We start from the raw sequence: 72089 nt of genomic DNA, 5'->3' as shown, positions 1-72089 counted from the left end.
CTTGAGTTTTTCATCCAAGTATCCTTGGTATGCAAGTTGGAGATCCACATGTTAATAGCATCACCTGTATAACACTGTGATGGGTGGGGAGCTCGGATGATGAAACATTATACACACCCACATGCTGAACATACGATAAGCTAGCACACACCCGTAAAATATCAAAACTTCATGTTTATCTCTTATCTCTTATTACATGCAATTTTCTTTTCAGGGAGACTCTGGTGGACCCCTTTTTTGCCCGGAAGGAGATAAATGGGTTTTGTACGGCGTGGTATCAGTGGCAGAAGGGTGTGCTAAACCAGGCTTTCCAGGAGTGTATGCCTTCGTACCTCAGCATGTCGAGTGGATAAACTCAATTAGGGTTTAATGATACATATAGATGTTAACGTGTGACCGACAGAGAATATCTGTCTTCTTGAATAAACTGAGAGTTGATGTTCATGAAATAAAATGTTCGTGAAACAAGTTTATTTTCTTCTGAAGTCTTAGGATCTCTAACGTTTTTTTTGTATAATCTTCATGTTAAAAAAGGTCTTGTTCTTTGAATGTCCACATATACTTTTCTCTGTATTACCTGAGTAAATCACATTGAAGCAATTCTCTGTTTTATAGTCTTAATGATGGATAAATCCAAATGCTGTAGGTTTACCTGAGATACAAGGAATTGTCACTGAAATGTTATTTTGACAGCATAACTCGCTTCATGTCATGGTGTGCAGTGTATACACTGGAATTATATACCATCCTCAAATCAAATCACTGATAGGCATAGATACATGTAATTAATATACTGCTGATCATGAATATGGGCTCTGTTCACTCTGAAAATACTGACGGAATAGGTATTATTACTTGAATACGTAATAGATGGAAACCACAGAAAAAAGAAAGTGTGGACAGATAAAACTAACGTTAACTGACAACACATGGTAAATTGTATGTCGATTGAGATTTATTGAATACGTCATTGAGGCACAACAATTAGGTACATTGCCCTGTTAAGGTCCATGACATCGGATACACTGTAGCACAAACAATGGCGTCACGTCGTGGTCGACCCCGAACTGACATGGGCGATTCAGGGCTGTGTTTGGGTGGATTTTCGGTTTCCCCGGGATGGTATGGGCAGGGGTCGCGGGGGTCTGGTGCCTGTTGCGGAGTTGGCTGACAGGGATCTACCTGCATGTTGTTTTCCAGTGCTCGTGTCGTTGTCTCACAAAATATGGTCTGTTGCATACCTGTTGGATTCATATCACATTTGTCTGTGTCACTTCTCTTGTCATTACATATTTCTATCTGACGTTTATTTTACATACATATTTGGTATGCAGAGATCGAGAAAAAGGGCCATTTTGGCTTTTCAGACATTTAAAAATTGTTTGTTGTTGTTTGTTGTTTTACGCCGCACTCAGCAGTATTCCAGCTAAATGACGGCGGTCTGTAAATAATCGAGTCTGGACTAGACAATCCAGTCATTGATATCATTAGCATCGATCCACGAAATTGGGATGCGATGACATGCATCAACCAAGTCAGCCAACCGGACCACCCGATCCCGTTAGTCGCCTCTTACGACAAGCATAGTCGCCTTTTACGGCAAGCATGGGTTGCTGAAGACCTATTCTAACCCGGATCTTCACGGGTTTATGAAAGTTATCAAATGGGTTCGTATACATTACAAGTTTTGTACTTTTCACAATACATAATATTTTCAAAATGCTTATATTTACGAACAATTTAAAAAATCTGCCCTAGGTGAAGCATTACACATCGACATCGCAAATATCATCGTTGGTTTTAGTCAATTTGTGCCGGATAATTCTAATATTCAAGTGGAATATGATTACATGGTTAGTTGTGTTAGATTTCTTTGGACTGGCATTCAGGTGAATATCACCAGCAATGAACAACAGGAGGCGAGATATTGATGTCATGTTTACACATAAGCCATATATCACGACAAGACAAACGTGTTAAATGTTCATTGTTAACTGCATTTTGCAGTGGGTTATACTTGGCATACATCTATTATAAAATATTCCAGTCGTTGCCGTGTACGTCGTGATATCAATCCTGACCCAACTTTGTGAGAAGAGTGAACCAGGCGAGGGTAACCATGAGAATGCTGTTTCAATTGGCTTCATGAATACGACAAATCGAAAGTAAAACACACTGTAGAAGCATAATGAATACATACTTATACATACTTATTAGTATTTCCTTGCAATTGATTGAGTAGTCCCGCGGCGATACAGCTATTTTTTTCACCCTATTTCAGTCATCTGATTACTTTAAAACCAGCATTTCTATTTTTAATGACGACATCACATTACGTATCTGCAAGACAACAATTGTATACTTAGCAAAAAAAATAGAAACGCAAAAGTAGTAAAATCGTAAATAGTGCTATCGACATCCATACAAAATTAATAGTATCAAAAATAAATTGGTCATGTCTGCGTGGTTTGGATCAATTTTTGTGGAAAGAATGAGGTACTGCAGAAATTTGGGAAAAGATGCAAAAGCTCAACTACGTGAGAGCATGGCGACGTTTTCATTTGGATGCCATCACAATCTTATCACAAGTGAACAGCGAAACATGCCACGACAGACGGAAGCCCAATGCAAAGTCATCGGCTGACTGCAAACAGGAGAAACATCTTCAGCTGAAGCCAGGGTTTTCCTCGTAGCACCAAGCACACACGGGACCTTCCCAGATCCGTATCAGTACTAGCGCACAGGAGAGATTCATACGGTGACGTCACTTACGTGAAAGAACCACCACGTGCACCGCTACAACTACGGCAGGATTGCGTAGGATACCATCCCAGACAGCGAGGAACCGCTTACACACTAAAGCTATTCGCGCCAGACGACCAGTTCGAGGTGTTATTTTGACGGACCTGCTTCGTCGGCTGCGACGTCAATGGTGTCAAAGCCTCAAAGTATGGCCACAAGTTTGGTTTAGTGGTTCGCAGCGCGGATGGTAGACGTCGTGTTTACAGGCGTCGCGGGGAACGTTAAGCACGAGACTACTACATACAGGAAAGGAAGTCCATAAAATAAACGCCAGCATCCTCTGTCATACAAGACATCACATCCAAATTCTATTTCGATAAACACCCAGGTTTGTGGCCGAATCGAAAGAGAAGAGACCACATACAGGCATGTGTAAGTTTAGATGTGAAAACAACTCTATATGTTACGGAACTGAATTAGGTATGTACATCAAGCAATTGTATGTGAATGTAACGCATAATCGTATATTCAACCACCACTGTTGACTTGTAATTCGTAGTAAGGGCCCGTTCTTGCAGTAAAAGACAATAATTGATTGAACTAAATGAACACAGGCTTTATCAAGAAAGTTCGCTCGAGATGTTACTGCAATTTATTTAAATATAAGCGACAAATTCTTTCCCAAATCTTGTTTAGATCCAAATATGAAAACCATTAAAATGTATGAACATCCATCATAAACAACCCAGTAACGTCGCCAGGCCACGCCACGCCACGCCACGCCACGCTGCGCCTCGCCACTGCCGGCAATGCAGCGCAATGCACAGATCAACACAACTCAACACACTCTATTTTCAAAATTGAAAAGAGACCAGGATGTAAAAGTATCATGTCATGTGCATGAACGAAGAATTGCATGGACCAATTATCCGAAATTCTGCTGGGTCTGACACGAAGGAAACACGTCTGTGCACTTTTAATCACTTGCAAGTTAATACATATGGTTGAAACTAAAATGTAACTTAATCATTCGGTCATAACCACCTAGACATATACATAGTGAGTGAGCTGATGTATTGTGAACAAAATATTCAAGCTTTGTTATGTTTAATTTGTTTATTGTTTATTCCGTAATGAGGCCCCCGGCCCATTATACAAGTATATACACACTCACATATGTACTTGACAGAGCGACATATGTAGGATAACTAATGACATCTTTAAAATATCTATTGCGTTTCTTAAGTGCTGAGAAAATATATTTCCCTAGACTGTTTAATCACTTACACGTTAATACATATGGTTGAAACGAAAATGTAACTTAATCATTCGGTCATAACCACCTAGTCATATGCATAGTGAGTCAACTGATGTATTGTGAACAAAATATTCAAGCTTTATTATGGCAATGCATCAACCACGCGTGAATATCCGGGTTGAGAATAGATCTTCACACTGCATACACGAAAACGTCGGGTTTTTTCGTACATGGTCATTGGACGGAAAGGCGTCGATTTTTTCAAGCGTAAAATGGACGGAAAAACGATGCTTTTTGCTCCGCCTTGTACAACTGTTAACAGCCAATCAGATAGCGCTGGTCAACCGACGCACGTGATGCCCAAGGCTTCCTTTCAGAAGCTTTATGTTTCGTATTTCGGGCATGCCTTGCTCTAGTATCTGTCGGGCGCAGTGCAGCAAGATTTGCAGATTAGTCAGTTTTAAGATATGTAACATATGATATAATGTCAGTGTATATGGCCATGTAATTAAGAAACAAACGGCGAGTGGGAGTTGTTTATTGTAAGATAACGCAAGTCTTCTCAATTCAGGGATTGGTAACTCAAAATATGTGTGGGTGCGTGCGTGGAGAAGAAGAAGAAGAAGAAAGAAGAGGAAGAAGAATGAGTCAAACATCCGTCACTCGATTTCCATTGTCTTGCATTAAGAAAGTACGATTGATTGTTTGATTTATAGATTGTTTGAGTTAATTGATTGATTGATTAATTGATTGAGTTAGCTGATTGAGTTGTTTTATTAAATTGTTTTATTAAATTGTTTTATTAATTGTTTTATTAAATTGTTTTGATTGAGTTGTTTGATTGGTTGTTTGATTAGTTGAGTGAGTGAGTGATTGAGTGATTGAGTGATTGAGTGAGTGAGTGAGTGAGTGAGTGAGTGAGTGAGTGAGTGAGTGAGTGAGTGTTCAACTGGTATGCCCGGATCTGGGTACGGGTCACCGGCTTAGCGTCTCCGATCTAGATATATCTATGCAGGAATAGGTCATCCATGCGGATAGCGTAATGTCGATTAATGTATTCAGGAACTTCTTGTGAACAACATTTATTGAAAATGCTACCGAAGAATCAAACAACTTACTTCTTGAATGTTGTCACGCCATTCATTCAGATCTGGAAGATATATTAATATTTATGCGAGGACAACGGATTAGACATCGCGAGGCCGGTTCACAATCCGTAAAAGCATGTGGTATGTCATGAATGGCCCATTGCATCTCCTGTACAAAGACTTTCTTTTGTACGTGTTGTCACAGAGCCACAAACTTAGGTCAATGGATCAGATAAATGCAGGACTGCTGGAATCGGTTGAGGTCAACTTCCCATGACATAAACCCCTACTTGACAACCGCTTTAAGAAAGTGGCCATTCATGTACACAGCCCTGTGGATGAATGAACGACCTAGCGAGGCCAGTAGCGCCACCTAGTGAGATATAATGGAAGAAGACCAACCAAGAGTTGAATCTTGACATACTCCGGTGCCATCTGCAGAACCTTGGTTAGCAATGGCACAGTGATTTATGAGAGTTTGTGATTGAGTCGAATTTACGCCGCCTTAGCTATATTCCAGTAATATCACGGCGGGGGATTCCCACATTGTGCCTATGATATGCAGAGAATCGAACCTGGACTTTCGGCAAGAGGAGCGAACGCTTTTACCACTAGGCAACGCCAGCGGCCTTGATCATATGATCAACTATATGTGTTTTAATTTTTCAAATGTTAAAGCTTGCAATCACAGATAAGATGCAAGGATATAAAAATATCATCACCATCACCATCATTGCCATCATCATCGTCGTCACCATCATTATCATCACCACAACCATCAGCATCGCCACCGGTATCGTTATGACAGGTATATACGGTACTCCACGCAGAGATTAACGAAGGGCATCTATTTGATCAGGGGTTAGTTAAATATCTAGTATAGCTGCGTGTCAGTATATCCAGTTTATGTCAGTGTAGAAACATACCAAGTCTGTCAGCTGTGAAGAGGGTTCTTGAGCTACGGGCATCAGCTGATTTTCTTACGTCCTTGACACACAAAGACCTCTTGACATGATGTAACTTACCAGGGAGAGGGGATAGTCGGATTGCAGACACGAGGTGGATGTCGTCCAAAGAGTGTTACGAACTACCAGAAACTGTTTCATACATCATGCTTTCTGTCAAGGAAACTATTCATTACTGCTGTACAGTATCAAATATATTAGAACAGTAAAAGAAAATAACGACACCAATAAAGAATTATATTCCTTAAGACGTCATGTGCACTTCACCTGTTGTGAGACACTCATTGATATGATGCATGTAGTATCGCCTAAGATACCCGAAGCAAATATATCTCCATCGAATAACCATTCCTTGTTTGTTTCATTTTTAACCACCATCAAACATGGGTGTATACTTACTTTTGCCCGACAGTTTACACAAGTTACAATTACTTCCCAATCGTTCGATCACTGAGACGATTGGAACATGGTGGTCGCAATTACAAATTGCACAGTGAAGTGAGGTGAGGCGTCCACGATGTGTGTGTGGATGGATGGATGCATGTATCTATTTTGTGTATCTATGTATGTATCTATGTGATGCATTGTAGGAGGAACATTGTCCATTTTGTCATTGTCTGTAAATGTGGATATTACATAAAATACTCATATTTTCTTTCATTTTTTTTCGGGGGGGGGGATGGTAGTTCCAGTTGGATAAGCATATTAACTATTATCTTCTTAAGGTAGAGAATGCCGTGCATGAATGTATTAATGACATTCCCAGGTACATGGGGCCTTTTCGGCAGGAATATACACCATGAGGAGACTTAAATGGGGATCAGGGGAACATAATGAGGTACCTGGTAGATTGTGTGTCATCAAACCGGACAACTTTGGTCTTTGATTGATTGTGGCGTAAAACACACTTATTCATTTACTTGTATCGCAAATTGAATGTTCATCTTAATTGTTATTGATGAACACGTAATATATTTTTTTTAAAATAAAACAGTGACATAACAACTACAACTTTATGTGACTACGAGTAGCGCTATTGGAGATGGAGATGAATAAGTGTTATAAAGTTGTAAGCTTCTACACAACCGTGTAACCATGAATTGTCTTTATTGGGTAATCCAAAAAGACATAGCGACCTAAAATAGTAAAATATCATACGATTTCACTTGTCCACCATCTTGGATGCAAGGCAAAAACATTTCAGCGCGTTTGAAGCTACTGAGAATGCCACCTGCAGAGTGGACGAACATTCTGTGGTAGCGCGGCGGTGTTGACCAGAGGCTATCAGTATTTCCTCTCCAGGTTATTTAGGTCCGTTGTGTGTGCGCGCGTGCGCGTGCGTGCGTGTAAGGGGGGGGGGGGCGTGGGGGTGAGAGTAGGGGGATAGATGATGGATTTAACAACAAGTAAGGTCATCTTGAGCGGGACGGTTTTCGTAGATGGATTAGCATATGGACTATGATTTTCTTTAGGTAGAAAATAAAGATCCACGATGTTCGACCTGGTAGAAGTGTGTAATCAAACCTCACAGCATTGGTCTTTGACTGACTGTGGCGTCAAAACAAACTCATTCATGTACTTGAACTGAATGTTCATCTTAATTGTTATGGATAGTCACGGAGCCGTGATTCAGAGAACAGGGTGTCATTAGATAAAAATGAAGTAATAATAGGATTACAGAAAAACAGGGTATAACAACCAAGCCAATAAGCTTCGCTCAGGAACACCAGAGTAAGTCAGTAGAAGATTGAAAACTGCCCCATTATTTTGTATGACATTGTAACGATATTTTAACAGATATTTATTGAATTGTAGTGTCTCATAGGCCAAATCTGGCCAGACACATTTATATGTGTGTGACACTTTAATAAAATATCTTCTTCTTCTGCTATGACAGGCTAGTCGGGTATTGCTAGTTGTATATGTGAAAACAAGTAACTGTTATTAAAATGAAATGCAAAACTGATGAAAGTCACCAATAAACGTGTATAAGTGTTATATCGTCACTGCAAAAATAATGAGTGTTTGTCTTTAGTATCAACATTCAAATACGTGATATCTGTATTAGCGATAATGTCTACGTTCCACCGGTGCGTAAGCGTTAGACTACTTTCTCGTGGTATAAATGTTGCAAGAAATTGTATTTCTGCTGCTCTTGATATTGTTGATTAAACTTTTATACTATGGACAACATAAGATAAGGACTTTAAGAACGGTAACCCACGTTACGTTATTGTATATTTATATATACAATATATATAGGATCACATAAATAGAACAATGAGTAGTACGTCCAGATGAGTGTATAGGCAACATTTAATAATTAAATTCAACAACTCTCCTTTTAAGTATTTTTTTCCTGACTTAAAAGTAAATGAAAGAACACAATCGTCCGGAATACAATGTATTCTGGTGCACTTCCATGTGACTATATAGCATACAATAAGCTTTCAGGTCCCGTTTGGATCGGTTTGGGTGGTACTTGTTTCTTTCAAAACTATACAGTTTTAGAGACTAAGCATTTGTCTGAATACACATCACAAGTTTGGAATTTGAAACTAATCTGTTTACAGTAACAGGACACTGCTTAAGTGTCATGTACAAATGAGAAAGTGAAATCCCGTCAAATAGGCGGACGAACCTTAAAACTATTAATAAACATTAAAATCAGCAACGGCGGAAAAATGTATATGCATATAATATCTGGCAATATACACCAAGATCACCTTCTACAAAAATAAGTTTTAAAAGCCGGTTGATATTCGTTTGCGTATTTGACGATTATATAACTTTCGAAAGTATAAATCCTTTTCCTATACTCAGACGTTCCTGAGCCTTGCGCTTTCCTAATTATTTTGACTAAATTTTTTACCGTTATCATTGTATTAGTTAATGGGATGCATATTTCAAAGGAAGGAATGACGCATGAAATCTCCTGATACGGGAATCTACGTAATCCTCCGTACTCATCGACAAGCAACAGTCCAAATACACCTGTGTGGTTAGGAACGTGCACAATAGAACATTATGTACCGATGGATTACAAAAACACACACAGCATACAGGTGTGTAGGGATGTGGACTACACTGTTTGAAGTACTATAAAACCCAGTACATTGATAAGGGAGTGTTTGGTCTTCCGTTTAAACACATGTAGATATGTTCTCCCTGTACAATGAAGGCATGGTCTACCACCTGTATGCACAAGTTTATCCGAGCACGCTAATACTGTGTGTTAAACGTCAGCATTAGGGACAACAAAATTTCAAAATATATTTGACAGACAATTTTATTAGTCTTATTCAGGATTCAATAGCTTGTTATTGAGTCGTGTATTTAATGCTCCTCGTAACACCATTTGCTTAGATTGTTAACATTGTGTTTATGTCAATATTTGATACATACAATGATTACACATTGTGATCATTATTAATTAAATATGTACAGTCATTCACATACATATCTACCCTATGATCACCGGGCCAACATTAACCTTTGAAAATATCATAGAAAATTCACGGTATTCTGGATACAAGTCATATAAATATGTATCACCGGTGTTTTATGTTCTGATATTAAAGAGACACTTCCTCTAGTTGTTCCGACATTGACTTCGCTCCATTAAGAGCATTTACAGACGTTCGTCTATACAGTTTATTGCATAGTAACAACATCAGGTTCCCATGATGTTAACTCCATAAGAAAATGACACCAGTCCAACTGTGTAGCATCCAGTCATACGCTTCAATAGGGACTTGTTACAGGTTCTGTTGTATCCATGACACATAGTTTGGCACCCTGGCATATATGCCCGGCTTGTTTGGTCTGGCACATCCAGTTCCCCTGGACACCACGCCGATAAGTTCCCAGGTTCTGCCCGACGGACTTGGCATGACAAGGGCACCACCGGAATCGCCCTGAAGAGAAGGACAAAAACATTAATTCAAAAATAAACTTTCGTTTGTACTTTCCTTCTACTTAATATTTGGGTTTATTAGATACATTCCATTACACCTGTGCGTGATTCATAAACACATGCTTATCATATAGTTGGAATCGTAGAATGGACTCAATCTAATTAAATAATTCGAAATTTAGAATTTTAAATACAAGAAACAACAAGAAAATACTCGAAGTAACAAGACAAATTCTTAATTCGCAACAAATAAGCAGAAAGTTTAAAAAACGAGAAAAAATAAAAAGTAAAATAAATTTTAAAAAATATATAATTTTATCAAAGTGGAACCATTTTGGTTTTGTACTGACGCCTGTATTGACTATCTCACCTGGCATGCATCACGTCCACCTTTGGCGTAGCCTGCACAGAACTCGCCGTCGCGGATTCCTCCGAAGTAGTCATTGTTACACTCTTCCTGGTCAACGATAGGGACAGCAACATACTGCATAATATTGGGAACTCTGCTCCCGCCCTCTACAACATGAACGTACATGAGTACAAATATCACACATTTTGAAGTGTATGAATGCTCTTTCAATCACTTATACCAATACAGCCCGAGTATAAACAATTTAATGTAGCGCCTGCATCGATAGTGATCGACGTTAGATGAATGTGCACATCGTTAAACCATGGAAAGTTTCCCTCCATCGTGTGAATCATTCATCTTGTGTGAGGACGATTTTAATTCCGGGTGATACTATCTGGGGTTTGGGGTTTGGGGCACACAGGTGGCCCATCCAAGGCTCCAAAATTCGCTGTTCAAGTTGCGTTCCATGTCTAATCCATAAAGATATGATCGCGGGTTCGAATTCCGGTTCGCCTCGATCATGTTTATAGGCTCGTCAGCCCCATTCACGAGCTCGAGTGTTTCACCAGAGTAGTAAACGACTGAGACCTGAATAGCAGCCGGCTTTTCTCTCACATCGCCGTGATATATCTAAATTATTGTTCAAGGCGGCGTTTAACCCAAATCACTCAATCAAGCTTGGGTTTGTCCCGTAAAAAGTTCGGTTTAATATTAGTTCCGTTAGTTATCTTCCCTCGCCTTAAACAATGTTGTGATGTTTGCAGACAAGTTTGGTTTACTTTCTGTCCACTAAGAAGAAGGATGGAGACCCTATGACCAGGTGAGCTTGACAATAAGCTTCTAGTGACGAACATTTTGTTCATGATCATGGCCTCAGATTTTACACAAGTAAGTTTTTGTTATGCTCCAAAAAACATCAGTCATTGCATTGCCGTCCGGTTTTTATGCGTGTGTGTTCATATTCCCACAAGCAACCTTTAATTTTAAACCTTAGTAAAACCAAAGGATATAGAATCCCTGTTACCAAAAGATGATAACGAACCCATAGTATATTCATGAGGACCTATTATCCACTATCTCACGTACATCAAGACGTTGAAATTAGTTCCGTGAAACTGAGACATTGTCACTGTGTAATTGAAGTATTCATAATCAGCTGGACTGATATCCCAACTCTTGATTTCCTGAAAGTTCAATCACATGTCAAGAGAAAAAGGTAACACACTGTGAAAATTGAGCTGGTATCATCAAATACCATTAACACAAGTTAACAAACGTGCTGGGACTGTAAATGTGCACGACCCTACTCCCCGTTAAATGCAAATGTGGTGGTGGTAAATGCTCACCTTGAAGTATCCCCCACCCGGTGACAACAGCTAGCTGATTAGGGTCGACTGCTTGATTATTGCGAGGAAGACAAGCTGGGCGGCTGTTCCTTGTATATGTGATTGACCTCGATAACTTGATGATCGCAATGTCCGGGGCTGAAAAAGATTGTCCAAAATTAAAACACTATGAGGTAATATACGACAACAAAGAAATAGGCAATATTCTAATTTTACATATATCTTACAAATTATAAGATGGCGTTCATGATTTTGACAATTTCCGAAGAAATCTTGGCTTGTGACAAACAAACAAGAATGAATTTGCTTCGATGTGCCATATACTATAAAAGGGCTTCAGCAAGATCATCGGTTATGGCAAGAATGAGATAATATTCAAGTATACAATTATATTACCAAACAAGCAAAAACAAAAACTGTTTTATTACTTCTGAACTTAGTCTGTATTTTTACACACATGTCAGAATTAAATGAAAGATAGAAATATTGGTGCTTCTTAGACAGACAAGACAAATACAAATTACCTGAGAATTGACTGTAGCCAGGATGTACGATTATTTGGGAAGCTGTTATGTATTGTGCGAAGTTGCTGTCAACAGAACCATGGCCTACTTGAACCGAGCGAGGATTATTTCGGAAATTGCTGAAATGAATACATAAATATATTTTATGTACCGAATACGAGTTATGTTAAGGATATGTATGTATGTATGTATGTATGTATGTATGTATGTATGTATGTATGTATGTATGTATGTATGTATGTATGTATGTATGTATGTATGTATGTATGTATGTGTGTGGGGGGTGGGGTGGGGTGGGGGGTGGATGGATGCATGGATGGATGCATGCATGCATGTATCTATGTGTGTATCTATGTATGTATCTATGTGATGCATTGTAGGAGGAACATTGTCCATTTCCAGTGACGAATCAACAACCCTTATCGTATATGATAATCCGTGTTGATGATAAAGTCCTACGATGTCCTAAATTTAAAATTAAATGTATTTCCATAAATCTAAAACAGAAAATAGAAACACAATAAGAGTACGAGAGCTATTTGGGTTGTTCAGGTATCAGAGTTGAAACATCTCTGTGTGTAATTATATATCAACAAAATGTAAACTCATATGTAACCCTGACCAGTTTCTAACCACATTCATTTTTAAACAATTTCATGAGACAAATTATGTACAAAATGACTAACTTCACACAGTGTGCAGCCGTGATGACAGTGTCTGTGCTGATGATTGTGCCGCCACAACGGGCACTACCAGGTTTGATAATCACTTGCCACGGAAAGTAGGTCTCTGGGGCGTCATACCCACCCACTATGCGAGGCAAGGAATCCACAAATACCTGAGGATTTGCAATTCCACTGATGCCGCATTCTACAAATAGATGTATACATGTATATGAAGTATTAAGGTTTCAGAAAATTCTGACTACATCGCACAATATCAAGTTATCCGTGGTTTGAAACAAACTTAGTTTTCATATTAGACAACTTATCGATTTATGGAGATCCTACTGGGATCATTAAGTTAACCATGTATACCGAGTTAATGGTTTCAGAGGTTCGAGTTAACAAGGTTTCATCGTATGACAAAGCATTAACTTTCGAACTTTCACAAAAGGATTATGTATCTGTTTTCTTAAGGTTGCGTAGATAATTGCTAAATAGATATTTATTGATTGTGTATCAAATAAACGACATGTTGCCTCACGGTTATTGACAAATGGCGCCCGAGTTGTTGTTGTCGTCGTAGTAGTAGTGGTAGTAGTTGTTCTTGTAGGCCTTCTTGTAGGCCTTCTTGTAGGAGGATTGCCAATCCCTGTACCTTCTGTAAAGAAAAGAATGGCTATTGATCACTAGATCACCAAGTACGTCCATCTGGGCCAGTCTGATGTTCGATCTGTGTCTGATAATGACATCTAAGATACAAAGTCTTCACCTGCACAGCACATCGTCTCACTTTCGATCACTTGACCACCCAAATAATAATCCATTTAAAGATGTAATAATGACAATAATATATATGTTCTTCACATGATTATGATAAGACGGAATCTTACCGTGGACTCTTCTTTTCGCAGATTATATCTTATGACTATGACAAGGGTTTTGTCGCTTTTATTACGCTTTGCGGATGTTGTCATTCATGAATTATAGAAACTCTTTGTCCAGGATCAACTGTACACTGACCTCAATCAGCTTGGCCTTAATGGAGGACCAACATAATTTACCCTTCACGAACATCAGATATCATCATCATGATGGTGCTTTAATTTACTTTTCAGTTTTATTTCGTCCATGTTCAATTTCATGTTGCGAAGATGAGGTTTAGGAGGCACTGCAGTGTTTTATATACCAGCCAAATTAAGGACCCAAAAATTATCTTTTCGATCTGAGTGTAAAGAAATATCAGTAAGACGGGGAATGCATTTAGCATACCTCAAGATTTACTGGTTTCAATTCCTATTTAAAAAAATAGATACCCTACGTTCTATGTCCTTCTGGTAGAATTACTCATACATCTGTTAAGGTGTTTTCTTTATCTTATTGATAAAGAATACTTAAAACAGAAATATAAAGACGACAATAAATTACCTAATTCTTCAAACTTGATCTATTCATATTGAACGTTTATCTAATAAGTTCATTCTTTCTCTAATCATTCTTATAAGTATATTTTAGCAAGCATTAGAATGACATATTTACCTTGGCAACGGCATAAACTCGATAGTCTGATCACATTGGCGCCGCTACAGTAAGATGCGGTAGGTGAGCATCTTTTGATCAGGTTACACAGTGTGTTACAAAAAGTATAAGGAGCTGAAAAAAGCAATTAATGTAATTAGTAAATTCAGCATTGCTAGTATTTGCTCATTGATGTAAGGCATCCATGTATGTGGCATACTTTAGATTAAGGTTGAGATAAAACCAAGCAATATTCATTAAAGCATGACGGAACAATTGAAATTTGTCTTGTTAGTATATGGGATTCTTGCTGTTGTTGGTGTACAGCGCACATCTTTTCAATACACACATGTCCATGTTGGTTAAAATAAACATCAAACGATGACAGCGTACATCTTTCCATCCCTACGTTACAGTTAAAGGAAATCACAGCGTGCAAGCCTTTTACATAATAATATCACACGATATGATCAATTAAATTATTGTGTTCCATCAAAATGTTTGAGGCATAATAAAATCAAATTATAAAACGCTAAGTACTGATAAATAAAAGTATTAATTCTGAACTGCTATAAAGTTAAAATGATCTTCTCATAATCTCTAATTTAATACATGTATGTTACTTACCATTTTGTTGCAGTGATAATGCAGGTAGAGAAATTATAATAGTCAAAATGATAAATGTGTTCATGTTGGTGTTTCTGTGGTCCTGACAGAGGCTCGGGAGTGTTTGGCTGCCTTTATAAAGGCCCTGTATCTTCAAAGGTCAACCATGTTGTTCAACAGCAATCGGATATTCGTCACAATCAGCTTCGTCATCATCAACCAACAATTTCTTTTGTAAATGTCTGTTGTTGCAAGACCATCACGGAGGAGATCGGACGGGCGTGAGCAAGTCTTTGCACAAGTAAGATTCACGTGTGCGAACTTGAAAGATAGTCAAAGTTAAGATGGGGAATCTGGTGCAAGTGTTGCCGAGGAAAGAAAATGTAAAACATCCGTAAACGAGAATACAATGGCAAGCTGATTAGTAGTCAGTCCATCGGCTGATGTCATCCCCAAACTAGCAATGAGACAATGCAAACGCAGTACATGAATCAGACGGTCGCTAGGAGGCAGGATGTCCTATTCTTACTCACAACCTCGTGCCCGGATCTTGTCATAAATCCCCGTCCCCGATTCTATCAGATTGAAGGGATTTGTGTGTTTAAACCCTAACCACCTTCTATAGGGATAACCCATGAAGCTCTACATAATATTATTCTGGAAAGGATTGTTCTCAAATGACAACGCTCGGTTTCGGTAATGAATTCAAAAGCATGTACATCTAAAGTCACCACACAGTACATCAGACATCCCGCAGGAGATGCGGTTACTGTGGTAACCATGATCTGGTACTGCACCTGTACATCAATTATTGTGTATTTATCTAATTTTCCTTTCATGTTCTTCTCCTTTGATGGTCTTCGTCTTGCTTCGAGGTGGATTACTGCTTGTGATGTTTCGTGATCATTCATCCGAACTTTACACTGTACAAAATAAGGTGTGACGAAAACCATGGAATTTGAATAGAATAGCCTCTAGAAAATCCGTAAATGTTGTAAATACGAATTCATATTGCAATCCATGTATTCGTGTACGTGTAATTTCCTGGAGCTTTGGCCTCTATCATACGAGCTACCATTATATTTCTGCGATTTTGGTCTTTCATTATGACCAAACATTTATCCTATTTTCATAAAGACGTGTGACGATATTGAATGTGAGATAATTCATGTATTTCAGTTTGGCAAATCATAATGCTACGGTGATATTTCATTTTAAATCATCAAAGGCATAGATGGGCTGAAATATTAAGCAGTTGTTCCGATGAACAATATTAATCGACAAAACCTTTTCAATATGGACAGGACATGTCTTTTAAAAGCAGAGTCGACTGCCCATAAAATAGCAGATACAATTACATTAAATATCTATTTATATATTATTTTACCCAAATAATTAACACATTTGGTACATTCACCTGCACATTTGCATCTCTGCGACAAGTCCTGCCCAAATCATTACCCTTTCACTATATGTATTTTCTAATACAAGCTTGAATGTAACATAATACCCTCGTCTACTATGTCCCCTCCATTATAGAAGAACGCATGAGGCGTCAAGTATGATAAGGAGCTAAATATATCACACACAGTCTAGAAGCATTAATGTAGAGACCTAATGATATCACCCAAAGTCAAGAAGAATGTGATTAAGAGCTAGCGATATCACAAAGACTAGAAGGATATGAAAAAGAGCTGATAATATCACACAAAGTTTAGAAGGATAATATAAAGAGCTAATGACGTCACTCAAAGTCACGAAGAATATAACAAAAAGCTAATGATGACACAGGCAGTCTAGAAGGATGTGATAAAGTGCTACTGATATCACAATATCTAGAAGGATATGACAAAGAGCTCACGATATCACACGTCCCTGTCCAGTGCTAATGATGTCACACAAAGTCTAAAAGGATGTGATAAAGTGCTAATGATGTCACACACAGTCTAGAAGGATGTGATAAAGTGCTACTGATGTCACACAAAGTCTAGAAGGATGTGATAAAGTGCTAATGATGTCACACACAGTCTAAGAGGATGTGATAAAGTGGTAATGATGTCACACACAGTCTAGAAGGATGTGATAAAGTGCTAATGATGTCACACACAGTCTTGAAGGATGTGATAAAGTGCTAATGACGTCACACACAGTCTAAGAGGATGTGATAAAGTGCTACTGATGTCACACACAGTCTATAAGGATGTGATAAAGTGCTACTGATGTCACACACAGTCTAAGAGGATGTGATAAAGTGGTAATGATGTCACACACAGTCTAGAAGGATGTGATAAAGTGCTAATGATGTCACACACAGTCTACAAGGATGTGATAAAGTGCTAATGATGTCACACAAAGTCTAGAAGGATGTGATAAAGTGCTAATGATGTCACACACAGTCTAGAAGGATGTGATAAAGTGCTAATGATGTCACACACAGCCTAGAAGGATGTGATAAAGTGCTTATGATGTCACACACAGTCTAGAAGGATGTGATAAAGTGCTAATGATGTCACGAAAAGGTGAGATGAGTTTTTAAGGGTTTATCATCGCGATCTTTATTATTGTCTTATATTGTGAGTAACGAAACGACCAGAAGGACATGATAAAGTGCTAATGATGCCACACGCAGTCTAGAAGGATATGGTAAAGAGCTAATGATATCACAATATCTAGAAGGATATGCTAAAGAGCTAATGATGACACACAAAGTCTAGAAGGATATGGTAAAGAGCTACTGATGACACAGAACGTCTAGAAGGATGTGATAAAGTGCTACTGATATCACAATATCAAGAAGGATATGACAAAGAGCTCACGATATCACACGTCCCTGTCCAGTGCTAATGATGTCACACAAAGTCTTAAAGGATATGATAAAGTGCTAATGTCACACGCAATCTAGAAATATGTGATAAAGTGCTAATGATGTAACACGCAGTCTAGGGATATGTGATAAAGTGCTAGCTATGTCACACACAGTCTAGAAGGATGTGATAAAGTGCTAATGATTTCACACACAGTCTAGAAGGATGTGATAAAGTGCTAATGATGTCACACACAGTCTAGAAGGATGTGATAAAGTGCTACTGATGTCACACATAGTCTACAAGAATTGCTAATGATGTCACGAAAAGGTGAGATGAAATAGGGTTTATCGTCGCGATCTAGATTATTGTCTTATATCGTGAGTAACGAAACGACCAGAAGACATGATTAAGAGCTAATGATGTCACACAAAGTCTTGAAGGATATTAAATGGATAGCTCAAAAAGGTCAGTTTATACAATGTCACAATCTGCAATTTCGAATTCAGTTTGACATGTGATTCTCTGTATATATTTGTCGTTCCTTTTCAAATATTTGATGTGCGCGCTTTCCCCAAACATTGCGCTGGCTACTGAATCGCTCGGTCAGATCCATTTGCATTTTGGGTCAACTAATTAGCACGAATCAAACCTCATCTTGTGAAATTGTAGTTTCTGTAAATGATGCGTCATAGTCGTCGGCACTAAAAACAACGCCAGATCTCAAGATCTAGAACATAAAAAGTCAGTAGTGTTTGACGTGGGTCGCCTCTTGCTTGACGTGGGTCGCTTGTTGATGTGCAAGCAGCCCAAATCGATACGCTTCCCTGTCAGTATGCGGCCTACAACACTGACCAATATATGAAGGAGGTGTGTTTATCCATGTGATATATTACGTACAACAATCTATATTTTAAAAAGTGTTTGCATCCTTTGTGGTAGCTTGTGATTATTGTCTCAAACATATTTCAAATAGGAGCTACATGTACGGGCGGTAACAGTACAATTCAAAAATAGTTATCTTTTTCCGGAAAAGGAGACGATAGATTCGTCCCTTGCTTAAAGCACTCTGAACAGGCGTTTTTGTTTCATCAAACATAAGTATCTATTGTTTTCGCAATTATTGCAGTGGTTAATTAATCACGAAAGAGTTTAGAATCTTTCGAGATTGTTATGCTGAGCAATGATATATATTTTTATATACTACTCAACATTTGATACGCTTATTTTGAGTGTCAAGGTGGGGGATAAACCTGGTTGTTTGGAGATGTCAGGAATAGGATGCGATTTGTCCAGCTCAATATCCTTATCAGGAGTTGAGTAGTATATATAACATGTTTTCAATTACGCGATGGACAATCATAAAATCTATATTTACAAAGTACATAATATCATTGTACATGATGTACACAGAGTATATAGTCATTGACTACCCACCTGTATATGCAATGTATATTTACGTCCTATACCTAAATGTCATGCCTACCAAAGCCAAATGTTGGACATTACAATGTACAAACAACGGAAATAAAATATGTATCCCCTTAATGAATAATAAGTGAGTGAGTGAGTTTGGTTTAACGCCGCCTTTAGCAATATTCCAGCAATAATTTCGCTAAACTCGTGCCTAAGGAATGCAACGGAAACAAAACACTTCGGTGGATCATCATTCTGCCATGGCTATTTTGGACCACCTGCTAGAACTCCTCCCTTACTTAATGAGAACATATGTGAGTCATAGCCTCTGTGTTTGTTGCGTAACGTCCCGGTTGCCTGGGGTCTCTTCATTCCTCATACATGAAGTGGGAGAGTAAATACAGGTTGTATTCTTTTACAATTGAAATGCCTTGTATATTTAGTGAGCCATGTGCTTCAGTTCACCACTTTTCTACACCAACTGAATAGTTAATCGTGTGCTAGTATGCTTCAACATTTGTTATAAAAAGAATTATACTTCTTTTGAGTATTGGTTAAATAGAGACTATGCTCTATGGGTAAGTGTCCATCTCCAGGCAAGACTAAGACGTTATTAATAGTGTGTTGTGTGTAACTGAATCAGTGTGTATGTATAATTGGGGTCCTAATTAACATCTCCCTGCATATTCATAACACATTTTGAGCAAGCAGACAAAGAAACAACGTGTATGTATAATTGGGGTCCTAATTAACATCTCCCTGCATATTCATAACACATTTTGAGCAAGCAGACAAAGAAACAACGTGTAAGGACTGTCCAATTTGCCATGGCCTTGTATTCCTTTAAGGATCCAATTTTGAAATGTCATTTCATGGTATACATAGAATGTCGCTTAGTTACACAGAGCATACACCATAGCAGCTACATGTATGAATATTTGCATTGTAACTACACTCACTACATATCACTGTCCGTTATTCTGATTATATCGTCAACATATTTTGCCCACACCCCTATATTAGAACGAGTCAGTAAAAGGACACTCTTTGTCCCACTAATGTGAAGGGGAAGATACTTTTCATTTTTTTTGTATTTTTCACACACATGCATATGAGAACGAGTCAGTAAAATATCTCAATGACCCCCAAATGTCTTTCGTTAGACCTCCTAAAATCTCAGTTTGTGTGATTAATCCGCTGACATATTGTGCATGAAGTTGTTCCTTTGGAATTGAGGATGTTTTATTCCAACGACTTCTTCAATAAAGATTAAAATGTGCACGTTCCATTACACGGCATTTTTTAAATATGGCAATTCCAGTTGACCAAATATGATCCTGAAAAGATTCCGCTTCATTTTTGAGATATGTATATGGGTGGATCGTTCCTTTTGTAACATGAGTGTAGTGTAATTTTTATAATAGTGAGTGCAGCATCGGCACTATCAGCGGGGGACTAAAAAAATGGGCGTCAGACTTCGTACTTATGTTGGGAATCAAACCCGAGATTATGACAACTAAACTGATATATCATTCTCATTAAAATCAGACCTCAGTTCTCGCTACCGCTAAACAAAGATCTGAAGACATCCCATTGGAGGTCCCGTCAGAACGACCTTTCGTCCGACCAATAAGAGCGTCGCTCACCAAATTATGAAAGTAACAGTCGGAATGTGATTTCTAATCATGCAACCTCAAAAACTTTATTCCGAATGATAGCTACGGGTTTAACGTCTGAATCAATACAATCTCGACCATCTATTAGCCATTCCAGAAGGTTCTATTGTTCAGGTTTCAAATTTGTAATCGAGAATTTGTCAAAATATGTTTCGAAGCGTAGTTGCCAATTTGAAATTAGTGCCGTAAAGCACGAGAAAGGTGCCTTCTGATTGGTCATTCCATTGGTCGGTCAAAGTTCGCGCAAGGTCGGTCTGACGTTACCCGTAATGGGATGTCCTCAGACCTTTGTTTAGCGGTAGCGAGAACTAAGATCTGATTTTAATGAAAAAATGTGAAAAAATACCCACGTCTACCATTTTATTCACCGGTTTCAACCTTCAAGATAAAACCGACTTTTCATCATCACTTAAATATGCTATTTCTCACAAGAAGTATTCAACATTAGCTGAAATTTCAGTGGATAAAATCCGTTAGCTTCGTACCTTCCAAACTAAAACTAGAATTACCTTTTAATACTTGTTTATGAAACCAAAAATACATTAATAGTGATGTACATCCACACATGTTTGTACATTATCAATGTACACTCACCAACAAGTGAAAGATCACAGAGAAAATGTTGGTACACATTAGTTGGTTAGTTGTTTAACGCCACCCTCAGAAATATTGCAGCTGTATGGCAGCGGCCCTTAAATAACCGACCTGACAATCCGGTGATTGACACTGAGAGCAACACTCAATGTCGTCAAAGTACGATAACATACAAGTCGGCATTCCTGACTACCTGGTCGATTTAATTATCTGACCAGCACAGACAATTTCTAACCGCCCAGAATCCCAACAGGGTGAACTCATTATTTCACTGGATGCAAAACTTTAAAACAATCATCTGTCATTTGAAATACGACGACACATTGTTACGAATACAAAGACGTGAATACATTTTTTGTTTTTATTTATCATGTACATACATAATCTGAAACATGTGTGACGAAACTGCAACTTCAAAAACGTATGTGATTGGCTCAATAGGCAAAACCTAGGAAACGCTACCCACCCGTCGGCTTCAAGATAATGTCTGCTGATGTAAACGAAACTCTAATTAATGGTTTCCATATCTAGTGTATCTAAGAGAATCAAATAAGCGACTAGATATACTCCCGGGAAACGCAGCTGTTCATTAAAGTGCACACCAAAACATGTCAAGATGACTGTCTTTAAACGTCAACCTTCAAATGTCATTATCCTTCAAACGGATGTATACCACTTGAGGCAAACTGACATACACATTTATTTTTAGAGTTTAGCACGCGTGTAAACAAAACCTGATATGCTTGGCAGCATGCCATGTTTGATTTTGAATAAAACAGACATTATCAACAAACAGACCCACCTTCAGCCAATACAGAGAAAAGAATAACTCGAGGATTTTACAAAAAAAACATAAACTGATATGAAGGCAAAGCAATATTTTCACGCAAATATTCTAGTGTTTTCTCCTTTTTTTTTTCTTCCAAAGGCATTAACCCTGGTTCACGGTTCTATCAGAAGAGGTCGGGGGACCAGGTTTGTTGTCGGTAGGCTGCCCACTAGGTGTCACCGGAGTATTTTCATACTGAGATGCACTATTTCTGTCACCTTGACTTGGATTTTCTGGCACATTTTGACCAATAGACTGTCCAAACAGTTTCTCAATTTGCTCAGCAGTCAAGGGTATACCTTCATACCCTTGGTCACTCCCCTGAGGATAGCGTTGGTCACTCCCTTGAGGATAGCTTTGGTCGCTGCCCTGGGGAAAACGTTGGTCTCTCCCCTGAGAATCACGTTGGTCACCTCCCTGGGGAAAAGGCTGGCCACTCCCCTGAGGATAGCGTTGGTCACTGCCCTGGGGAAAACGTTGATCACTCCCTTGAGGATAGCGTTGGTCTCTCCCCTGAGGATCACCTTGGTCACCTCCCTGGGGAAAAGGCTGGCCACTCCCCTGAGGATAGCGTTGGTCACTGCCCTGGGGAAAACGTTGGTCACTCCCTTGAGGATAGCGTTGGTCACCTCCCTGGGGAAAACGTTGGCCACTTCCCTGAGGATAGCGTTGGTCACTGCCCTGAGGATAGCGTTGGTCACCTCCCTGGGGAAAACGTTGGCCACTCCCCTGAGGATAGCGTTGGTCACTGCCCTGGGGAAAACGTTGGTCTCTCCCCTGAGGATAGCGTTGATCACTGCCCTGAGGATAGCCTTGGTCACCTCCCTGGGGAAAACGCTGGCCACTCCCCTGAGGATAGCGTTGGTCACTGCCCTGGGGAAAACGTTGATCACTCCCTTGAGGATAGCGTTGGTCTCTCCCCTGAGGATCAGCTTGGTCACCTCCCTGAGGAAAACGTTGGCCACTCCCCTGAGGATAGCGTTGGTCACTGCCCTGGGGAAAACGTTGGTCTCTCCCCTGAGGATACCTTTGGCCACCCCCCTGGGGATACTGTTGGTTGTTAGGTCCTGGCTGACTTGATCTTCTAGGGGGCTGGACAGGAGGTTGCCGAGATGGTACGGTGTCCTGCATTGAATTTATAGAACCTTGCGAATTTCTCGACTGCCCAAATATATTTTGAAGTTGCTCAGGCGTTAAGGTTATAACACCTCCGTTGATATCCTGGGGCTGGTTATTCCCTTCAGGATACCTTTGATTGCCCACGTTGTTCCCAGGTTGGTCTGGCCCTGGTAAATTTGGTCTTCCTTGTGTTGGTGGCTGTGCTGACGGTTGCCCTGACGAAGGGCCATAGTATGGTACTTGATTCTGATTTTTAGATCCTTCAGGGGAACCTTTCATATTTTCTGACTGTCGTTGAAACAGTTGTTGGAGTTGTTCTTCCGTCAATAGTATCCCTTCATTGTTTCCCGGTTGACCGTTTCGCTGAGGGTACCTCTGAGGAACAGCATTACCTCCACGCGTAGGTTCTCGTGGATTGCCTCTTCCAGGAAAAGCATTCTGTCTAGGAGGATAATAAATTGGTCTTCCCTGGACCCTTTCAGGTGAACCCTGTACGTTAGGCCGTTGTGGAAGAATGGTTTGTTGCTGGCCACCATTAGGATAAATCACAGGGGCACCTACGATTTGTCCATTGGGTACACCTCCAAGGTTCTGCTGGATTTTATTGTCAGATGAGGAAGAAGGACCAGCGTTGGACCCTTGTACCCTGCCACCACTTGCGTACACTGACCCAAGGTCCATCGATGTTGGTACTAATGGTCGACCATCAAACTGATTATTGTTTCTAATGTTCTTTAATAGAGCATTGATATCAATGACTGAAGGTTGTCTAGGTGCTCCTGGTTCACGCCTATCGTCACTGTTACCAAAGAGAGCAGCCAAGTCAACATTACTGGACGGTCGCTGATTTTCTTTCGTTTTGGGGTCCGGGTATCTTCCGAACTGGGGAGACTGAGGCTGCTGTCTACCATTATCAAACGAATAATTTCCATTTGGCTGGAAATTGATACCATTAGAATTATTTGGTTCATTGCCTCTTCCGGGGGTCATCATTTGTCCATAACCGTCAGAACTGCTCTTGCCTGCACCTCTTTGTCCTGTCCTTCCTTTATTTTTTCCATTGTTACTTCCCCCGTACATAACACTACCTTGTGGGTACTGAGGCAACGTTGGATAATTGGTATTGGATACATACCGTGTGTCCCTAAGGTAGGGTGCACCTTGGCCATATGGGTGTGAAGGGGCATATGCTGCGGGACGACTCTGTCCGTATGATGGTGCTCCTCGTTGAACTGGGTATCTATAGCCAGCATTATATGGATAATAGTAGTCATAGTCTGGAACACTGTACCTGCCATAAGAAAGCGGTTGTCCTCTGTATTGACCATATGATGAATATCCATAACTACGTCGATAATTAGGATTAGGAATGTCCTGACCATCATACATCTGTCTCCTTTGGTAATATCCACGGTTCATGAGTCCATTCTGTCCATATCGGAGGTTGTTTGTCGGGATCCTCTGTGTAGGTTGTAGGCTTGGTAAATTGAACCCCGGCCTATACAGTTTTGTAGTTTTGCCAGTTCTGGCCTCTGCATTGGTATCTTGGCTATAACTATACTTTTGTGGAGTTTGGGCTGCGGCACAAACGGCCACGACAAGAAGTGCCACACACACTTGAGACCGAACCATAGCTACGGATACTGTGATGAGAAAGAGAAACGCAATTTCTTTTGAACTTTATATTCATCCATGTTTGCTTCCCGAATTGTGTGTCCAAAGGTGACCCATGATGTCAACGGAGTCAACAGACTATTTAACAACGTATATAGCTTCGCCCCTGCTCCATATCTCCCTCATTAGAGTGTTTATAGAGCGACGCAAGTATAAATGTCATATGTCCTGTCAAATAGAATGTATGATTAACCATGCTTCTCCCGAACCATGAAACTAGTTCGTGTAACCACTGTCAATGATCAGCATGCTTCAAAGACACCTAGTTTTCACTAAACACAGTTTCTTCTGGAAGGGTTATACGTTTTAGACAATATTTTCCTTTTTAAACATAAACATATCTACATATCATTTCAGTTGCTCATTTTATAAGTATAGCATTTTAAAGCAAAGTTCTCAAACGAGCTCTTCTGAGATGCAATTTCCCGGTTGGAAAAAGTTATTACTGCCGACACCAACTAAAGTAGTTCTCTGAACGTGTTTGCCTAACTCAAATGTACATTTAAGCTTCGGTTGATTCTATCAATAAAAATTGTAATTTACCAAGCACTGTGAAAATTTAATTTGGATGAAAATTAGTTCTTAGGACATTCTCTACTTACGTTTTAGGCAGACGTACGTGTGTGTGTGTGTGTGTGTGTGTGTGTGTGTGTGTGTGTGTGTGTGTGATTCAGAAATATATGCTCAATTTGCATGTAACTTTGGAATCGTACAATGGAATTTCTTATGATTATGCAAAGGGTTTTGTGGCTTTTTATTGGAATCAGTAGAAACTTAACAACTTACACTTTATTGTTTACTACGAATATCAAATTATAAAAAAAATAAAATTCTAAGACCACAACGTGTGGATATGCAGAAACCGTGTCATTAAATATATCTAAACTGTTTACTTTTTCTCCTATACTTCATCGATCATTTTCTAAAAAAGCCACGAACTTCAACCTATGAATCAGCGAACTAAAATTAACATAATAATGAAGTCAACTGAAATAAATCGTGAAGATGAAAATAACATTCATGCTAAGTCCGTTCTTTAGCTTGATACGCACACTTTTTCGCGAACATCTGTTGTCATCACTTTTTGATAGTGATTTATAAACACATGTTTATGACATCGTCGGAATCGTACAATTGGCTCTGCTTTTTGCAGAGATTTCTTTTGAATATTGAAAGGGTTTTGTCGCTTTTATTTAGCTGAAGTCATGTGATCACTTCAATCATTCAAATGCGTCCATGTTAAATGTATTTCCATTCAGTTATCGTATCACTGAGAATTCGAATAATTATCAGAGATTTTTTATCTAAGCTCTAGGTTTCATTTTCCTACATGGCAATACAGTGCTTAAGGTTCTACTACACTAAATCGTAGTACCTTCAGTGCAGATCAAAAGACATATGCAGGCTGTGATTGGATGATATTGTGTAAGATTTTTATGTCTTTTAAATGCACATCCATCCAGTAATTAAAACTGCCCATATTTATCAATTTTTAGTGCTGACTTTTTTAACAAGATGACTTGTTCTTTATGTGAGCACAGATATTTTCAAGTAGGTGAGATTTGGTGCGGAACTGGGGTTGGTGTGTTCAGCTTCCTGTACTCGAAAAAGGAGCTGGCTAACCTAGCCAAAATTTGTGTTTTTATTGCAGCGTTAAGGCCAGACTGTGCACATATGTAAATGTAATGGCTGTTGAATGCCTAGTTATTTTTTTAAAAGCTATAACGTTACTATAGAAGTCTATGGGAAAACATTTGGTTGTGTGTAACCTTAAGAAGAATTCAAACATTCTACATATAGGCACCACTTGGTATTCTGCAAAGGAAACGGTTATGTAAGAAAATACTTAGCCTTATATTAATTTTGTTTATTAACATGGTATTTTGACTTGTGTTAAATGTTTGATATACAACTTATACGGTCAGGAGTGTGTGGGTGAGTTTTGTTTAAAGTCGGTAAGAATTTTATATTTCAGTTGTATCACAGCGCGTCTACTTGACGTGGGAGGATAAAGACAGAAATGAGTGAGTGAGTAACATTCATAAATCATGCAGGTCTTTGACTTTTACCATTTTGATAAAACCTATGAGCATGGGTATGGTACGGACAAACCTAGAAACATAATCAGGGTGAATCTGGAATTCACATCCAGGAACGTTTTTTGTTTTTTTTTGTTGGTTTGTTGTTTAACGCCGCACTCAGCTATATGACGGCGGTCTGGACCAGACAATCCAGTGACTGACATCATGAGCATCGATCCACACGATTGGGATACGATGACATGTATCAACCAAGTCACTGAGCCTGACCACCCGATCCCGTTAGTCGCCTCTTACGACAAGCATAGTCGCCTCTTATAACAAGCATACCCAGGAATTAGGTTGCTGGTCTACATGTAAGTAAGGCAACATCTGTACAGCGAATTGTGTCCCTTGAGATGACATGCACAAATTTTGTCAATATTGTACATCTTTCACGTATGGTTGCATTTGCATTGATATGCATTTCAGGTTTCGTTTTATACGGTAGTAGCTGGTGGTATATGCAACGCCTTTTTCAATTGTATTTCAGCAGATCACGTGTGAAATTAGGAGGAAGTGTCAACAGAAATACATGTACAGAAGTTGAAAATCCAGTCCATGGACATTTACCTTTTCGATGAAGCCTAAGAGCACAGGCATGTTCCTTACAGATTGTAATAGGCCCAAATCTGGTACTCGAAAACACGTCCAGTGGATCCTTAAGTTTGAATGCATGTCATATGCCTCATTCATTTTACTACATGGACAAAATCAACAGGGTCTGAAAGGCAACTGATAAAGTGATGATGGGTATTTCAATGTACAAACAACCTCTCTCAGTTACTATACAGGTGAAACTCAGGAACAAAACAAATAACACAGGTCAGGGGCGCAACTAGGCTAGCTAATTTTAAGTGTAAGCAAAACCAGTTTTACGAGAGCCCTCTCAAGTGGTTTAGGGGCATGCCCCCCTCCTAGGGATTTTTAGAAATTAAATGTTCTTAAACGCTATTTCCTGAGACCGTTTGAGTTAAGTTGTATTTGTAACAAATACTGGTGATTTATTTATTATAATTTCTTATGAGTAATACATAGATAAGTGTTTCATTGATACATTTTCGACTTTCATTCAAGAAACATCTATAATCACAAATGAAATTTCAACAATTAAACGAATCGATAATATTACTGTTATGTTTTTTTCACATTTTAGTTCGTAGCATGTGATCTGCATGATGGTTATTTATTTTTTCATATTTTATAGCGAGCCGGCCTGTCATTATAAAGAAAATAATTGTGAAAGCGTCCATAAGTACGTAGTTACTTTGGAGAGTTCTCTGCTAGCCTGTGTGAACTACCAGTAAGTTTAGTTATATGACATTTTCATGTAACTATTCTTACATATTTTCTTCAAATTATTTCCTAAAGGTTAAGAGATGAACTTAAAATGCAACAAATGTTTTTTGGTATTTTTTTAATTCAACTTTGAAATGAACACTGAACACTCCTTTACCTTGAAAAAGGAATCGAATGTTATATAATGCCCCCCTGATGTCAATTTCTTGCTCATTATGGGATATTGCAGTTCGGAATATCATGTTAAACAGACAAAATTACTAGTAGACTACTAATAGGCTATTAGTTTGTCATAAATCCGCATTGGGGTGCTATGATGATCTAAAACAGCCATTCAATCTTCGTCTACATTAACAACGTGCATCGTGCCAACAAAAGGACATCATTCACACAACTTGATAAACCATCTACCACTGAATCCTAATGTGCGTAAAATTCCTATTTTCAAGTTAGACAATAAATATCATGTTCGACCTTATAGAGTTTGAATTACTATTTTACTGCATAGATGGTAAATTCAGGTTTTTTATCTGAAAAAGAAAATGTGCTGTTTTAGGTGTAAGCAATTGCTTGTCAGCTACAATGGTAGTTTCGCTCCTACAGGTATACTTATGCTGACAAATAACACACCTCTGGAGACTGAACCTTGATTGGCGGATTTTTGCGAGAATTACCTCAAAGAGGCAAATACCAGAATACTGACGTTTGGTATCATGCTTATTCGTTAAAAAGGGACAAATCCTGAATATAAGAAGAAGAAATGTCCATAAGAGTCCATTGGACGATTCCGACAAAGCAGACAAAGCTGTAAAGGCCTGCTGCTGTTATTGATATATGTGTTGCCTTTTCAGAATGACTTCACCATATAGTTGTAGTGACGGAGGTCTAATAGGCTTATGTATGGTCAGACCGTGAGGATCTGATGTTTAATCTTTGAAATGGAGAGCCGAATGATTTAAAAGGCCATTTCAACGACTCAACATAGGATCCAATTAATCTAGCCTGCTAAAGTCGTGGCAGACGTTCATTCAAAGCGCCTTAGCAGGAAATATGTTCACACAACATTGTTTCGATAACCGTCTCTATGAAGAACTATATGCTTTAGCCTAATTGTGAGAATACTGGGTGAGATACCCCTGCGTGATGCACGTAAAATATTTCCCCTTAGCCTGAATGTCCCGTTGCAAGTATACAATTCATATTAGATCACACACACACACACACACACACACACACACACACACACCATAATCACACACACACACCCAACCCACTCCCCTAGAATACCGAAGGGACTCGCACCGTTTGGCCATTGGTCAACCCATGTTTTCAAATGAAGTTCCTTTGGGAATGCCAGAAACCTTTGACCGAGGCATCGAATCTGTGTCACCATTGTGATGAATGTCTAAGGTCTGCATCAGTCCGGAATGTCACTCATTCACTCAGCTCAGCCGTGATACAGATGGAATATTGTTGAAAGCGTCGTTTAACCCAACTCACCCACTCAAATTAAAAGGCCAATGAAGATCCGGGGTAGAATAACTCTTCAGCAACCCATGGTTGCCGTAAAAGGTGACTATGCTTGTCGTAAGAGGCGACTAACGAGATTGGGTAGTCAGGCTCGCTGACTTGGTTGATGCATGACATCGTATCCCAATTTCGTGGATCGATGCTCATGATGTCAATCACTGGATTGTCTAGTCCAGACTCGATTACCGACAGACCGCCGTCATAAAGCTAGAATATTGCTGAGTGCGGCGTTAAACAAGAAACAAACAAACTCAAATTAAATTGTAAAAATCGCAAACATTATTGTGCAAAATTGTTTTATTCATACGCAATAAGAAATACATCTGCATTTGCCAATTATGATGCTAATCTCAACAATATCAGTGTGTGGGATGTTGCTGTGCTTATTTACATGTGCTTATGTGTGGGTGCTCAATTAGATCTAATTATCTGTTCGATCCAGTCCATTGCTTCTCTCACAAGAGCGACTCTCATGGGGTTTGAACTGTCGTCACACCGTAGCTGTGTCACGGCTAATCCCTCTACTGTGCGAGGATCGCTGACGGTGTCTCCCTGGCAAACCACGGGTCCCCCAAAGTCTCCCTGTAAAATTTAGATAGCATATATTTCATCTCGCAGTACACCATACAATGACGTGTATTTAACACGTTTATGACATGATCCAGAGAATTTGCTTGAAGAAATACAAAGGCATAGCCAAAGAATACTCTGCCGAACAAGATTCCTTTCCACGGCAAACTAGTGGTGAAAATGATATGAATGGATCACTGAAAATCACTGATGACACCAGGTGTTCGCGAAATGATTATGCATTTCCCGCTCTACCGGTAGCACCCGTCACATACACGATTTGCTTAAAAAGTAAGTGTGTGTTTGTTACCTACGAAATTAAAGCGAAAGGAAAGAAACTAAATAAAAATCAATAAAAACATATCTCATTCATTGCACCTACAGTAAAACCAAAGGCGTGTGTAAAACGTGTTTATGAAATTAGTTTGATTCAAATAAATCAAAATTGAAATAAATAAAATGTTCATCATTGCAGTGAAGAAAACTATATATGTATTACGTATTCATAACATTGTCGAACAATGTGATTTATTCCAACAAATCAAACTTGAAATATATTATTATTAGTAGTAGTAGTAGTAGTATTGCTATTATTATTATTATTATTATTATTATTATTATTATCTTACCACACATGCAAAGCTTCCCCTTTCATTGACAGCACAGCCGGTCCTGGATGGATAGGTTGTCTCAGTTCCATTCTTGTAGTAATCAAGAGCCTCACAAGCAGTTTGGCCAAACAGGGTCATGTCAGCTTTCTGCAGTCTATCTCTCAGTTCTGCAAAATATAGCTCAATGATAAAGGTTATGATAATTCAAAACCTGAATTTTGCATAGTTTTACAGTATTCTCATCAACGAATTTATAAATAAAAGCGACAAAAGATATCTCTGGCAAAGCAGAGTCGATTGTACAATTCCGACTTTAGCATGAGCATGTGTTTATGAATGACTATCAAATTTAGTCTTTTAGTAGTTATTCAGTTTTTTGCAGTTTTTTAGGAGGCAAATATAACAAGAATGTAAGGTAATTTCAGACTATTAATCAATCTTGATTTGAGATGACATAACCATTTGATAATTTTTAACCTTCTAAAACCATATTCATAAATGCCATTTGGAATGTGTTTAACCATTACCTTTACTCAACCTCAAAATTCACTCATTAATCTAATTTTACTGTATGATAAACATTTTTTTCAATTTGTTTTACTGTATTATATAAGAGAGATACGCGATAATCGCAAAGAACAATGAAGAACGAAGCGTGGTTTATTTTACGATTAAACATTGTTCTATCATGACATCATTTGTGGATATTCGAAATATACATTGGCAACTTGAAGACGTCATATATTGGATGACGTTATAATTATGTTTCAGGGGGAAGTGTCTAATACGTTGTTCCCCATAGATGTAGCTGGGATACGCAGATATACGAAGTGGCAGAACGATCACATCCAAATTTGGGAGAGACATGACAATCGGTATTAGGAAAAACGGTAGGATTGTGAGAATACGTGGGAAATACCACACTTAACCCACCTGTTCGTGAAATGGACTAATCCAACATTCCGAGGTCGGATTCTAATCAGGGAGTCAGCATTATTAAAATTTGGGTAAATAGTTTTAAAGAATAACATTTTATCAACATCCTTAAAGAGGCTGTACATCATGTTGATATCTCATATGAGAATTTTCTTAAGTAATATACAATAGTATACAGTAACTTACGTTCATTCTCATTGGCTCCCCATCCAGTGACCTTACACTGAGCAGATGTACACCTCTGTGGAGATCCGCTGGGCAGACAAACTGGACGGACGCATTCATTGATGTCCACATCGGTTTCTAGTTCCACAAGGGCAAATGCATTTTCTGAAATTCAATGACATTGTATGTATTCTGATATTTGTGATTTTGCGTCACCTGTTTTGTTAGATGTTACCTTCAGTTACCTTAATAGTAAATATTTTACAGTCAGTGTGTCAAATGACTGAAATTTTCACTTAGGCAATTTACAAAACGCCAAATATTTCAGTCATTTTACAGTTATTCTTAATTTTTATATTATGATAACGATTTCCAAACACTTTTATGCTCTATTACATGACTGAAAATAATAGGATTAAAAGAAAGTTGTGGTATTTTAATGTATGTTTCTGGGTTCTAATCCTCGGATAATTAGAATTTAGTATATTGTGGTCTTTTTAAGCCTTTTTGAACTTCTTAATAACTTTAAGACAATCTGACGGAAAACCAATTATAAAATCACTGAACTATTTTGGCTTTTTGTAAATTGCCTAAGTAAAACTTTCAGTCATTTTACACATTGACTGTAACATATACATATACATATATAAAGCACAATATTAATAAAACTTATGTAAACCCGTGAAGATCCGGGTTAGAATTGGTCTTCATGATCAGCAATCCATGCTTGCGAGTATGCTTGTCTTTAGAGGCGACTACCGGATCGGATAGTAAGGCTCGCTCACTTAGTGATGACACTGTGTTGTATGTTCCAGGCTCGGATTATTTGCAGACCGCCGTCATATAGCTGGGATATTGCTGAGTGCGGCGTTAAACAACAACTTATATGATATATGTTGTATCACTGATGCGGTATATTACGCGTATATCGATGCAATGTGTGCTCCATATTGTCAATGTATTTTCTAAGAAAATCTACACTTGGACGCACTTACCAGAAATATAGTCTACTTGTTCAAGTACGGATAAGCTATCCCTCTCGTTATCTTCGTGATATTTACCTTGCCATATTCTCTCACTTTGGACGAGGGAGATGTTGAGGACGTTGAGGAAGTTGGTGTTGACGTCGAAGTTAAAGTCGGGGTGGAAGTAAACCTGTTTAACTCGCCGGAGTTGTTCGCCTCCATCCTGGGACTGGTGGTTGTAATCTCCCAGAACGACAAACATCTGATTCTGGAAGGACTCCGATGGTAAGTTCCTACCAGCGCTGAAAAACAGAATCACGTCCACATGACAGAGCTGCACTCCGAGGACATCTTCGTTCAAGGGACAGCTGTATTGGGGACCAGGCCTATTCTCCCTCGGCTCCTTGGGGTGACCAACCTGGACACTGGACTGGATCTGACGATGAAATCCCTTGGCTGCATTTCCGCAGGTCTGTTTCAGAGTGTGGTTTTAAGCAGCTTTTAACAATACTCAAGCAATATTGTTATAAGGTAAAAATGCACCCAACACGTTAGAAACATTATGACAAATTCAACCAGAGCGACTACTTTCGTGAGTCTTCAATACTATCACTGCCATTTAATGAATCAGCAGGGACAGAACACATCAGTGGGGGCTTGCTTCGTTGCTGTAGTTGCATGTGGATAAATCAGTATATACAGAATATATAAAGTAGACAGAAGGAATAAGATATAGAATTCATAAGATCATTAAGGGAATCACCAGTTAGTAGTTCTCAGTAATTTGCCATCACGAAACAATCGCGTGTCCATGGTCTGGTTTCCTATCTTAACGCATGATGCATTAGTACACGTGACAAAAGCGGGTCATGCCTAAAAGATGGTTCTTTGTGAGTATGTGCGGGTTCACAGTCAGTCGATCGAGTCGAATCTCCGCAGCGAGCCTGTCCTGACCTGCGTTATCCTGTCCTGTCCGGCCTTATCCTGTCCAGTGCGGCCTTATCCTGACCTGCCCGGCCTTATCCTGTCCATGTTGGACTGCAGTTTGTATCAAACCTTGTGTTATGTTAATACTTGTATGTACATGTATGCGCCTGTATATGAATACTTTTGTGGGTAATTAGGATCAAAGGTCGTCGGACCCTTCACTCCTTGAGTTAGATAGATTCCCCCGAATATGCGAGGTACCGGGTAAGGTCTAACACTGACCACGGCAACACTGTTTTAGGGCCCCCTGACGCCCCAAACGCAGTTACAACAACATAACGGCGGGTGACACCAGACATGGGCTTCACACATTGTTCCCATGTGGAGAATCGAACCCTGCAATACCGGAGGGAGGGGAGGGGGAGGCCTGTGGGTAGTTGACCTAGGAGGAAAAAGGCCATGGGTTATTAGTCCGGGGGATAGTGCTGATACCCTCCATTGTGGCCTCGAGCTTCATGACATGCGCCCAGAGATACGGTGCTGATTAAGGATCGACATCTTGGATTTGAAACCAGGACTAACGGATGCTTGAACGGTGCAACAAATACGTAATCTGTGCAATGTAGACGTTCAGGTTGCATGCATCCAAAGGGGCGAGGTGGATATCCCAAACTTGTTCGAATACCTTTACATTGACATTTCAATATCAAGTGAAATTCCACTGATTTTATACTAACTCATGTTTCAACTTGTCATTGTCAAAGGGATGATTTTCGAGGAACGACAGTCGTCTACTTACAACAACACTGAAAGTGGAGTGGTGAGAATCCATTTTCGCTGAACTAACACACCGCCAGCAACGTGAACGGAATTAAAGATGGACTGAGGCTGACTGAGGTCGGTGACACGACGTAGCGACGCCTGCCACGGGGACTGACATGGTTCTTCATCCACGGACAGAGCAAGTCGGGCTCGAACCCCAAGCTCTCCACAGCCTGGGTAGTTCAGTGTAGAGACACCGTCTGAAAGATGGAACGTCTTAAGTCAGGTCTCCCTGGTATTGGCTTCGTTGCGTGAGTTTGGTTAACCGTCGCTTTGGACATTATTAATTAATTATTATTCTTACATAAGAAAGAAATAGTAATAATGTTCCTGGAAGTGCTGCGCTTTGGTGAACACGGGCGTGGTTTTAACACGGAGGATAAGAATGGTGTGAATCCTTTAGCGATCTCTAAGGCTATATCAGTATGTGGGGCGCTTAAATAAGAAACGTTTTGTGCTCAACGTATGTGTAAATGAAAAGGTTTGTATGGACATCCAGAATAAAGAATTCGGTAAATTCACATTGTCTGGTTTTAGTTGTTCATAAATGAACTGAAGGACAGATTTAATTACTTGGGCATCATATACACGTGAACATGTAGTTGGTCATAACAAATGACATCTTACTTCGTGGGAGATATTTTTAAATTTGAATCTTTATTAGCTAGTGATTTGTTTCACAATTGATTTATTTTTTGGCAAATTGAATTGGAATTCTGCATGCATCTTAATTTACACAGTGAAGGGACGTTACATGTTCACAGAACTGTTGGTTTGTTCCTTTTTGCTAAGTAGTTCTGAACAAATAGAGTTATGAAATGGAACGTAAAAATGCCCGGGAACACAAGTATTTTATATTGCCTAATTAATATTTCCAGTTAATTTAATTTACCTTCTTGCTCACAGCATACGTTGTTCGTGGCCCAACAGAGAAGGTAGTTTTGGGGGTTGACTGCTCGCCAGCCGGACGGGCAGTCAGATGCGTATCTCCCTGGGTGGCAGCTGCGAACAGCTGGCCCTTTCGCCCCACGAGCACACACTGCAGACAAGTTATTGCAATGAATAAAGCATTTTACATCTACCCATATATTGTAAAAGACATTATACACCTTCCGTGAAAGCGCATGGCTCAAAGTTCATTTATTTAGCTCAACGTTTCGTTTATGATATATGATATATACTTTCCAAAAGTAATTTGAACTACGGTGGCCTGGCGCAACTGACCAGCGAATTCTTTGGCTATTTAGGCTCGATTTCTAATCGATTCTGGACTTTGGAATACACATATGGCGCCCTGTGTGATGGCCGATTATTATCATTTTATGTCTGCAGAAATCTGTTCCAATGTCTGCAAATCGAGACCGAGACACATTGAATATATTGGCTTTATTTCGCTGAGCTCTACCAGTTGTAGCATGTCAACATCCCGTAGGCCATCATCATGGATATTTTTGTTTGCAGGTTGTCGTTTGATATAGTTATCAATATTATGAAAGATCCAAATATAACAGTATTCTGGAATAATACAATCCAATTGTTTTACCAAGAGTACATTCCTGGTGCCTCCTGTTAATGAGATAACAACAGAACGACGTAGACGTGTAGTCACATCTTTGTTTAGCCAAAATTGAATAATGTGTACAGGAAATGATTACAAACTAATATTATACACCATCTGTTTTAAAACACTTTCATGTACAAATGATTTCAAATTTTGTTTGCAGATACAGTTAACTACGCTTTTAACGAACTGGCAGATATAACGAACTTACTTTTTGGTCCCGACTATTTGCTGTAGATATGCTGTATATATGCTTATAACGAACTACGGTTATAACGAACTAAAATTAGTAGTCCCCTTGAGTTCGTATTAACCGTACTTTACTGTATTCTCTGATAAGTAAATGTGTCTGATTTCCCCGACGCCATACTCTTCTAAATGTTTCTTATATCTTTATATTTTCAAAGGTTAAATATTTTCAGAATATTGACATTGGTTCTTTGATGATTTAACCCATTTTACTAATTTACTGACAGACACGATTTACCCCATCGTGAAATAGTAAACCCTTTTTGCGGTCATTAAACATCAACGTATTCCATCAGTTTGTTTGTTCCAAAACTGTCGCCCACAGAGTAGGTATCTGCAAATGTCACATCCACACATCCACACGGTACAAGTACATATGCTGGTAACGCACACCTACACGACTATACTTACTTTGCCGTCAACTGTTAAGCCTACTCATTAATTTGTGACATTTGCCTTACCTTGCTTATCTTGAATAACGACTGATTCCACGAAATTTCGTATTAAAAGATAGAAAATACAAAAAATACAAACAGGATTTCCAAATAAGGTCCAGTTTTACAAGCAATTATGTTACAGAATGTTACAGATGACTGCGTGAATGTTACAGTTCATTAGTTAACATTAAAGTCATGCATATTATTCCTTTAAATTCTTTGCTTTTAGTACCTAAAGCAAACAATAAACGGTTACAACGCGAAGTCATAAAAAATACACACATTTACAATGATTTGTTAAATGTGATCTGTTTGATCTAAGAGGACAACTTGGCATCACTGTGATGAAATTAAATCACAGTAAACTACGATTATGGCGAAATCAAAGGGACCACACATTTTAGTTCGTTATAACCGTAGTTCGTTATAAGCATATATACAGCATATAGACAGCATATGGCAGGGACCTAAAACCAGTTCGTTATAAGCGTGTTCGTTATAAACGTAGATTACTATAATAACAAACTTGGTGTGAAACACACCTATTCTCCTTGATGACCATTGCAGAAACTGAAATTTTCTCAAAATCATTTTTGTCGTTTGCCCCACAGAATTGTGAACAATCAAAATTATTCTATCGTAGGAAAATGTTAATACGAATACATTCCGAGATGTGGTTATTTCACAGATCTCTTATAATTCTAGTTCAGGTGGGTAAGTCAGTGGCTATTTTACCATTAATGTATTGAGTAAGTGAGTATGGTTTTACGCCGCTTTTAACAATATTCCAGTAATATCACGGCGGGGGACACCAGAAATGGGCTTCACACATTGTATCCATGTGGGGAATCGAACCCGGGTCTTCGGCGTGATGAGCGAACGCTTTAACCACTAGGCTACCCCACCACCGTATGAATGTATTGAACGATATCGGATCATCAGTATACCAGAAGATGAAGTTAAAATTATTTACTAAATTCGCTTGTTTCGATTTTGCAAAGCCGAGCCGAAATTCTAACTCATATGCATAAAGATACATTCTCTGAGCTTGTTAACTGAAGATTCACTAAGAAACTGTCGCTGGCTTGCAAACAATAATGAAAATGACACTGAATTAAAAAAATGACATATGAAATATTAAAATTTTAGATTTCATATGTATGCTTTGATGTGTTTTCTTTGAGGAAATTAATACCTTCCAGAAAATTCTGGCTGTTGATGTCAAGTCATTAGGTTCAGCCTTCGTGTCATATCTGTATTCCTCTCACAGTTGTTGATGATTAACTACACAGGATCTGTTGACGCTTCCCAGACATCATGGGAAGGGTACAATAGATAACCTCTGGAATGCCAGAGCATATATTTGTTCGGATTAAAACCTGCTTTGGGTCGTCTTTCTGTTTCAGGACACGTTTAGAAGCAAATCTTCCGGGTTTATTGAAAACGTACATTGAAGGTTCCATGTTCTCATACTGATAATAACAAGTTAGACAGTATTACATCGCAACCAGGATAAGAGAAACATATTATATGAAAAGAAATATTCGCAACCTATTTGATTTCCATGTCCGTGACTTAATTTATAAGAATTGGAAACCCAATTGGAAACGCTTTTCATCAGTGCGTCAGAAGGAGGTATATGACGTAATACGTAGCAAATCTCACTTTTTAAGAAATATATATAGGTAATATCAACAGTTATGATTTTTACTTGTATATACTTACGACTGTTCCTTTGAAATGCCCATGGAAGCTCCGCGAGGGAAGGACTTCCTAGAAAGCCAACAAGGAGTACAAGAGTCTGCAGTCTAGTCGCCATTTTGATCCTCAAATCTCGGGTTGATCTCGTTATATATCGGCTTGGTACACCTTTGCCGGCCCTGCAAACACCTTTCGGGAATGTTGGCCAGGCCTAATTTGTGTGATGTTTCCACACCCAAGTCAAACACTCACACTGTAGCGGGGATAACCTCCTCGTGCTGAGATTTGGGGTAGGAAGGTTTAATTAAAATAATGTTTCTCTTAGAAACAAACCACAAAAGATACATTGTGTCAATTCTTCCTGTTATATTTAACGTGTAACAGAGAATCGTTCCTTGAAGATATAGTTTTGAGTTACCCAATGATTCAATTAAAATTAAATATATGTATAATATATTAGAAAATATTTGCATTTTAATTGGAAGTGAGAATAATTATTACCTCACAACCATTATCTTAGAAAAACATTTTTTTCATAATGCCATATTTTTTTAGAATGAAGTAAGAATATATGAGTACAACAATATCAACATGTGGCTTTTTTCATTGCCCATTACTGATTTATATATGAGAGTTGGAACTGCATCTTCAATGGCTGTACATGTATCTTATGGAGAGAGTTTGTTGTCACTCTGAATTTCTATGTCTTTATGTAATTATGAAACAAATGGGATTGTTTCACAGATCTGTTAGATCAGGTTGGTAAGTCAGTTGACAATTCTTGAACTCATGAATTGTTTGATAGGCATTACTTAGATGTTGACAGATGACATCTTGAAATCATATGTGGGAGTAAGCATTCTCTGAGATTCCGGCCTACAAACGATCACGAAAATGACACTGATTAAATATATGACATACAAATATTAACATGTAAGATGTCATATTCCTAGTTTGATGAATAAGAGCTGCCTCTTATGTTTTTCAAGATATGTTTTGCAAAAAGAAACAAATCTCATTGAAACCAAAAGGAACGTTCTCCGTCTCTTCGTCAATCAAATATGATTCGAACTTTGACACACGTCGCAAATTGTATCAAAATCCTTACATATTATTTGATAAATCATACCCAAACTGCCATCTGAAGAGGTATAACCAAAATATCAAGACCTGCTTGGTGTCCACACTTTATTGGTTCGGAAAGTATACACCGCCTGTGAGAAATACGATGGAAGGGGGATAACTCCTATCACAAATCGTCAATGTTTTTTCCAAATCGCCCATCAAATCGTGATACTGCTACTTAGCTTTGAAGAATGAGTTTGCACCAATATTATATTGGCGGGTCTGGTACTAGGATGGTGCATGGATTGCTGGATTGGATATTTTGATCATTACGTCCATTTCATAACGCTCGTCCCATTCACTAAATAAATGCGCATGGCGCTATTAATCATAATTCATTTGAATGTCAGTCTTGTCTTTTTAGAGAATACAACCCATCTTTCTTATGACAGTCTGACGCTAGGAGGTATTCAGTCACAATTACATCCCACCGGGTACCCATTCACCGCTTGATGAACGTGGGCATATTTCGTCGCAACAAAGTCACATGCCCAAAAAGATACCCCAAGTAGTAACCTTAGTGTCAATGTGAGGTAGGACAACAGTCCAAGAAACTCTTGCCCAATACCCATCCACCTACTCACCAAGATGGAGGATGGAAAGATGTGGAGGATGAGGCAAAGGATAAAGGATGACAACATCAGTTCGTCAATCCATCCAGACCATCAGCTGTAATCACACCTTAAGTGTAGTCAAGGAAGAACACAACGTAGCTCTGTGTCCTTGTGTCGTCTCCATTGTCCTGTGTACTCTTGCACATCATGATGTTAATCAGATGTGTGCATACATGTATCTCCACAAAAGTGATGAGGAGTATGAACAAATACTGCATCTATTTTATTTCATGAATATATTTTCGAAATATCAGCATAATCTTTTCCTCGAGTTTTTGAATAAACATTATACAAAGGCTTTAGCGCTGGTAATTTAAAACATGCGCTGCAGGTCCTGCTCTGCAAATGACACATTGCATCCTGCACATCTCCCGTCCTTAAAATAAATATATTTTTAATTTAAATCGAGAGATGTTGTTTACTTTTCGAAGCTAGCATCCTAGCGCGATTATACGACTGTGGCCAACGCAGGCGGGCTACTCGCACGAACTAGCGTGTTCATTGTAAGATGATTCACAGCCAAGACATGCTGTATGTGATGTGTACTTGTATGTTTGAACATCATGTCATTATGAAAATACAAGCCGAAGAAACAGACCTGCCATGACTTGCACAAGATGATGGGTTAGGTCTACACCACGTTTGGTCACTTTCCAATAACACTGTACACAGGGAACACCTAGACTTGCCTTCACATGTAGCCATGTTACGAATAGAACCCGCTCTTGGCGTCACGAGCGAACGCTTTAACCACTAGGCTCCCGGACGCCCCACAATTAAATCGTTGTAGACTGCAAAACCGATCGCAGCCCGGTTGAAGTTTAATAGATTAATTTACATAAATGCCACGTGCATCTGTGTAACACATCGCATTTATATAAATCACTCGCACATATATTCAAAAGGTTTCGAAAAAAATGAAATGACACAAAACGTATTTGTTATGGCAGTGTCTGTGGCCCATTAGACTTTACCCTCCGTTTGGAAACATTTTGCCACCCTCTTGAAATCTTCTAATTTTTTAAATATTTTAATATCCATTCCAACGTGTCATTTCAATCACTACCACTAAATCATGACACGAATAATATTGAAAGGTTAACAGTAACATATACGATAACCAATGCTTCCCATGACGTATGTTAGATAAACATAGATCACAAAGAAAAGTTTTGTGCCAAGTATTTTTTATAACCTTAAATACAATATACATCTGCAAATGCCAGTTATGATGCAATAACAATAATAATCATGTCCATTTGATGGTGTTCATAATTTTGACGTCACAGTCTTCAGGGATTCTCTCTGAAGATCTTTTCGATCCAGTCCGTAGCTTGTCGGATGTCAGCAATGTTAAACTGTGAACTTGTGGGATCGCTGCTACATGTTATCATCTCCATCATAGTCAGACTGTCAGCAACATACTTCCCAGTGGCATCATCCCTGCAGATCACGCCACCACCAAAATCACCCTACAAGAAAAAGGCATGAGAGTGTGAGCGAGTTGGTTTTAATGCGCTTTGAAGTTCGTTTGCTATATAACGCCGCAGTCAGCTATAGTTCAGCTATATGACGGCTATATAATCGAGTCTTGACCAGACCATCCAGTGATTGATATCCTAAGCATCGATCTACACAATCAGGATACGACGACATGCATCAGCCAAGTCAACGAGTCTTACCACCCTATCCCGTTAGTCGCCTCTTGCAACACGCAAAGTCGCCTCTTGGGTTGCTGAAGACCTATTCTATCCCGGATCTTCACGGGTCTGATTTGAGGAAAGGGATGCTGGCCTCAGGTGTTTACAACCAGCCTGGGTATGATGCTGCATAAACTAGAAACATAATCCAGGCGAATCTGCGATTCAAACCCACGGCCTTGGGTGCCTGTGTTATTGCAATAAAAGCGAAGGTATTTTTCAGCCATTTGTTTCACTGTGTCTACTGTTATGTCATTTTCAAAAGGGGTTTCGCTTCGGAAACCGGCAAAACGCAAAAAAACACCAAAATGCCACCTCAGTTAAAACTAAATGTGGCATGTTGGAGTGAGAATATGTTAGGTTTATTTTTGCTAAAACAAAATTCTGTAAACAGTCGAGCTTGTATTCTGTATGTACAGCACGTTTTACGAAATGAAACATGTATATCGGTTAATTGCTTTCCTATAAAAAACAACATATATGGAGAGTATTACATTCATGTTTGTACCATTTTTATTTTATGAAACGGATCTCAGGATTGTCCGAGTGAGAGCGGGAGCAAAACATTATTTCCGACAAGTTTCGTAAAATCACGACAGGCAAACAAAGTTAAAACTCAATTAAGTCATCATAATTATTGAATATCAACTGAGGAGAACCGGTTTCCTCTACCGTGTCAAATGACAGTATCCACGTGATGTCATAATAAAAATGTGAGTCGCTAAATATCACGTCAACAACTATGCTTGTTTCAACAATGGAGTCTGGACTACTTTGACACAGAGATTAGTTTCATTACAACATGTGGAGCGTACGGATCTTTTATCAGATCGCTTATTTTGAACCGTCCATGGCTATAGATAATAGTACTCATGATTGTGGCTTTCATATGAGAGCAAACGGAGGTATCTTCTTGGGTGTTCTCTATACTCACGTTGCATGGCGAAGCGCCAGTTCCGTTGATGGCACACTTGGTCGTCAGAGGTTGAACAACGGGAACTTGGTTGTTGCGGTAATAACTGAGGGCTTCACATGCGTCGAAATCAAACACCTGGACCTCTGCCTTCTGGAGAACGCCCGACAGGTCTAAAATAATAATAATAATGATGATGATGATGATGATGATGATGATGAATGAGAAACGACCCGCACCTTGGGGGTAATATGACACACAATTAGCCAGGTCACACATTGTAACCATCCGATTCTCATTGATCGGCTCTACACACAAGTGACACATTCAGCCATGTCACACATTGTAACCATCCGATTCTCACTGATCGGCTCACACACAAGAGACACATTCAGCCATGTCACACATTGTAACCATCCGATTCTCATTGATCGGCTCTACACACAAGAGACACATTCAGCCATGTCACACATTGTAACCATCCGATTCTCATTGATCGGCTCTACACACAAGAGACACATTCAGCCATGTCACACATTGTAACCATCTGATTCTCATTGATCGGCTCTACACACAAGAGACACATTTAGCCATGTCACACATTGTAACCATCCGATTCTCTTTGATCGGCTCTACACACAAGAGACACACTCAGCCATGTCACACATTGTAACCATCCGATTCTCATTGATCGGCTCTACACACAAGAGACACATTCAGCCATGTCACACATTGTAACCATCCGATTCTCATTGGTCGGCTCTACACACAAGAGGCACAATCAGCCATGTCACACATTGTAACCATCCGATTCTCATTGATCGGCTCTACACACAAGAGACACAATCAGCCATGTCACACATTGTAACCATCCGCTTCTCATTAATCGACCCTTAAAACAAGCTTGGGGCCGGAATTCAGAGCATACAGTCATAATAATGACAGAAAAAGTTAGTGTTTAGGAAATTCGTTAATGATTACCTTCTCAGTATTTATAATCAACCGGCAGATTTGACCTTCAAGATATATGAAATTGACATATGTAAATACAGAATGCATACTTTCATCGGTACTGGTACCCCATCCAGTGATCTTGCACGTTGGGGATCCACATTTCTCTGGGTACTCCTTGGCGATGGGGATGCAAGCAGGGCGAGCGCAGTCTGTTAGTGTCACCTCTCTTTCAAGCTCAACCAGAGCGTAAGAAAATTCTGGAGAAAGAAATGAACAATGGAAGCCTTACGAATCAACAACACTCACGTACATCACGAACTGAGCTTAATGTGGCAGGGCTAAGGGTGAGTTACTTACACAACATCATCAGAGAAAGACAATAGTCACATACCTTGGTACGGAAGGGAAATTGCTGCAGGAGAAATGACTCCGGTCAAGATCAAAGAGAAAAAGTCGGTTGTGATTTGGAAGCGGCTCAGAGGGTGGAATGTGACATTCTTAATTCTGATGTATTGCTCATCTCCATTATTTTCGAAGATGTTGTGATCTCCAACCGAGGCAAACAGGGTATGGGAGTAAAAGGGATCTGAAGCTGATCTTCTACCGGCTCTGAAATAAATGTACAGGAATTGGTTGAAACTAGATGTACATAAAATTCTACTGGTCGTCTACCGGCTCTCAAATAAATGTACAGGAATTGGTTGAAACTACATAGCGTCTCGTTCCATCGAACGAAATATCGGAAACTTGTAGGTATATAGCAAAGATGTAGACTCACCTTATAAGAGCAAAAGCTGTGGTTAGAACCCACTTGCCCTGAATAAGAATGCCCGCGCCTTGATGCTGAGAGTTGGCAAAGCTTGGTTCTTGGTTCAGAATTGTTGTGTCAGCAAACCTTCTGAAAGACACTTGCCACGGGCTAATGCACTTCTGTTCTTCTTCAGAGAATCCTATCCTTATTTGTGGCGTAGGTACAGTACCACAGTCAGGGTGGTTGATTTCAACTGAGGAGAGGAAAGAGCAGGCTCAGATCTATTACTCATCAAAAGTTTCAGTGAGTAAAAGATAGTTTTAGGTCTCGTTTAGCAATATTCACGCGAGATGGTGGCGGGGGGGCGGGGGGCGGGGGGGTGGGGGGACATACATGGGCTTCACACAATGTACACATGTATATAAACGAACCATGTCCTCGATGTAGCTAGCCACGGCTTAAACAACTCAGTCTCACCACTGAGGTGCGGTGAAATGGGGTTTAACATCGCGTCTAAGATTATGCACTTATTTAGCAACGTGCATGCATGTGTGTGTGTGTATGTGTGACTGCTTATACTAGTCCGAACTAATGCCGAGTTTATAGTGCTAGCCCACTGAGATACCATGCCGCAGTTTAACATAAATACCCCACTAAGACACAGTATACTGTCTCCGAGTGTTCATGACGTCATGGCGATTTTATTTGACGTTGTTCCACCATGACAGTAACTGGGCCGATGTCTCCATTTGACGTCCGGAAACCCACATTTTTATACATGGAATGTTGAATGTTAATTCAATCGGGACAGATGATCCGAAATTTCACGTGTCTTGTAGGTTATTCTCTAAATACACCAGTGTCCGTCGCTAAGATCTAGACTATCGTAAATTCCATAACAGAGCCTTATTAAAGTCGTAACGCAGAGATGGCTTTATTGACCGGCACCCTGGACACTATAGTGGTACATCCAGGTACATACATGACATTCAAACTACACGGTATCTATCAGGTTTCTATGATATTACCTATGCAACTTGTTTTTCCATCGCCAGTGTAACCTGCTTGGCAAACACAGGTATAGGATCCAATTGTGTCCACACAATTTGCGTTAGCTGCGCACGTAAAGGTGGCTGCGTTGGAACACTCATTAACGTCTGAAAAAGTAATACCATAAAATTGAACAGTTCCTCACACGCTAATCAAGCTCACCTGCTTTCACCATACTTCCAAATGTATTGACCTGCGTTTCGGTGCTAATTACCAATTGTAGGCAAAATAAAAGACTTGCGTGTCAACATGTACAGCGAATTTTATTGAAGCGTTAAAACTCCGTTACATAAAACATTAGCTTATACTTTAAATCAGTAATAATACGTTAGGGGCAGACCATTTGAAATTCATGGGGTCAGGGTTGGTTGGTTGGTTTGTTCTTTAACGCCGCACTAAATTGCTGAATTAATCGTATACATGTAGCCCCTGTAAATCAGAGACAATCTGTGCACAGATAGAAATTGGAAATATTGAATGCGAATATGTTCATTGGGAAATTGGCAAACCAACCTGTCTAGTTCGCGTGCGTGCGTGTGTGCGCGTGTGCATATACGTGTACCTATAACACAATGGTAGAGTCGAGATCAAAAGCCAAATATCCATACACTACTTAATCCTTTTCAAAGTAATGTTTTAAAACATTTTACATATTCTACCCCGGCTCTCCGCGTGTCTTTTCGGGTCTGGGAGTGTTCCATATATCATTTACCATAATATTCCATAAAAATAATTCGTTCCCGAAAACAACACATCAGTTTCTTAATAAAAAAAACATCGATAAACTTTTTCCGCTCCACGTGTTGCGAGACTAAAAATATTCATCCAACACAAATCCCAGCCACTGACTGTTCATTGTAAACAAAATAGCACTCACTTGTACAGGTGACTCCATCCCCAGTGTAGCCGGGATCACATGTACATGTGTAGGTACCAGGTTGGTTCACACAGGTGGCTTCAGCGTGGCAGGTTCCAGAAATGTCACACTCGTTGACATCTGTTGAGGAACAATATCATGGCATTAGCAATATATCAGCGGTCTCCTCCCATTAGTAAGACAGCCCAGTTGTGAGACACCTTAAAACAACAATGTCATACCTGGTTGCACATGTTAATCAGGTAATTAACCCCTATCATGAAAATGGACTTGTCTTATTATAGACAAAAGAAATGACTCAAGATGCTTGATACCCTCTTTTACTTTATTTCATTCAACATTTTAATTCATCCATCCCTTAAATCCATTGTTTTAAAATATTCGCCACTTAGAGTTCAGTTAAAGTTAATTTCACAGTTCACATCACAGTTCACATCAAGGTTGTCACACTGACACAACCTTAATCCATCTTCAGAAGTTTGCCAACAGCATCCAAGAACTGGAGTGGTGTCTTGACACCATGGGATAGCTGATCCTTCAGTCTGGAAAGTCGATTGTCAATCTCCTTGTACACACGCTTTCTTGATGGTGGAGCTGCACCTAGGTCTAACTGAGATAGCTCGGTCTTCTCAGATTTCTCAATCTTCTTGATGATCTCGATGAACCTGTAGAGATTAGGATGACGATGATTCAGTGATGCATTGAGGCGACTGTGGAAACCCTCCAGGTTGTTGTTGGTACTTTGGCTGAATGTCTGGTGATGGTTCCACAGTGAAAGAGGGAATCTGGCTTCATAAGCATGTAATATGTAGTCGTTGAATTCGTCAGCATTCGGTACATCGGGAGACTGGCTCATGGAGTCAATCCATGCATCCTGAACCTGTTGAAGAGGCGGCAGAGGCAAGGCAGCAGCTCGTCGGATCCACTGTTCCACAAGGGGGTTATCTCTGTATCCAACAGCAAGACCAAGCTCCTGTGTTTTCCGCCAAATCGCCTGGGTAAAGTGAAAGAAACACCCCTTGATGTCTGAACCTTGAAACTCTGTCTGGAGGGCTCTAATGGCAGGAACTTCAAAGTCCACCTGGAATGTCTCTGGGTTGAATGATTGGTTCAGTAGATGTTGCATGTGGACCTTCAACTGAGCAAAGAGGCGTTGGTAAGTTGTAGTCCGACGATCAGGCATCAATGCGTAGACTAGGGGATAGGTAATGCTTCCTTTCCGTGCATGCAGTATGTAAAGCTGATTCCAAGGATGTGGGCAGGCGGAGAAAGTACCATCCGTGTAGACAATGGAAGCTGACTGGAGGACTCTAAGCTGATCATCAGTTGCAAATACCAGCATCTTGTCTTCTTCACCGTCGGCAAAAAGCAGAAACCGCTCACCATCATGGGTCTCTCTCCAGGGTGCTGCAATGTCGACTTCAGCTCTGGTTTTAGGGAGTTTCGGGATGTTGTGTGTGGTGTCTGTACATGGCGCTGCCGACTGAGCTGAAGGAGGGAAATATAGCTGCGGCCTCCGGATCATGTCTCAAGACCTCGTCGTTGTAGAGGGCTAGCACAGGAGTGGTTGGTTCTTCTCTTGCTCTCTTCCTTAAGCTGCCAAGGAACTGGATTCTGCTGGTGTCTTCTGGTGGGTGGTTGTGTACAGTGAAATTTCTGACAAAATTTCCAACTGTTGTACATTTGCCAATGCAGGTCTTAACGGTACATCGCCAGTGAGTACCAGTTTGTCTTACTTTGTTCTTGTAGTGGAGATATCCCTGAAAGGGGACCTAGAGAGTACCTCTTTGACTGGTAATGAACTCAACCTGCTGCAGACCTGCCATGATAAACTCATTTATTTCCTGAGAATATTCAAACAGAATTACTGGCCTACTCATCATGCTCATATTAATTAATCTGCTAATCATGGGCTGTGACCATTGTTAAGTGGGTAGACTGGCTGTGTTTGATTAATTATTCCCACCTACTCCACTGTCTTACAATGGGTGTCTCACTAATGGGATGTCTTACTAATGGGATCTAACCATATCAGCAAGCTAAAAACAGCGGCCAATGTAGACCAATTATGTCTGTCAACGCTAAACTAGCAAGGTTAAAACAGCGGCCAGTGTCTACCAATTATATCTGTCAACGCTAAACCAGGAAGGTGAAAACAGCGGCCAGTGTTTACCAATTATGTCTGTCAACGCTAAACCAGGAAGGTTAAAACAGCGGCCAGTGTCTACCAATTATGTCTGTCAACACTAAACCAGGAAGGTGAAAACAGCGGCCAGTGTCTACCAATTATGTCTGTCAACACTAAACCAGGAAGGTGAAAACAGCGGCCAGTGTCTACCAATTATGTCATGTTTTCGCTAAACTAGCAAGGTTATAACAGCGGCCAGTGTCGACAAAGTTTGTACACGCACCCAACATGGCACCTCCTACACCTCACTTCAGGCCTTAACTGGAGAGATGCCACTAAGTCTACGCAGGGAACAGCTAAGCTTAAATTTCTGGGCCGCGTCCCAATCAAACCCTCTCATCCAAAACTTAATAAACCAAAACATCTGCCCTAAAAACCAAGCTCTAGCTCGTAAACACCCCTTACTTACCCCAATATCCCAAAGAATAACAAACTACATAAATGAACACCAAATTAAAAATCTTAAACAAAACTGCAAACAATCAAATATCTTCACCCCTAAACTTAAAATACCCAAAATAGACACAACACTAGCTAGCCAAATAAATAAACAAACCGACCCAAACATAGCTAAAACTACCACACTAGCATACATACACGAAAATTGGCCAAATTGGTGTCACATTTACACGGACGGATCCTCAGACCCGACCTCCAAACACACGGGTTTCGGAGTCCATACCACACAACCAACTAAAACCACACAATCCTTCCGACTCCCAAATAACCAATCAATATTCAAGAATCCAAAAACCACAAAAAAAATCCTAATACTTACCGACTCCCTAAATGGACTGCAAGCCCTCCAAAACATAAATACCAAAAACCGACCTAATTAATAAATCAAATACTTAAAAACTCCAACGACCTAACTAAGGCAGGCAAACAAATAACCTTCTTGTGGATCTCCGCCCACGTAGGAATATACGGTAATGAAAACGCCGATAAAGCAGCTAAACTATCCCTCAAAATCCCAGAAATAAGCTTAAACTTACCCATCTCAACATCAGAAATTAAAAGTGTAAACAAGCAAAAAATCACCAAAAAAAAGCATAACCTATATCTAAACTCAAATAGCCAAATCAAAAAAGTGCTCAGCAAACCACTAACCAAACCAAAAATTCTCCATCCATCAAAAAAAATCGACAGAGTAATCACTAAACTCCAAACAGGACACACCAACCTAAATAACCACCTAAAAAAATTAAAAAAACACACTACAGGTAACTGCCCACATTACAAACAACTAGAAACCCCAGAACACGCACTCATCCACTGCACACACTACCTAACACATCGAACCGCATTACAAACCACCCTCAATCTAAACAAGGCTCTCACTCTAGAAGCAATACTAAACCCACAAAATAAACTAGAAAATTTCAAGGCCTTAGGCGTATTCTTAATCAAAACGGAACTAATAAAACGCATCTAAAAACATAATAACCTACCAAATCAAAATCACATAAACAAACAAACATCCACCATACCACGCTCCCTTAATTCTCCTCCCCAACCCCATCGGCATCTATTCCAAGTCTCAAAATTCCCAAATTATATATAAGCAACCCCTAAAGCCCCCTCTTAGGGTTGCACAGGCCACCTTCGCCCCTTTCGGAAACACATCAAATGGCCTGGCCGGGCCCGTGTGCGAAATACGCATCAGTCGGAAAGCGCACGTTAAATCTCCAAAGTAAGTAAGTAAGTAAGACAAAGTTTGTCTGTCAACACTAAACCAGGAAGGTGAAAACAGCGGCCAGTGTCCACCAATTATGCCTGACAACGCTAAACTAGCAAGTTTAAAACAGAGGCCAGTGTCGACAAAGTTTGCCTGTCAACACTAAACCAGGAAGGTGAAAACAACGGCCAGTGTAGACAAATCATGTCTGTCAACGCTAAGCCAGCAACAACGGCCAGTGTAGACAAATTACACGTATGTCTGTCAACGCCGGTCCAAAAATAATAAAATGTGCCAGAAGGTAATTATTGTTGTTTCTGTTCTTATTTCATCTGACCGAAAAAACTTTTATACGCTTAATTTAAAAGTATTATTTTGAATAATAATAATAATGTTTGTACTTCTTTTACGCCAGACTCCATACACAAAATGCATGCTCAAAGCGATGACATTATTACCCCCGTCAATGGAGTCTGCACTCGTTGATCATTCTCAGCTCCCTGGGGAGTATACAACCCAAGACGCCTGTGAGGCTTTAGAAGGTTAACTGTCTATTATTATTACCAACGACCTTGGAAACCAAAAAAATTGTAAACTAAAAGCATGAAAGAGAGTCTGCAGTATATAGTTTCATTTTCACATATGTGCCAAGTTAATAGACGGAGGTGAAAGTATAAATGTTACACATGGAATAAGACAGAGCTGTTGACTTGCACAGGTGAGGTGAGGTGAAATGGAGTTTAACGTCAAATTTCTTTTTTTTCAGCATGCGAGATACAGCAGCATACATGCTATGATATGAGCGAGTGCCCACCGGGTACCCAGCCTTTGGCATCCCTCTGCCTGAATGACGCCCTATGTTGTGTTGGAACTCCAAGTTGGTATATCCTTATTCATCCGTACAGGAATCAGAATCTGAATATCCTTATTTTATCATACAAACTAGGTGTGACTGTGCTTATACAGGATCCCGATCACTATCTGGTTGATTTATGCGTTTAAACTTGATATGTCCAACAGGCGGTGAGGTGAGGTGAAATTGGGTTTAACGTCGCGTCCAAGATTATTGCACTTATATAGCGACGTGCATGTACGTGTGTGTTTGTGTGGCTGCTTGTACTAGTACGGACTGATGCCGATTTATAGTGCTAGATCACTGAGATATGAACGAACCATGTCCTCGATGTAGCTAGCCACGGCTTAAACAACTCAGTCTCACCACTGAGGTGCGGTGAAATGGGGTTTAACATCGCGTCTAAGATTATGCACTTATTTAGCAACGTGCATGCATGTGTGTGTGTGTATGTGTGGCTGCTTATACTAGTCCGAACTAATGCCGAGTTTATAGTGCTAGATCACTGAGATACCATGCCGCAGTTTAACATGAATACCCCACTCAGACACAGTATACTGACTCCGAGCCGACCAGTCCTTGCTTTAGCCCCTTAATGCCGAGCGCCAGACAGGGTAAGAACAAGTACCATCTTTTAACGTCTTTTGGTATGACGTGGCCGGGGATCGAACCCCGGACCTTCCGCTCTCCGGGCGGACTCTCTACCACTAGACCACGGAGCCGGTCTGACTTGCACAGAGACGAATAGACACATGTACAAAAGTATGGCCAGACACATGGGCAAGGGACAAAACTATAATCTTACCTGTACACGTGAAGCCATCACCAGTGTAGCCGAAATTACACGTGCAGGTGTACGATCCAAAGGTGTCACTGCAGGTGGCAGCAGAGTCGCAGTTGTTAATGTTGGGTGCTGCGCATTCATTAATATCTGTGTGCCAGAATGTAAAAGTGTGTAAGTTTACTGATCAAACTTTAAAATATATGTCACTAAAACACTTATACACATACTTGAAACAGTAAAACACACTTCATATCACACCAGTATTATAATCAAGAAGAGTGAGTGAGTTAAAATTTAATGTCGCATTATTTCAGCCATATAGCGACATAACCATGAAGAACACCGTAAAGGAATCGCTGACGCTTCACAACATAAAATGATTACAGTTACTGAATAAATAAATCATTTCTTTAGATAGATAGATAGATAGATAGATAGATAGATAGATAGATATGCGAAACAGAAAATCATAAGATACATTTTAGGAACAAGGGCATTTTAAATCAGGTGTAGTATGTCAGTTTATGATGAATTGAAGGTGAAAAGGGTTTATCATCGAGGTCATTCAAGATTATTTCACTATATAGAGCAGTGTATGCATTTGTGTGTGAGGTTCATTGTATTAATCCGGATTTATGCCGGTTCAAAAGTGCTAGCGGTTTTTTGCCGAGCGCCAGGCTGGGTGAGAGCAATTCTCTCACCGTACTTTAAAGTTCTATCGCTGAGTTGAAAAGAACCGATGTTTATCCGTTGCATTGGGAAAAAGGAAACTCGTTTTGTTATGTCGTCTGCTTCGGGTTTTCCTAACTCAGTGAAACTGCGGACATATATTCCGGGCCAAAATGAACGGAAGGACAATTCGTTGTCAACCGATCGATCCCACGAGGTATAAGGTGAAATGTACCCTGTTTGTGAGCCCATGTGCACTAGTATATGGTGTTTAAGGGGTCTTACTGGTACAGGTAGATCCATCCCCAGAGAAGCCGGCTTGGCAGGTACAAGTGAAGGAGCCTACGGTGTTGGCGCAGTCAGCGTTGTCGTCACAGCCCCCGTTGTTAGTAGCACATTCGTTTACATCTGAAATTGAATAAAAATGGATGTCAGAAAATCGATAATTTCGAAAAACGATTATTTCTGCATAATTTGAAACATGTAACTTCTGTAAACCAGTGAACAAAAACGGCAGTTATTTATTTGTTGTTTTCCACCGGAGCAAGAAATATTAAATAAACAATACGGCGATGTAAACATAACGGGCAAACCAGTCGTCCACAGTGTGATCAACGCCCACGACACCAGGATACAGTGACACGCAAGAAGCAAAGTTTGGAGTATGCTTCTGGGCCCCGTTCCTCAAAGCGATCTTAGCGCTAACTCGGTCGTAACTCCCATTCTTTAACACTAACTTACGACAGTCGTAGCGCTAAGATCGCTTTGTGGAACGGGTCCCTGGACTCCAAGCGTAAGTGAGGAACCACATTTAAACAGGTCTGAAGTATTAAGGAGAGTAACCTCAATGACTCGTCTCAGACATCCACACAAATTCAGTGAGTTTGGAACAACAGAAAGAGGCTCCCAAATTGTACTCATTTGGGGATTCGAACTCCGGCCTTCGGCTTCAAGAGCTAAAGCTTTTTGACAACATCATCGAAGTGTAAACTTTTTCGAAGCCTGGTGCTTCTCAATGAAATGTCGTCGTTTTGGCAAATATAGTTTGCATTAATTTTCTTTAATTATCTGTGATTGAGGGTTCGAATCTCAGTTCGCCCTGATTATGTTTCTAGGTTTGTCAGCACCATACCCGTGCTTGTGGGTTTCACCAAATGGTAAACATCTGGGACCTGCATCACTTTTGGGCTTTCCTTTCGCATTAAGCTGACACGCCGTGATATAACTGGAATACTGTTCAAGCAGCGTTAAACCAAAATCATTCACTGATTTTAATAATGTGTAGTTATTTAAGTATTATAAATTTCAAATATTACCTGTGCATCCAACATTGCCATTTCCGCTAAAACCAGTGAAGCAGACGCAGGCGTATGAGCCAAATGTATCAACGCAATTTGCGTTAGCCCCGCATAAGTTGGTGTTGAGACACTCATTGTTATCTGAGACAGAAATATCATAGGAATAAGAAAGGTCCAAATACACCTCAGGTGCTCAGCGGCGGCTGTAACATATATACCCATATTTATTACCTGCGCTTGCTCATATGCCATTGGAGATATGTGGAAAAAAAATGCATCCTCACACAATGAAACCTCGTTAATCCCGACGATATCGTGTGCGGTGAACCCAATAATAAACAATGTCTGGTTTAACGAATCATACAATGCGTTGTGATATAGGTTCAGTACAGATAAACGTTCCTAAAAGTAATCGCCAAAAAAAGTGAGAAGTCCGTATAAACAAGGTCTTGGCTTTCGGGGTGTGACTTTATACAGGGAATATCCTATGAACAGATACAGTGGTCTGAACTTATACCAGATAATAATAATTGTTATTGCATAATAAAATACGGCCATAATAACAATAAATGCCCGAACCCTAATGTGATAATACAAATAACTGTACTTGATGTGATTATAATGTAAAAGGAATATGTTTGTATTGACAAAGAAGAATGACACTTACTGAAGCAGTTGAATCCGTTGCCGCTGAAGCCACTGTTGCAGGTGCAGGTGAAGGAACCATCAGTGTTGTCGCACCTAGCGTTGCCGTCACAGCCACCGTTGTTGGTATTACACTCGTTTATATCTGAAAATCGATTTTATTGCTGCGTTAAATATTATACATTTCACCCCAGTAAACCAGTGAAATAATAACACAGATATGTGCTTGTTGTTTTATGCCGCAGTCAACAATATTAAAATGTATTACGGTGATCTGTGAATAATTTGAGTCAGGCAAACCTGTGATTAATAGTGGTAAATGTTGACTCCGCCGGTTACAGTGACACGCATCTGGCGTCAGGATCACGACCAGGCTCAACATTCGTTTGCATCTGCATCATGTACTATTTATGCTTTCCTACGACAATAATGTACTATTTATGCTTTCCTACGTCAAGAATGTTCTGCTTATGTTTTCCTACGACAAGAATGGTCTATTTATGCTTTCCTACGACTAGAATGTACTATTTATGCTTTCCTACGACTAGAATGACTGTACTATTTATGCTTTCCTACGTCAAGAATGTTCTACTTATGTTTTCCTACGACAAGAATGTACTATTTATGCTTTCCTACGACTAGAATGTTCTATTTATGCTTTCCTACGTCTAGAATGGTCTATTTATGCTTTCCTACGACTAGAATGGTCTATTTATGCTTTCCTACTACTAGAATGGTCTATTTATGCTTTCCTACGACTAGAATGGTCTATTTATGCTTTCCTACATCTGGAATGGTCTATTTATGCTTTCCTACGACTAGAATGGTCTATTTATGCTTTTCTACGACTAGAATGGTCTATTTATGCTTCCATGCATAAAGAATGTTCTATTTATGCTTTCCTACGACTAGAATGTACTATTTATGCTTTCTTATCATACTAACAGAATGATAATCAAACAAACGTTTCATCTTCTCCATCACAGAAGCTACAGAAGCTAATCACCTTGGCAGCTGATGGCAGGATCCCCAGTGTATCCGGCGGGGCAGCCACATGTATATGACCCTGGGTTGTCAATGCAGACTGCGGGGGCCACACAGGTGTGACTGCCAATGTCACACTCGTTGATGTCTGAAAGAGTGAGTCAGTAGGGTTTAACACCAGTTTGAACAGCCTTTTAATGACAACAGAACGAGTCAGCTACCTGTGCAGGAACGTCCAGAGTTTAAAAAAGGGTGGTGTACGTTTACCGATTTGAAAACCAAATGCATTTGCATGGTTAAGAAAGCCCACGGACCATACACAGGATGCATTTAGAAATGAAACCGGTGAGCAGAGCGGCGAACTTATCCAAATTGGTGTCACATTTACACGGACGGATCCTCAGACCCGACCTCCAAACACACGGGTTTCGGAGTCCATACCAAACAACCAACTAAAACCACACAATCCTTCCGACTCCCAAATAACCAATCAATATTCACGGCAGAACTAATGGGCATGGCCTCAGCCCTCCATAATCAAGAATCCAAAAAACACAAAAAAATCCTAATACTTACCGACTCCCTAAGTGGACTGCAAGCCCTCCAAAACAAAAATACCAACAACCGACCTAAATTAATAAATCAAATACTTAAAAACTCCAACGACCTAACTAAGGCAGGCAAACAAATAACCTTCTTGTGGATACCCGCCCACGTAGGAATATACGGTAATGAAAACGCCGATAAAGCAGCTAAACTATCCCTCAAAATCCCAGAAATAAGCTTAAACTTACCCATCTCAAAATCAGAAATTAAAAGTGTAAACAAGCAAAAAATCACAAAAAATGGCATAACCTATATCTAAACTCAAATAGCCAAATCAAAAAAGTGCTCAGCAAACCACTAACCAAACCAAAAATTCTCCATCCATCCAAAAAAATCGACAGAGTAATCACTAAACTCCAAACAGGACACACCAACCTAAATAACCACCTAAAAAAATTAAAAAAACACACTACAGGTAACTGCCCACACTGCAAACAACCAGAAACCCCAGAACACGCACTCATCCACTGCACACACTACCTAACACATCGAACCGCATTACAAACCACCCTCAATCTAAACAAGGCTCTAACTCTAGAAGAAATACTAAACCCACAAAATAAACTAGAAAACTTCAAGGCCTTAGGCGTATTCTTAATAAAAACGGAACTAATAAAACGCATCTAAAAACACAATAACCTACCAAATCAAAATCACATAAACAAACAAACATCCACCATACCCAGCTCCCTTAGTTCTCCTCCCCAATCCCATCGGCATCTATTCCAAATCTCAAAATTCCCAAATTCTATATAAGCAACGCCTAAAACCCCCCTCTTCGGTTGCACAGACCACCTTCGCCCCTTTCGGAAACACATTAAATGGCCTGGCCGGGCCCGTGTGCGAAATACGCATCAGTCGGAAAGCGCACGTTAAATCTCCAAAGTAAGTAAGTAAGTAAGTAAGGCGAACTTATGATAATCGTTTAACAACACTGATTGCCATGCTAAAAAGCTGGTTTCAAGTGATTTATATGTTCTGTGTATCTGGAGTAAACAGTATCCTAAATTCCTCCAATATGTTTTAACAACATGTTTATGCATGTTCAAATATACCTCGGCTTCTCCGATATTGTTGAGCAACTAGCTCCCTATATAGTGATCATGAGTATGTGATTATAGTGTGTGTCCGCCTATAGCAATGTTCCAGCAACATGCCAACACTCCAGAAAGGAGCTTTACACATCGCACGCTAGACTAACATTTACTCCCAGTCTCTTATTTATAAATATATATTTACAAAAAGAAAAGAAAATCCAAATAGAGCCCATAACAATGCTTAATTTCAGTTGAGGCAATCTAGACTTGAGTTGGGGTCATTTCTGAATATAATCTCTAAGGTTTGGGAGAAAGACTAACTGCATTAACTGTTTCCCTATATAGGTGATTAATTACACACTAAATTGTTCACATATTGGTTCTTTTCTTACTTATGCAGAAGTCGCCAGAGCCGGTGTAACCAGAGTTGCAGGTACACGTGAAGGAGCCTACGGTGTTGTCGCACCGAGCGTTGCTGTCGCAGCCACCATTGTTGGTACCACATTCGTTTAAGTCTGAAAATCGATTTTATTGTTGCATTAATCTTATACATGTAGCAACTGTGAACCAGAGCTACTCTGAACAGGTAGAAATTGAAATTGTTGAATATGAATATGTTGATATGAATATGTTGATATGTCGAACCCCGGACCTTCCGCTCTCCGGGCGGACGTTGTACCACTAGACCACGAAGGCGGTCCATTAGGAAAGACTATGGAGACGCGGATGGACAGTGTAGTCAGATTATAAAACGTGCATATTACAGAGAGGTCTTACGTTTATGTTGGGTTGTTGGTTGGTTTGTTGTTTAACGCAGCACGCAGCAATATTCCAGCTATATGACGGCGGTCTGTAAATAACTGAGTCTGGACCAGACAATCCAGTGATTGATATCATGAGCATCGATCCACACAATTGGGATCGATGACATGCATCAACCAAGTCAGCGAGCCTGACCACCCGATCCCGTTAGTCGCTTCTTACGACAAGCATAGTCACCTTTTACGGCAAACATGGGTTGCTGAAGACCTATTCAACCCCAATCTTCACGGGTATTACGGGTATGTAAACGGACGGGTGAGTTGAAACTCTAGGGTCATATCACGTCACGAGACAACAGTGTATTGTTTCCGTCATCCTAACGGAATTGTTAACGTCATTCGAATCGTATTGTGACGTGTGTTTGAAATGACGTCACACTAGAAAAGACGTCATAGCTGAAGATTGTTGACGTCATTCGACAAATTGTGGTTCCGTTGCTGTTGTGACTTGCTGTCCTAATTGGAAAACACTAAAATTCGTCTCTGTGTGGAGACATCTTCTTTAGTAATAAATAGAGGATATTATAAGAGGGTTCATTTCATACTATGTTTAGGACACTCGTGCTTAAATTCAGGTATTTCCCTCGCTCTCGCTTGGGAAATACCGGATTTTAGACACTCGTGTCGTGAACATACTATGCCATGAAAACTCATATGCTACCCTCTATATGTGTTGTGACCGGAGTGAGTGAGTGAGTGAGTATGGTTTTACGCCGCTTTTAGCAATACTCCAGCAATATCACGGCGGGGGACACCAGAAAATGGGCTTCACACATTGTACCCATGTCGGGAATCGAACCCGGGTCTTCGGCGTGACGCGCTAACGCTTTAACCACTAGGCTACCCGACCGCCCCTTGTGACTGGAGTGAGGGGGTTTGGTATACAGTATTTCAGTCATACAACAGCGTTTCAGCTTGACGTTGGAGGAAGCTCATCGTGGTGCAGATCTTAAAGGTTTACCACCTTCTGAAACCACGGGTATGTTGTTGAAAGCGAAAGAGGGCGAACCAGGTACTCCAACCCAGGACCATAGGTTCCTTCACGCCAAAGGTACGCGAGTCAGACAACTGGTAGACAAGGTTGGGAGCGAGCCCTTGATAGCATATAATTTTACTGTGTTCCCTTTTTCATTTCTATCAGTATGTATGGGGTGATCCCTTACCTGTACATCCAACAAAGCCATTTCCAGTATAACCTGGCAGACAATCGCAAGTGTAGGAACCAGCCGTATTGGAACAGACAGAGTTTGCTTGACAGGTGTCAGTGTTGGCCGCACATTCATTAATATCTGAAACAAGGCAGGGTGTAAATCATCACCAGTAGATACATTCCGAGGGTTTTATACAAACAGATCTAAATTACCTTCACGTTTTGTCATGACGGGAATACCGTCCAGGTATGTTAGGGCAGTCCGTAAATAATCGAGTCTGGACAAGACAATACCGTGATTGACATCATGAGCATGAGATGATGACATGTATCAACCAAGTCAGCTAGACTCACCACTCGAGTCGCCTCTTATGACAAGCAAGGGTTGCTTAAGAACGAATATTCACGGAGACTGTGCATGTGGACTACATGTGCTAACTATCGCAAAACTGGAATATTCATTGGTATTCATAAAAAAGCCTACCCTAGCAGACAGACCAAGCACCATGACAGCGTCGAATTTCGAAAACGCGACCAGTGGATCCTGGTAAAACTAAGGGAGGTAACTGAATCATAAAAAACACACATTCTTTTTTTTAAGTTAAACACGATTCAATGTGTAACATCAAGCTTCTAAGACAAAATTACCTGTGCAAGCTATGGTCGGAGTGCCTGTGTATCCGTTCGGACATGCGCAGGAGAAGGAACCAATGTTGTTGGTACATATAGCGTCTGTGCCACAGTTGTCAGTACCCGAAAGACATTCGTTGATGTCTGAAAACGTGTTCCCAAATATTTATTGATCAGCCTTTCTAAATCAGTTTTGTGTAAACTAATACTAATGAGATGTGCTTGTGTAGCCTGTTGGTTAAAGAGCTCGCTCGTCACGCCGAAGGTCCGGGTTCGATTCCCCACAAGGCTCCACTGCAAAATTCTGGTTTCCCCCGCCGTGATATTGCTGGAATATTGCTAATTGCGACATAAAACCATACTCACTCTCACTCGCAAATGTACATGTATCTTACTCTCTAATTTCACCAAGTCAGTCAAACAGATTGTCTTCTTAGTATGTTAAACCTCTGCCTTGGAAAAATACCATCGAGTCAGTTGTTGATACGAGAAGACAACTCGCGATATTAAAAGTAAAACCACTACCCTGGCTAAATCAGCTCCTGTGTGCGTAATATTCAAACGAATCTAATAGACGCGTACAGTACTCTTTATTTGAATACTGTTTCGTTGACCAGATCGTGGTATTGGTATTTCAAAACTCCAATTTATTTTACTGCCCTCAAAAAGTACACCGAGTCGTCTGTAGAAACGATAAAACCTACATCGACATTTGATATAGAATTATGCCATGAGATAAGATGGAAATCTACTACTCAAAAGAAATTCAGGAACACCCGATTTTCTATCATATGACTATAGTTGTTAATCTGTAATGGTCATGACATTAACTATAGTCATAGAAAAAAAAATGTGGGTTATTCAACTTCTTTTGAGCAGCATAAACATACCACATGACTTTAAAGTTAAATCATTTCGAAAATTATATAAGCTGTTAAATGACTGATGCCTTCACTTAACGCTATCGTCGCAAAGTTCAAATATTGCTGATTCTCTTTGGGTAGTGTGTCCATTGCTTCAGCAGTGATATTCAAACAGTACGTATGATCTTTGCAGAGCTTCGTCGAGTTTTTTCAGCCTAGAAGCGTTTGTAATTGTTCGGTCAAATCTGTTTTAAAGTGTATACTTTCTTTTGCCCCGCATCTATATGACATCAGTCTGTACATAAACGAGACTGTAACAGACACACCAGTGATTGACATCGAGAGCACTCATCTACGCAGTGGAGATATGAGGACATGCATCAAACAAGTGAGCAAGTTTACCCGATCTCGGTACTTGCCTCTTTCGATAAGCATGGGTTCCCTACATATACTGGAGGATAGTTATGCCTACAGGCATGTGCAAATAAACCTATTTATTAATGTCTTGAAATGGATCATCAGCCGTTATGTCACCCTTAGGTGAAAGCAAATGATTGGTGTCGTTATATAGTTTAGCTAGTGTTTCTATCTTACCTGTGCAGCTGAATCCATTTCCGGTGAAGCCAGTGTTGCAGGTGCAGGTGAAGGAACCAACAGTGTTGTCGCACCTAGCGTTGCCGTCACAGCCACCGTTGTTGGTAGCACATTCGTTTACATCTGAAAATCGATTTTACTGTTGCATTTGTCTCACACATAGTAAACCGTTAGTGAGTTGGGTTTCACGCCGCTTTTAACTTTATTCCAGTTATATCACGGCGTGTCAGCTTAATGTAGGAGGAAATCCCGATGTGATTGAGATCTCAGACGTTTACCACTTCGGTGAAACCCACGAGCATGGGATGATGCTGACAAACCTAGAAACATAATTGGGGCGAACTGGGATTCGAACCCACAATCATAGGTTTTCTGGCGTCCCTAGGGGACGCAACTCTGCACAGCGAATCGCCTTAGACGACTGGGCCCATGGTGCCCACAATTTGATATTGATTTATAAACACGTTTAATATATTGTCAGAATAGTACACTGGACTCTCCTTCTATTTAGTTCACTTAAAAAGCGAATGGGCTATCATATCAAACCTGTGTCAATCAATCACTGTATTCAACCTATTAATGCGATAGCTGAAATAATGTTTTCTCGTAACCATCACAACGAAAACAATCATACCAAAGCAAGAATATCATTCTAATAATGCTTTGTAATCTCCATGTCTCAGCAAATGTTGGTGTTGTCATATAATTCTGCTAGTGTTTCTATCTTACCTGTGCAGCTGAATCCATTACCGGTAAAGCCAGTGTTGCAGGTGCAGATGAAGGAACCAACAGTGTTGTCGCACCGAGCGTTACTGTCACAGCCACCGTTGTTGGTAGCACACTCGTTTGTATCTGAAAATCGATTTTATTGCTGAATTAATCGTAAACATGTAGCCCTGTAAACTGGAGAAAATCTAACGTCGTTAATTGTCATTTTGTTTTACGCCGTAGTAGCAATAAAAAAACTTTATATTACGTCGACATGTAATTAATGCGAGCCAGGCAAACCGCTGATTGGCCACCATTGTGACTCTAGCCTAGGTTTACTGTATTCGTTATTGTTGACGATCGGCGAATCTCAATGCAAACTACGATGTACCCATGAAACAGGTAAGATTGAGAAACCAGTTGCTTTCAGCTTGGAAACACCTGTATGAACCAAATCAGCTAGAACATGTGAATGAATGTGCAGCGAATGGTTCTCACGACCAAAAGCCGAAAGAATTTACCAGTTCGAGAACAAGACCTTGATCTCGTCAGTCTGCGACTGTTTTTATCGGATGAGATGGATACAAAATGCATTGTTTTGGCACCATAAATAATCCCTCAATCATTCTACAGTCTATAAACTGGGCAATATAAATAAACCCCTACTGTGACCAATTGACCTACCAACACAAGTCTTTCCGTCACCCGTGAAACCGGCGTTACAAGCGCAGGTGAAAGATCCAATGGTGTTTGAGCAGGTTGCTTGACTGTGACAGTCGTGGGTATTGAGGGTACACTCGTCATCATCTGAAACATACCATTTGGTTATAGCGGGTAGTTCAAGCTTACAATGGCCTGTAAACGGTTAAAAAATAGTATTTTCAATCAATGCTTCGAACGATGCTTCCTCTCTGTGAAAGGGACAACCGCATGTATGTTTTTTCTAAACATTTGTTTTTAGGACATCCACTAGACATTGCTGTTTGGGGGTTCAAACTGAGGTAAAATATTTTGTTTCCATTTGATTCTCAAACATATTTTTTTCCTATTCAATGGTTCTCAAAAAGGTGATGGTGCACCATTCCCAAAAATATGATAGCACTGATACACCAAACAATGGAGGGTGTTCATCTCTTGAAAGCATTTTCGGAATCCTCCAATGTTCCTATTTAGATACCACAAGAACAAATGCCACATTAACATTATGTGATTATATATATGCTGGTAACAGTTTTGTACCAGTGCTGTATTACTCTTTCTCAGTATGGACATATTGTAGTGCTTAAAGTTGTAAATGTTGTTCCAATAACTGTAGGGTGTAGTTTTGTAGAACAAATGGTAGTTGTCGCAGCTGTCGAGGTGATGGTCGCCGTGACATTGTTTTCACTTACCTATCTGTATGCAACATATTCCAGTATAACAAAGGAGGTAATTGTTGCCTCCTGGCGGATCTGATGTCCAGCCCGTCGGACAAACACTGGAATAGCACTTCCTTGCTGAGTTCGCGACTTGGCATTCTGAAACAAGTCATCAAAGGTTTGTTATATTGTTCTAAAGGCGTTTTCGATTTTTTGGCACACATGAAAAGCCAAGAGCCTGTAACATTGACATCCTTCATTGAAAATAAATCTGTTTTAGCTATTTATGTATTAGTTTGTATTTTTAATCAAAATAGCCTTATTCATTTCTTTTGACTACTGTCATTTATATAAAATTGTACCTTGCATCTACATATTTATATGGATAAAGAAACCTTATCTAGCTTTATTACGGTTTTATTACGGTTTTCAAGGCATGAAAATATTGTCATTTTGTGTGTATGTACCAATGTCATCCTTTGAAATTTTTATTAATAAGTATTTATTGCGACAAAGGGAAATTGAGATATTCGGTATTCATACTGAATAATTTATTTATTCAAAAAAATACTTTTAATATATACTTATTGCCTAACCGTATAATTCGTATTGTCTTGTTTTGACTGCCGTCCCACTCTGGTATTTTTCTTTGGTAATGATATACAAAGTCACAAGCTTATAGTACCCGTATATGTTTCAAGTAAATATTTCATTTGACATTTGTCTTCTCTCTTTTTCTAAATGTCCGTAAGAAAACATTATGTTAAAATTCGTTGACACTGTCCACCGGGACTGGTCACTGTGAAGAGTGTTTCCGGACAACTGGCTTTATGGAATTAAAAACGACGTAATCATTGCAAATTATGTCCGGCTTCGTAAGATTATTCCGGAACACAATTTGATGAAGCGATTTGTATAGATGAATAAATAATTATGATAATAGCGGATAGAGCAACACGTCTGGATGATCTCAAATGTTTTCGTAATAATCGTTTTTGAACGTTGGAACATTTATAATTAGCCCCCTCTCTAATTCAAAGTATATTCTAATTTTACTGGAGCCTCGTGTCACAGTTTTTTTAGGTACACAATTGACTTGCCTTTGCATGTGTTTACGAAAGGGTGTCAGCGGTCGGGCAGGAATCGCTCACTTTTTCGCAAACACATGGTATCATGTATTTGATAGTGATTCATAACCACATGCTCATGATTTGGTCGGAATCATACAATGGACTCTACTGTTATCAGAGATTTCTTATGATTATCGAAAGAGTGTTGTCGCTTATATTTATATTAAGTCATGACACATATCAATCAGCGGTATCAATATGGAAGGATTCCACGTTTAAAGAACTTCAACTTCTTCTATGAAAGAAGCGACATTTGCATATAATAAAATACAGATGTCACAAAACGCTTGTGTGACGGCTCAAGAGACGAGTTTATATACTTGTTCGAAAACATTTCTTGACGTGAGATCATTTAATGACAAGACACTTCCAATAATACCACAGCCAAATGTGGCTATAAAGATTTATGTATGAAAAGAAAAGCCCCTAATAAAATGTATCCTAAAAAGAAGGCCACGTGTTATCAAAGAAAGGCTCCAGTTCGTACTATTCATAAATGTCGAAATACACACGAAGTAAATATTCATCATCTTAATTATTTACATTCTCGTTGTGTTAGATGTTACCAAGCATATTCAAATACGATGGGAGGTGTGTGTGTGTGTGTACTCTAAGGGCGACTTACTTCGCCGCCTCTGGGCATAAAGGTTTCAGTCAGACGTGAAATGTTTGAACAAGAAGATACCACCCTCTTCGGGTAGGTGACTACGTTCAAGTACCTTTTACCATAGCGTTAAGATGATGTTTTCTAAAGACCTAGAACTGTCACTGAAATGCTCCCATGAGAACCCTAAAATCATATGAATTAACTTTATCCGCATCGCTGTAGTATCCTTAACCCAAGGAACTTAAGTAAACATGAATAATCCAAATATTGCAGTGTTTTTGGTACAGAAATTGGTATAGCATAATTATTATGGAGAAATGTATGAAATAAACGGTTAACATTAAAGTTATCCTGGCTGACAGGTCATTGAATACATCCCAATACATCGATAATTCATCGATAATTATCACTTTTTGTAAAATATTCTGAAACATCGTTTAATCTTTTAACCAGTTGCTATAATGATTTAGCCACTTTATCATCGCAATCGGGAAAAATAATATGTTTTTACTTACATTGACTTTAAGCCGATAAAGTATTCTTCTTAAATAGAGTTGAACATCAATACGATTGTTTGTTCATAAATAATATCTATCATATTCCATTACACTCAGAGTTTTGCATTTATAAAATGTATATATAACAATGTATATTTGTCATAACATTATTCTTTTGCGGTAAAGAAAATACTGAATTCATAATTTATATATTTCGAAGGTTATTACAGAATGTCTGCAAATGTATATGTTACAGTCAATGTTTAAAATCAGTCAATGTTTATAAATTGCCTGATTTTACAAATTGACTTTAACATCTGTTATACGTATCGATTTCTCTTGAAGTGATACGATCTGGTGCCTATTACGTGTAGTTCTGGTTAAATGTATGTTCTGTACATGTATGCACGCACTGCAAACATTTCGGATTCTCTTGACGAGATAAAGCTATATATCTGGTGCCTATTACGTGTATTTGTAGTTATAGCGGGGTATCTGTATGTATGCACGCACCGCAAACATTTCGGATTCTCTTGAAGAGACAAAGCTAAATATCTGGTGCCTATTACGTGTATTTCTAGTTATATCGGAGTGTCTCTACATGTATGCACGCACCGAAAACAATTCGGATTCTCTTGAAGAGACAAAGCTAAATATCTGGTGCCTATTACGTGTATTTCTGGTTATATCGGAGTGTCTGTATGTATGCACGCGCCGCAAACAATTCGGATTCTCTTGAAGAGACAAAGCTAAATATCTGGTGCCTATTACGTGTATTTCTATTTATATCGGAGTGTCTGTATGTATGCACGCGCCGCAAACAATTCGGATTCTCTTGAAGAGACAAAGCTAAATATCTGGTGCCTATTACGTGTATTTCTGGTTATATCGGAGTGTCTGTATGTATGCACGCGCCGCAAACAATTCGGATTCTCTTGAAGAGACAAAGCTAAATATCTGGTGCCTATTACGTGTATTTCTGGTTATATCGGAGTGTCTGTATGTATGCACGCGCCGCAAACAATTCGGATTCTCTTGAAGAGACAAAGCTAAATATCTGGTGCCTATTACGTGTATTTCTGGTTATATCGGAGTGTCTGTATGTATGCACGCGCCGCAAACAATTCGGATTCTCTTGAAGAGACAAAGCTAAATATCTGGTGCCTATTACGTGTATTTCTGGTTATATCGGAGTGTCTGTACATGTATGCCCGCACCGCAAACATATGCAGTTCACGAATAATTAGGGTAGTCATTAACTAATAGATTTATGTTCTTCATTTGATTTGAGTTAAGAAAAAATATATTTCGAATGGTTCAACTGAAACCTGCTAGGACAATGACTTATCTCGAACCTAGCCTCCCTTTGAACTATATTATTTATATGATGACATCAATAATCTTAATAACCGTGTGTAAAGTATCTATTCATTTTCATATTTGGATAATGACTAGCCAAACTAAATTTCTTAGACATCAACTTTTTATTACAATGGTGTAGCCAGACTCTCATCAAAATCACACGTTTTGTGTGATCATTTTAAATAAACCTTTCACAGGGTTCTGAAATCGTACATATTATAAATACATTAATCAATACAGTTTACGTTGATTAAAATGAAAAATACCATTAGATGTATTTTCATAAATATATAGTCTTTGACGCCATATTGTCTGAACAAATTTTACTAAAGCACGCCAATAGTCAATAAAATACTCACCACTGACGCTCCACAGCATTTCCATGAGGGTCGCCGAGTTAACTACCGTTATAAAGACAAATAGCAGCCCAAAAACCTTTCCTGACATGACGGGCGCCATCTTGTTGTCTTGCTGTACTGGGGGAACGCAAAGAACTAACCGTTATATACTGAATTATATATATTCATTCAGCTTGATGCGCAAACAATGCGTCGTGAAGTTCAGGCTGGGTGGATTCCACCCTACTTAAACATCAACACTGAATAGAACTTGTTGGATTAAGCAAATGGGCATATGAGGTCATGAAGGGAGAAAAGGGCGGAAGGTGTAAAAGAGATCTCTACGCTAGAAACCTCCGCTTGAGACCCTCTTTGTCAACAATTTGTTGACATATTGATGATGAAACATGTGTAGATAATTCACAAATGTTATTACATTAGTGAACATGTTAATTGTAAGTTCACGACGTCTCGCATTCGGGTTTGCATGAAGTATCTCGTGTAAATTTAAGTACTCTATGTATTGAAAGGTGTTTTTACGTGGTGTTTTTCTGAATAGCTCCTGTCAATGAAAAGGTTTGGACATGTTTCACAAGCCTATGTCAAACAACTGCACATGCATATAATAGATACCTGAGCAAGCAGTGATATTTAGTTTTCACAATGATAAATGTTAGGGTGTGGGGATTGGCTGAAAGAGCTTTGATATGACGTCTCTGACGTGAGGGACTTGGGGAACAAGCCACAAATGTGTACACTACCTGTAATAGTCGCGATGTTAGCCTGAGGTCGGACAAGATGATAATGTTGCAATGAAACACCGTCTGACATATTTCACGTATTTGTCCATCACTATTTTCAAATGATTACGTCCTCATTCCTTGAACCATGGGACATTGATACCTCAACGTTGTGACCACTGATGTAGTCACATCACTGTCTTAAAGGTTCAGTTCAAAAGTGGCATCTGATGGTGACTGGGAAAAGAGTATGTGAAATGCTTGGCTTCCTTCTTGGTAACATGTATGTAACATTCGGGGAAATGACATTTTGGCAAGAGGTAGGCATCCCCATGCGCACCAGGTCTACTCCCCTGTATTTCTTTATGCCAATGAATCGGAATTTGTGCTCACAAACAAGAGGATTTGGTCTAGATGTGTAAACCTATGATTCAAGCATTTCGATGGTGTCATATCGTTCAATAATGATCAAATAGACAATTCCTTTTCCACTACCTTTCCTGAACTAGAAATGAAAGTGACCAGTGAAACATCCTCTTCTGTTTCATATTTAGATCTGTGCATACAATTCAGAATGACAAAAGACTATCCACATGGCAGTAAGAGAAAAGGGATGACGTCAACTGTCCCCTTATGTCGAGCAATATTCCAGTACCTCAAGCCTTTGTATGCATGAACTTCCCGATATACTTCCATAGTTCCTCGTCTTAATATCATAATAAGCGACAAATATATATTAGCATCTCGTAACTTCAAATAATATTGTTCTTACCCATGGCTTCATAATTTTAGGCTAGAACCTGATTGTCTTTGTTTGCGTTAACGTTTACTTATTGTAGGAATTGAACCTTTATACAAGACCTTTGGTAATAACACCGGTTCAGTGCTAACTTCTTCAATTTGTTAGGAACTACTTTGGGCTCTTTTCTAACACAAATCAATGTATTTAGCCACATAAGAATTGTCAATGCACCCATTAGGAGCCTGAATATATAATAGACCTACATGTCAATGTTTTTTATGACTTGTCTTTTAATAATTCGTGCTCATTGGTTGAAGATGTATTCGTCTATTTCATTAGCACACGTAAGCAGTACCTTGTAACCTGTGTAGATTTAATAGTCATGGGTGACTCATAAAGTGTCTTCTCAGCGTTTTCAATACATGTCGCAACCACACTTCAACTGTTAATTTGAGGGTTGGTTCATTGTATCGTTGGTTTGGTATCGTTTGGTAAAACAAATTATGTATTTTGTTAATTAATATACTCAATATTGCTGAGACGTTTTTGTTTTATCGACCATGTCCACCAGGTAGACGCTAGTCTTAGCGCCAAAGGAAAATGCACCGGCAGTCATTTTATACATTGGATATACCCACGCAGACATCATTCAACCTTGACCCGTTACACGTTCACGTTGAGCTGACGTGGTCAACGATATGGGGAGTGAAACTGTGATTGGTCATCACTGCCAAGTGGTCAAGTAGATTCCTGCTAGCCGGAAGGGTGTTATTTTAAGATTAAATTAACATAAGATTAGCATATGACAGAATGAAAATATCTCTTGTCATTTCGGTTGTGTGATAACAATTTCCTCAAGTGACGGCTAAAGTACGGGTATAGTGACGCTATTCCTCACATTTTCCTCAACATATGTAAAAATTTCGAACATTTTCAACATTGAAAAAATGTTGCGTGGAAACATATTGATTTCTCTTATCATATTATGGTCACCATGGACATTAGCAAAAGAAACTAATAACCACAATGGTCTTCAATAGTTATTCATCCAATGTAATAGGCTTATACATATGAAATCAAAAAAGAAAACCTTCATTTCATCTTGACGCACCGATTCCCCCCTTCAGTGTAGTGATAGAGAAAAAATACTTCATGGGTAAATTTGCAAATTAGTGTTCTTAGAAATGGAAATCAATAATTTCCTAATAACAGAATTATATTTCATGGTTATAAGTTCAACAATATTACAACTGTTCAGTCATGATTATTAAATTAGCAATATATTCAAGAAAATTATTCATATCTTTCAGACACTACCAAAGTTATGTCTAAACTATATGTAAAGATAAAGTTAATTCAGTATTGTCAAGTACCAACATTCAGAAAAATTGTAACCTTTAATTGTTTATACACATGCTATTTCATTTGGATTTCCATCCTGACTCTATCATTTACACTATGCAGCATGGGCCTGTGGTGTGTGGGCCGGATCCGTGGTCTAGTGGACAGAGCATGTGCCCGGTTTCACACCCGCCGTTGTATTTAAGCATCTTCATATTAATTATTTTCATGACAATAAAGTGTTATAGAAATACCAATCAGGCTTTCAAAAATACCATTCCACTGTCCACCAATTAATTGAATTTATAATCATGTAACATTTTGTATATCAGTAGACAATAGAGAAAAAAATTGCATGTTTTTTTTGTGATGTGTCAAAAGCATTTGATCGTGTCTGGCATAGAGGGCTTATGTACAAATTAGAATGTATGGTATAAAAGGGAATTTACTTGAATGGCTGTCTAGTTACATAAGCAATCGTACTCAATCAGTGTTTGTAAGCCGGGCTCTATCCAAACCAAAGATTTTGAAGGCTGGTGTTCCACAGGGGTCGGTATCAGGTCCCGTTTCATTCATTGTATTTGTTATATTTAACAACATTGCTGATGAATCAGATTGTATAACAAGACTTTTGCTGACGATACAGCACTCGGCCTTTCTTCACCAGATAACCAACTTGTTGAATCAACTCTAAATTTAAATCTAAGCAAGCTGTGTAAATGGCCAAAACGCTGGTTAATTAAACATAACCCAGATAAGGTTATTAATATATTTTCATTAAAAGATGAATCAGACCTTATTACCTTGTACTTTGATGAATGTAAAGTTAAGAATGCTCAAAGTCATAAACATTTGAGTATAACGTTTGCATCAAACAGAAAATGGTCCTGTCACGTAGATAATTAATTCAACATCAAAAACGAGAAAATTCAATGAGAAAAATACAATTCATAGTGAACAGAATTACATTAAATAAAGTATATACAATTTTCATACGACCCCATTTCGAATATGCGTGTGAAGTGTGGGATGGGTGCATTGTAGAATTACTCAACTCAGCTAGACAGCCTCCAACTGGAAGCTGCCAGAATAGTTACTGGGCTCCCAAAGTATACTTCGCACACACATCTGTATTATGAAACAGTATGGGAAACGTGAATAGAACGAAGGAGGAAACGTAAGCTATGTTTGTTCTTCAAAATACAAAGTTATATTGCCCCAACTTAACTTAAAGACATAGTACCAACCACTGTAGGTTCAAATGTATCATATAATTTAGGAATTCAGACAATATTGTAATTCCATATACTAGATTAAAACACTCAAGGTGTTCTTTTATTCCACTGTACATCTGCATCCCAGTTCAAGTCATACAGAAAGAGCAATGTATTGCACCTCCATACTTTTCCTTTTTGACAGAAAGTTGAATATGTATCATACTCGATTAAGATACATAAAAAGCCAGTTAAATTGTGATTTCTATATAGAGTCTGTTTCGTTTCAATTGAGTTGTATTAATCAACTGATGGGTGAATTGAACTA

At 39.4% G+C, this 72089-nt stretch overlaps 4 protein-coding genes across 4 annotated transcripts in view; 1 reads left to right on the top strand and 3 right to left on the bottom strand.

The window, feature by feature from the left end:
• The window catches only part of LOC139448607 (trypsin-1-like), an 8323-nt gene extending 7732 nt beyond the window's left edge, over nt 1-591 (top strand). The window contains exon 7 of the mRNA XM_071230175.1: nt 215-591. Within this exon, the coding sequence (XP_071086276.1) occupies nt 215-370 (156 nt within the window). The 3' untranslated portion in view covers nt 371-591. The remainder of the gene's footprint in view (nt 1-214) is intronic.
• Nucleotides 592-9324: 8733 nt separating this feature from the next.
• Nucleotides 9325-15428, bottom strand: LOC139454262 (trypsin-like). Its single transcript, XM_071235873.1, has 8 exons — nt 14999-15428; nt 14393-14506; nt 13398-13514; nt 12878-13061; nt 12192-12310; nt 11668-11805; nt 10340-10485; nt 9325-9970 (listed from the first exon to the last, which is right to left on the bottom strand). Exons 1-8 carry the CDS (start codon nt 15060-15062, stop codon nt 9812-9814), a joined length of 1041 nt encoding a protein of 346 aa, XP_071091974.1. The 5' UTR covers nt 15063-15428; the 3' UTR covers nt 9325-9811.
• A 14847-nt stretch (nt 15429-30275) lies between these two features.
• LOC139454261 (chymotrypsinogen B-like) lies at nt 30276-39190 on the bottom strand. Its single transcript, XM_071235872.1, has 7 exons — nt 38965-39190; nt 35885-36031; nt 34970-35192; nt 33340-33545; nt 32300-32443; nt 31196-31344; nt 30276-30578 (listed from the first exon to the last, which is right to left on the bottom strand). The coding sequence occupies exons 1-7, from the start codon at nt 39056-39058 to the stop codon at nt 30408-30410; spliced, it is 1134 nt and encodes a 377-aa protein (XP_071091973.1). The 5' UTR covers nt 39059-39190; the 3' UTR covers nt 30276-30407.
• Nucleotides 39191-41849: 2659 nt separating this feature from the next.
• Nucleotides 41850-67924, bottom strand: LOC139454260 (latent-transforming growth factor beta-binding protein 4-like). The gene is made up of 20 exons (XM_071235871.1): nt 67746-67924; nt 63824-63949; nt 63117-63239; nt 62454-62576; nt 61725-61847; nt 60286-60411; nt 59651-59776; nt 58059-58181; nt 56046-56171; nt 55062-55184; nt 54413-54535; nt 53382-53504; nt 52449-52574; nt 46925-47044; nt 46026-46154; nt 45025-45250; nt 44638-44855; nt 44354-44503; nt 43314-43465; nt 41850-42151 (listed from the first exon to the last, which is right to left on the bottom strand). The coding sequence occupies exons 1-20, from the start codon at nt 67843-67845 to the stop codon at nt 41972-41974; spliced, it is 2766 nt and encodes a 921-aa protein (XP_071091972.1). The 5' UTR covers nt 67846-67924; the 3' UTR covers nt 41850-41971.
• Nucleotides 67925-72089: the final 4165 nt, after the last annotated feature.

This window comes from Haliotis cracherodii, unplaced genomic scaffold (assembly GCF_022045235.1).
Source record: "Haliotis cracherodii isolate W230 unplaced genomic scaffold, xgHalCrac1.p SCAF_10, whole genome shotgun sequence".
In the NCBI taxonomy this organism is placed as follows: Eukaryota; Metazoa; Mollusca; class Gastropoda; order Lepetellida; family Haliotidae; genus Haliotis; species Haliotis cracherodii.
This window is presented reverse-complemented; position numbering and strand designations above follow the sequence as displayed.

What these genes read in the sequence shown, in the direction of transcription:
- LOC139454262 (XM_071235873.1), bottom strand. Translation starts at nt 15,062, where the DNA reads ATGAACACATTTATCATTTTGACTATTATAATTTCTCTACCTGCATTA. An exon ending in GGCGCCATTTGTCAATAACC is followed by an intron (nt 13,062 to 13,397) that starts GTGAGGCAACAT and finishes ATCTATTTGTAG; the next exon opens with AATGCGGCATCAGTGGAATT. An exon ending in GTGGACGTGATGCATGCCAG is followed by an intron (nt 9,971 to 10,339) that starts GTGAGATAGTCA and finishes CCTTCTCTTCAG; the next exon opens with GGCGATTCCGGTGGTGCCCT.
- LOC139454261 (XM_071235872.1), bottom strand. Translation starts at nt 39,058, where the DNA reads ATGGCGACTAGACTGCAGACTCTTGTACTCCTTGTTGGCTTTCTAGGA. An exon ending in GGCATTTCAAAGGAACAGTC is followed by an intron (nt 36,032 to 38,964) that starts GTAAGTATATAC and finishes ACTTGTCTGCAG; the next exon opens with TGTGTGCTCGTGGGGCGAAA. An exon ending in ACTCCACTTTCAGTGTTGTT is followed by an intron (nt 33,546 to 34,969) that starts GTAAGTAGACGA and finishes TCTGTTTTTCAG; the next exon opens with CGCTGGTAGGAACTTACCAT.
- LOC139454260 (XM_071235871.1), bottom strand. Translation starts at nt 67,845, where the DNA reads ATGGCGCCCGTCATGTCAGGAAAGGTTTTTGGGCTGCTATTTGTCTTT. An exon ending in TAATGGATTCAGCTGCACAG is followed by an intron (nt 61,848 to 62,453) that starts GTAAGATAGAAA and finishes ATCGATTTTCAG; the next exon opens with ATGTAAACGAATGTGCTACC. An exon ending in TGGAAAAACAAGTTGCATAG is followed by an intron (nt 45,251 to 46,025) that starts GTAATATCATAG and finishes TCCTCTCCTCAG; the next exon opens with TTGAAATCAACCACCCTGAC.